The 72,089-nt window shown below is 31.6% G+C and overlaps 5 protein-coding genes across 9 annotated transcripts; 4 read left to right on the top strand and 1 right to left on the bottom strand.

Annotated features, from left to right (window-relative positions):
* The first annotated feature begins 22,817 nt into the window (after positions 1-22,817).
* LOC108463956 (codeine O-demethylase-like) lies at positions 22,818-25,087 on the top strand. The gene is made up of 4 exons (XM_017763986.2): positions 22,818-23,158; positions 23,253-23,494; positions 23,577-23,901; positions 24,664-25,087. The coding sequence occupies exons 1-4, from the start codon at positions 22,886-22,888 to the stop codon at positions 24,925-24,927; spliced, it is 1,104 nt and encodes a 367-aa protein (XP_017619475.1). The 5' UTR covers positions 22,818-22,885; the 3' UTR covers positions 24,928-25,087.
* Positions 24,674-37,006, bottom strand: LOC108463955 (uncharacterized). Of its 2 annotated transcripts, XM_017763979.2 has the most exons (11): positions 36,436-37,006; positions 35,969-36,331; positions 34,879-35,008; positions 31,280-31,764; positions 30,798-30,878; positions 30,537-30,641; positions 29,889-30,005; positions 29,234-29,317; positions 28,183-28,254; positions 25,089-26,789; positions 24,674-24,869 (listed from the first exon to the last, which is right to left on the bottom strand). In XM_017763979.2, exons 2-10 carry the CDS (start codon positions 36,287-36,289, stop codon positions 26,523-26,525), a joined length of 1,662 nt encoding a protein of 553 aa, XP_017619468.1. In that variant the 5' UTR covers positions 36,290-36,331; positions 36,436-37,006; the 3' UTR covers positions 24,674-24,869; positions 25,089-26,522. The 2 variants fall into 2 exon arrangements, with proteins under 2 accessions (XP_017619468.1, XP_052879930.1); XM_053023970.1 differs by having other exon boundaries at positions 35,969-37,005.
* Positions 37,007-49,260: 12,254 nt separating this feature from the next.
* Positions 49,261-50,836, top strand: LOC108461856 (delta(3,5)-Delta(2,4)-dienoyl-CoA isomerase, peroxisomal). Of its 2 annotated transcripts, none has more exons than XM_017761822.2 (3): positions 49,261-49,372; positions 49,650-50,364; positions 50,446-50,836. In XM_017761822.2, exons 2-3 carry the CDS (start codon positions 49,728-49,730, stop codon positions 50,634-50,636), a joined length of 828 nt encoding a protein of 275 aa, XP_017617311.1. In that variant the 5' UTR covers positions 49,261-49,372; positions 49,650-49,727; the 3' UTR covers positions 50,637-50,836. The 2 variants fall into 2 exon arrangements, with proteins under 2 accessions (XP_017617311.1, XP_017617312.1); XM_017761823.2 differs by having other exon boundaries at positions 49,336-49,372; positions 49,720-50,364.
* Positions 50,837-53,654: 2,818 nt separating this feature from the next.
* On the top strand, positions 53,655-57,326 carry LOC108461334 (uncharacterized). Of its 3 annotated transcripts, none has more exons than XM_053024067.1 (10): positions 53,655-53,904; positions 54,056-54,149; positions 54,332-54,515; positions 55,392-55,464; positions 55,558-55,737; positions 55,854-55,928; positions 56,212-56,306; positions 56,399-56,487; positions 56,603-56,776; positions 56,855-57,326. In XM_053024067.1, exons 1-10 carry the CDS (start codon positions 53,862-53,864, stop codon positions 57,024-57,026), a joined length of 1,179 nt encoding a protein of 392 aa, XP_052880027.1. In that variant the 5' UTR covers positions 53,655-53,861; the 3' UTR covers positions 57,027-57,326. The 3 variants fall into 3 exon arrangements, with proteins under 3 accessions (XP_052880027.1, XP_017616640.1, XP_017616642.1); XM_017761151.2 differs by having other exon boundaries at positions 53,658-53,904; positions 54,050-54,149; XM_017761153.2 differs by lacking the exon at positions 55,854-55,928 and having other exon boundaries at positions 53,658-53,904; positions 54,050-54,149.
* Positions 57,327-59,796: 2,470 nt separating this feature from the next.
* Positions 59,797-61,368, top strand: LOC108462914 (uncharacterized). Its single transcript, XM_017762827.2, has one exon. The coding sequence runs from the start codon at positions 59,974-59,976 to the stop codon at positions 61,066-61,068; it is 1,095 nt and encodes a 364-aa protein (XP_017618316.1). The 5' UTR covers positions 59,797-59,973; the 3' UTR covers positions 61,069-61,368.
* Positions 61,369-72,089: the final 10,721 nt, after the last annotated feature.

Below are 72,089 nucleotides of genomic sequence, written 5' to 3'. Positions count from 1 at the left end.
AAAGGTGCAAAACTTATTAATTAAAGAAAATAAATGAGTAAGTGATTTAAATAATAAATAATGGAGGGCTTAAAGGACAAATATGCCTAATTTGACATGGCTGGACGACATGTTAATGAAAAACATTAAAATAAAACAAATGAAGGGCAAAATTGTAAATTAAATAAATAAATAGAAATTGAAAGAGATTTCTAGACAATCTCTTTGAAATTTTGGCAAAAACGGCACGGGAGAAAGCTTCTAAAGCTGGTTTTTCTTTTATTTTGCTACAAGTGAATTCAATTTTACTTATTTCTTGTAATTTTATATTTTTAAGACTTTTACAATTAGGTCCAATTATCTACTTCGTTACTTTTTTATTTTATGAGTGATTTTGAAAGTTACCATTGATGAGTTTTGGTTGGCTTTAATTTTGTTATATGATGATTTTATAAAGTGAATTTGATAGATATTGATTTTAAGACTAAATTGTGAAGAATTTAAGAATTAGGGTTTGCTATTAAATTTTTATGTATCAAAGGCTGTAAGATAGCCTAGAATACTTACATAAATTGTCAATTGAGAAAAATTAGTTCATTTGGTAGACTAATTAGTAAGGGACTAAATTGCAAAAACTGTAAAAGTTAGGGTAATTGTATAATTTTAAATTTTGAAGGGTACTGATTGTAAAGTGAATTGAAACTGAAATATATGCTAATGCATGAATAATTTTATATCTTAGAGCAAGAGTCCTAGATCAATGAGAAAAAGAGAAATTAATAGAATAGTCCTTGATCTACTACAAACTTACAATTTAACCTAGGTTAGTTCCTTTAATGTTATATGCTAATTTGATGAATGGTAATAAATATTTATTTTTATCATTTGTGAAAATAAAGTTATTATTAAAATTATGGAATTAAAGTGAATGTTCGAAGTGAATGAAACGTAGGATTAAGTACTGTCGTTCAATGTAAAGGAGGAATTGATGGCAAATTACCCAAGTAAACCGAGGTTCAGCATTTGTTGTGAACTTCCGTGTTTGCTTTTCGTTTAGCTCTCATGAGCTTTAGTTAACTCATATGAGTTTTAGTTTAACCCTTTTGGGTTTCAGTTCAGCTCTTTTGAGCTTCAGTTTAACCTTTATGGATTTTTGTTCAGCTCTTATGAGCTTTCGTTTATCCCTTACGGGTTTCCATTTAGTACTTATGTGCTTCTGTGCAGCCTTCGGGCTTCCATATACGATGTACTCATGTCCGTAAGATGTTCTCCGATTTGACAAAGTTTGGTAAGCGACATATGGAATAATATTTAAAGACTTAATGATTTTATTGATTTTGAGATGAAATAAGTGAATTCATCAATTGAAGTTATGATTGGTAGGAAATGTATTTTGAACGATTTATTTAAATGAATTGTTTTAGTTTATTCAGTAAGATTTATGTTTAAAGCTAACGAATTTACTAAGCTTCATTGAGCTTACTTGTATTGTTTAATGTTCTTTGTAGATTTACGAATAGTTGAGAGATCGGATCAACACATCGAATCACACTATCCAACTTACTGGTAGATTTTGCTAAACATACTATGTTTTATATGGCATGTACATGGATTGGAATGGTTGTGTAAATATTAGAAATTACATTTTGGTTATGTTTCATATTAACTTATATATGTATGGTTTGTCATGTTTGGTATAAATGTTGGTATAGGTAATGAATGAATTCGTAAAGCATGTTAATATAGTAGTTGCATGTCTGAAATAATTTATGTTCTAATTTAGATTGTTAGAGTATATGTAATAATATGACCATAATAATAATAGAAATTGGTTGTTTTAGAGATCTTGTTATGGCCTATATGTATGAAATTTGAGATGTGTAGGTTGAAGTCAAGAATAGGTGAGAAAAAAGGCCATAAAATGGCCAATTTTTGTTTACACAGGCAGAGAAACAGGCGTGTGTCTTAGCCGTGTATGACACGCGGCTTGACACATGGGCATGTGTTCTGGCCGTTTGTCTCCTGCACCTTAAAATTTTGAAATAGAATGCCCAGATTTTTGCACCCGGGCTAGCATACGGGCGTGTGACTTGGCCCTGTAACCCCTGTACCTTACACACGGCTTAGCACACGGATGTGTGGTTGGCCGTGTAATTCAAGTCAGTGAGTTACACGGGTATGGACACAGGCTGGAACACTGCAATGTGCCCCACATTGAATGCCCACACAACCTAAGACACGAGCGTGTTTCCTCTGTTTTTAGGAAAATTTTTAGAATTTCAAGAAAAATTCTCTGAGTTTTCAGTTTGGTCCAGATTTGTTTCTAACACTTATTTTGGGCCTCGAGGGTCTATATAAGGGACAATATGAGTGTTTATGATTGGTTCTTAATATGTATGTGAAATGTTATGAAACGTTCGCATTTACTCCGTAAAGTTCGGTAATGCTTCGTAACCCTACTCTGGTTACGGATAAAGGTTACGGGTGTTACACCAATAGCCGACACCATCTTGTGTTTTGGCCCCATCATTACCTGATGATTTTGTCAAGCTTTAAAAAAATGAATTTTTTGAGTTTGGGACATGAATGGCCGGTACCAATGTATTTTTTTTAAATCGTGTCATACAAGTATATAAAAATACCAGTATTTGAAAAAAGAAAAAAATTTGGTTTTGGTTTAAAATAAATTATTTTGGGTGCTGACCAATAGATGGTCGGCACCAAGTACATTTTTCGGCTCCCATGGCACTTTCTTTTTTTACTTTGGGACATTGATGGCCGGCATTAGTGTCATTTAAAAAAAATTTGGATGCTGACCAATAGATGGTCTATACCAAGTACATGTTTCGGCTCCTAAGACACTTTGTTTTTATTTTGGGATATTGATGGCACGGACTAGTGTCATTTAATAAAATATTTTGGGTGCTGACCAGTAGATGGCTGGCACCAAGTACATTTTTCGGCTCCTAATGCGCTTTTTTTTTTTTACTTTGGGACACTGATGGTTGGCACCACCTTTTTCGAGTCCCGAAAATATTTTTTTATTTTAGGACACCAATGGCCAGCACCAACTTTATCAGATTAAAAAATTTATTTTCTCTTATTTTGGAACATTGATGGCTGGCACCAAGTATTAAAAAAAATTTCATAATTTTGGGAATCAGATGGCTAAAACCTCCCCTCACTCTATATATAGGGGGTGGTTTGGGTTCTGATAGTGTAAATGGATGAGAAAAAAAAATTTAGAAAGCCATCAAAATGAGAGTATTTTGTAGTGTATCATCAAATGAGTTTTTTGTAGTAGATTGCAAATTGTAGTTTTTTGTAGTTTACAACCAAATTTCGGGGTTGAATTATATACTGCCATGTTTTAACAGAGTTGAATTATATATTATCATGTCAACTTTAAAGGTTATGCCATTAAGGGTAGAATAATTTATTGCGCCATAAATGGCTAAACGAGATGTCTAACGCAGATGGACATTATCTATTGTGCAATAGCGTTTATTCCGTAACTTATAAGTGGGATACTGATGCAACGTAGACCTGATTAAGTAGAAAACAACTAATTGTAAGAAACTACTATTGAAAATAATTGTATTATTTCTTTAGAATGTTTGTATTGTTGTAAATTAAATGGATGTCATAACCCCCTTTAAGCATATTAAAGTAATGAGATAAAACTCTTTACTTAATTTATAATCAAGAGATTATTAAATAGAGTAATTAAGAAACTTTAATTCATTCAATGTAATACCTTTATTAATTGAATGTAAAGGAGCTTATAAATAGCACCTTGTAAGTGAAAATAAAATAATGAAATTCTCTCGTATTTTCGTCCTCTTTTATTTATTGTTTTATTAATTTTTCTATAACACGTTATCAGCACGAGCTTCTACGAATTCATAGTGAAGTTTACGTCATTTCGACTTTTTATAATTTGTCCGTCTAACTCCCGTTAAACTATATACGGTATACGTATTTTCATAATTCTTTTATTTTATTTTCTAGATGAAATATTTGTTTTGGGTAACATTTGCACATTTATTTTTACAACTAAAATCTAATAATGATAATTATATATACATTTTTTTATTAAAAGAAATTTCAATTAATTTAATTTGTGTTAAGTTATTATCATGACTATTCCTCTTTATTCCAATATTTGACATACATATTATTATTTAGCAAATTTGGTATATATAATTGAATTATTTTACGATTGAGAATACTTATTAATTTACTAATATTTTTTTTTTATTTTGATTCAAGTGATTATAATGTCAAATCTTGCCAAACTTGAATTTGCGGCCTTAGACATCTCAGGCAAGAACTATTTGTCATGGGTGTTAGATGCTAAAATTCACCTAGATGCTAAAGGTCTAGAAAATACTATATTAGCAGATAAAGAAGCATCTAATCAAGATAAGGCAAAAGCAATGATTTTCATCCGTCATCATCTTCATGAAGGATTAAAAGTGGAATATCTCACTATGAAAGACCCTTTTGAGTTGTGGAAAAATTTGAAAGAACGATTTGACCATCAGAAAACTGTGATACTCCCTAAAGCTCGTTATGATTAGATGCACTTACGGTTGCAAGATTTTAAGACTGTAAGTGAATACAATTCAGAATTTTTCAAAATTAGTTCTCAACTAAAATTATGTGGAGAAAACATAACTGATGAGGACTTGTTAGAGAAAACATTTTCAACCTTTCACGCTACTAATGTGCTCCTGCAGCAGCAATACCGTAAAAAAGGTTTTAAAAGGTATTCTGAATTGATTTCATGCCTTTTGATGGCTGAACAAAATAATGAGCTATTGATGAAAAATCAAGGAATTCGTCCCACTGGTTCTGCACCATTCCCTGAAGTGAATGTAGCAGTACACAATAATTATGAAAATAGAAAATATAGAAGTCGCGGCCGTGGTCGTGGACGTAGTGGGGGACGTGGTCGAGGATGTATTAGTAATCGTTATCATGGTGGTCATAACAATGATACTTCTAACCACCAGAAAAATAATAACAATGAAAGACAAGAAAGAAGTGGTCAAAATAATCCTTCAAAGATTGTTGAGAAGATATGCTACCGATGTGGTATGAAGGGGCATTGGTCACGTACCTGTCGTACGTCTGAGCATTTAGTGAAATTTTATCAAGCATCCATTAAAAGGAAGGGAAAGCATATGGAGACAAATTTTATATCCCAAATGATGAAATAGAGGCAAAAGATGAAGATATTCACTATAATAATAAAACTGACCATGCCTACAAGGATGATAAATTTAATGACCTTAATAATATAACTCATCTAGATGTGGCAGATTTCTTTGAGAATCATTAGAAAAATTGATATTATTTTGACATTTTTTTAAGTATATTTTATTTTCTTGCATAAAAAAAATAATTTATATATTTAATAAATATTTGTAATGTTTCTCATATTATATTTTGTTTGTTTTTATGAAGAATATGAATATTCAACAAAATTTCGATAGACACAAAATCAATGAAGACATGTGTCTTGCAGATAGTGCTACAACACATACGATACTCAAAGATAAAAAATATTTTTCTCATTTGACAATGAGTAATGCCCATGTTAATACAATATCGGGTAGTTCAAAACTTATTGAAGGCTCTGGAAGAGCTATTATATTATTACCTAAAGGTACAAAATTTATCATTGATGATGCTTTATATTCCACTAAATCTCAAAGAAATTTATTGAGTTTTAAAGATATTCGTCTTAATGGATATCATATTGAGACTATGAATGAGAAAAATGTTGAATATCTATATATTACAAATGTTGAATGTGGAAAGAAATATATTTTGGAAAGGCTACCTGCTTTTTCATCAGGTTTATATTTTGCACATATTAGTGTAATTGAATCATATGTTACTACAAACCAGAAGTTTGTAGAAGCTCATACTTTTACTATTTGGCATGACCGATTAGGCCATCCCGGATCTATTATGATGCGAAAAATCATCGAGAATTCAATTGGACACTCATTAAAGAACCAAAAGATTCTTGAATTCAAGGATTTATCTTGTGTCGCTTGTTCTCAAGGAAAATTGATTATTAGACCTGTAACACCTCTCGCCTGCATCCGACGCCGGGACTGGGTTCGAGGTGCTACCTAACTTTTACTAACACTTCTATACTAAACAGGGCCATGAAATCTCAAATAATTAAAATGAATTTATAATCCCATAATCAAAATAGGCCAACACATATGGTCAAAGCCATATCACATACTCTAATATTTAAACTCCTATACATGCCATAGACTCAAAGTACTTGAAATCACTACACCAATAGCGTTAGCTTGACAGTGTGATAATATCTTCGACGAACTCCAACCCGAACAAACCTGGAAACCCTAGAGAACATGGAAAATAAGGGGGTAAGCTTTCGCTTAGTAAGTTCATATGAAAATAATAAGCAACTCGTTAACTTGTTTTATCAATGTTTACAACATATTCTCAAGTTTACGACAAGCTGTCTTCCTGCACAACAGTCACTAAATTATTTATATTTGGAGCTACGAAACTCTAAATTAAGTTCCATAAATTTTCCCTGAAATTATACTCATTTATCTTTCTTCCATAAAATTTTCAAAATTTTTGGTCAAGCCATTTAGTACAGTTTATTAGTTAAAGTATTCCATGTTTTAGGGTATGACTACTCTGACCCCTGTACACTACAAACCTAATTTCTCCCTGTACAGAATTCCAATGACCATTCCGTTTGTTTCCCATAAAAATATACTCAATAAAGAATCTATGCATGCAAGGTATGACTCTTAATAATTTTTTTACAATTTATGGTGAATTTATAAAATCAGAACAGGGGATCTCGAATTCATTCAGACCCTATTTTACAAGAATTCAAATATCACACAATATAGAATTATTTTTCTTCCCCTATTTCTTTCATGTGAAAATAGACTCATTAAGATTTAATCTCATATTTTATTCTGCCTCTAACTCATTTTCCACTATTTTTAGTGTATTTTCAAAGTTACACTACTGCAGTAACTCAAATCTGTCAAGGCTAAGTTACTCATTCATGATCATTGTTCACAAAATTAATACAACATCATTTCATCCATCATGGTAAGAACACATATTATGCATCATAGATCATCACATATCAAGGCATTCTCATAGGCTTAGTATACATACTTGCACAACTCGTAACATAACTCAAGTGCATACTCACCAATGGCTTACCTCATTGGGACCATCATCAACTCTTTCCTTGGATTACCCGTTGAACACTTGGAATACTAATTGGATACTCGGAAAAGCCTTTGCACATAAGTGCCTCAATTGTAGCTAAAGCTACCTCATATCTCATGACATTTCAATGCTCACTCTCGAGCTAGTCATCTAGACTCATAATTCCTAGTGACATGTCACTCGTATCCTATTCTATTCCAAATGTTCAAACGGGATTTTTCCTCGTCTATTAAGGCTTTGTCTTATCATATTTCTATTAATTACATACACATTAATATTTGTACAATTCATGTAATGATAACATTTAAATACATGTATAACATGGTATTGTTTACATACGAACTTACCTCAATACCACAAAGGTAAAAAAAAGACGTAATTATCCCTTAATCGATTTCTTTCCGTTCTAGGTCCAAATCTCGATTTTCATCATCTAAAACATCACATTCAACTTATTAAAACAATGTACTGATCAAATTAGTCCATTGACACACTTGGGCTATTTTACAATTTTGCCCTTATATTTTACCAAAATTACCAAATTACCCCTACGCTCGTAAAATAATTTTTATCACATTCCTTTACTCCTTGAGTCTAGATGAACCATTTTCATAACTATAGCAACTCATAATTTCAACTATTTCACACATTTACAACTCATTTTACAACTTAGCAATCTAGCCGTTTTTAAGATGTTTTCATGCAATTTCTTTCACAAAAGTTGTTTTTTAGACAACTAGAACTCATAATCTTCCATAAAAACACAACAAACAACATATTTACTCTCATGGCAAAACCCTAGACTCTTCATCATTTTGCACAATAGTCCCCTCTTATGAAAGCTCATGCTTTAGAGGTTACAAAAATGTAAAAATCTTCAAGAAAGACATTAAAATCACTTACTTGCTAAGCCTCAAAGTTGCTGAAAATATGAAGCTTTCAAAACTCATTTCTTGGCTGGAAAAATCGGCGGAGAGAAGATGAAAAAGGGATGATATCATCCTATTTTTATTTTATTACCTATTTGGTCAAAAGTCACCTAATATCCCATAAATTTTGGCTTTTTTAAAAATTTTGTCTCCCCTTGGCCGGCCACACACTTAAAAAGGGTCTAATTTCCCTTTAAAGGCCTCCAATTTTAGTTCTCTAGTCTATTAACACCTTTAGGCACTAAAATACAACTTTTACCTTTTACGCGATTTTGTCTTTTTTTGAAATTGGACTAGAAATCGCTAAAATTAACTTACCAAAATTTACATGCACTTATAAAATTATATTATAACACATAAAATAATACTAAAATAATTTTCTCTGGCCTCGGAATAGTGGTCCCGAAACCACTGTTCCGACTAGGCCCAAAATCGGGCTGTTACAAGACCATCACCAGCTAAAGTTGGGATTGAACCTCCAACATTTCTGGAACGTATTCAAGGTGATATATGTGGGCCCATTCATCCACCATGTGGACCATTCAGATATTTTATGGTATTAATAGATGCATCTAGTAGGTGGTCACATGTATGTTTATTATCGACTTCATAACTTTGGCGTTTGAGACTACTTGCTCAAATAATTCGATTAAGAGCACAATTTCCAGATTATGCAATCAAATCTATTCGTCTTGATAATGCTGGTGAGTTTACATCCCAAGCTTTTAATGATTATTGTATGTCAATTGGGATAAAAGTTGAACATCCTGTAGCTCATGTTCATACACAAAATGGTTTAGCTGAATCATTCATCAAACGCCTCCAACTAATAGCTCGGCCATTGCTTATGAGAACAAAAGTCCCCGTTACAGCTTGGGGATATGCTATTTTGCATGCAGCAGCACTTGTGCGCTTAAGGCCAACAAGTTATAATAAGTACTTCTCATTACAATTGGCTTTTGGTCAGGAGCCAAATATTTCCCATCTTAAAATTTTTGGATGTGCAGTATATGTTCCAATTGCTCCACCACAACGCATAAAGATGGGTCCTCAAAGGAGGTTGGGAATATATGTTGGTTATGAATCTCCTTCTATAATTAAATATGTTGAACCATTAACTGGAGATTTATTTACTGCACGATTTATTGATCGTCATTTTGGTGAGACAACATTCCCAACATTAGGGGGAGAGAAAATACAACTGGTTAAAGAAATTACATGGAATGGATCATCATTATCTCAATTAGATCCTCGCACAAGTCAATGTGAACAAGAAGTTCAAAGGATTATACATTTGTAAAACATTGCCAATCAACTGTCAGATTCATTTACTGACCTAAAGAGAATTACAAAATCTCACATACCAGCTGAAAATGCTCCAATACGAATTGATATCCCAATAAGGCAAATTGTTAGTGCAAAAGAAAGTAATCCACGCCTGAAGCGTGGAAGGCCAATCGGTTCCAAAGATAAAAATCCTCGTAAAAGGAAAGGATCAATTATTCAAGATGGTAATATTGTGGAGGCAAGTGCCCCAGAAGAGTCCAAAGATATAACTAATCAAAAAACCTCAGAAGAGGTTCAGGTACCTGAAAATGGTGATAACGAAGAAATCTCAATAAGTTATGTTACTTCAAGAAAAAGATGGAACCGAAAAAATATAGTTGCCGACAACAATTTTGCTTATAATGTTGCTATTGAAATAGCAAAAGAAAATGAGGATCCTGAGCCTAAATCTATTGAGGAATGTAGAAATAGAAAAGATTGGCCAAAATAGAAAGACGCAATTCAAGCAGAATTAAATTCACTTTCTAAACGTGAGGTTTTTGGACCTATAGTCCAAACACCTAAATATGTAAAGCCAGTAGGATATAAATGGATATTTGTGCGAAAACAAAATGAAAAAAATGAAGCCGTAACATATAAATCACGACTTGTAGCACAAGGATTTTCGCAAAGGCTCGGCATTGATTATGAAGAGACTACATATTCTCCTATGGTGGATGCAATCACGTTTAGATACCTTATTAGTTTAGCAGTACGTGAAAAACTTGACATGCGTCTAATGGATGTTGTTATAACCTATTTGTATGGTACACTTGATACTGAAATTTATATGAAAATCCCAGAAGGATTTAAAATCCCTGAAGGATATAAAGTTTCCCGGGAAAATTGCTCAATCAGATTAAAGAAAAGTTTATATGGATTAAAACAATCTGGGCGTATGTGGTACAATCGTCTTAGTGAATATTTGTTAAAAGAAGGTTATAAAAACGATCCAATTTGCCCATGTGTTTTTATAAAAAGGTCTGAATCAGACTTTGTGATAATTGCTATTTATGTTGATGATCTAAATATTATTGGAACTCCTGAAGAGCTTCAAAATGCAGTAAATTATTTAAAGAAAGAATTTGAGATGAAAGATCTCGGAAAAATAAAATTTTGTCTTGGCCTGCAGATCGAGCATTTAAAAGATGGAATTCATGTCCATCAGTCAACTTATACGAAAAAGATTTTAAATAAATTTTATATGGATAAAGCACATCCATTGAGTACCCCGATGGTTGTACGATCTTTAGATGTTAATAAAGATCAATTTCGTCCTTGTGAGAATGATAAAGAGTTTCTTGGTCCTGAAGTACCATATCTAAGTGCCATAGGAGCATTGATGTATCTTGCAAATAACACAAGACCTAATATAGCTTTTGCTATAAACTTGTTAGCAAGATTTAGTTCTTCTCCAACACGTAGACATTGGAATGGAATTAAACATGTATTTAGATATCTTAGAGGGACAATTGATATGGGGTTATTTTATTCAAATGATTCAAAATCCCTATTAGTTGGTTATGCTGATGTTGGATATTTATCGGATCCACATAAAGGTCGATCTCAAACGGGATATTTATTTACATGTGGAGGTACTGCCATATCATGGCGTTCGACAAAGCAAACATTAGCTGCTGCCTCTTCAAATCATGCTGAAATAATTGCAATGCATGAGGCAAGCCGAGAGTGTGTTTGGCTAAGGTTATTAACCCAACATATCCAGAAGATATGTAATTTGCCTTTATAGGAAAATATGCCAACTATCTTATACGAAGATAATGCAGCATGTATAGCTCAATTAAAAGGTGGTTATATCAAAGGTGACAGAACAAAACATATTTCACCAAAATTATTCTTCACTCATGATCTTGAGAAGAAAGGTGACATAGAAGTTCAACAAATTTGTTCTAGTGATAATTTAGCAGATCTTTTTACCAAGGCATTGCCAACTTCAACATTTGAAAGACTACAAAACAAGATTGGAATGCGTCGACTCAAAGATATAATGTGATGTCGCCATTAGGGGGAGTCTAAAACATGTTGTACTCTTTTCCTTTAACCAAGGTTTTGTCCCACTGGGTTTTCTTGTTAAAGGTTTTTAACGAGGCAACTTGTAATAGGAGATTGTGTACTCTTTTTCCTTCATTAGGTTTTTATCCCATAGGGTTTTTCCTAATAAAGGTTTTAATGAGGCACATTCTTATTTAAAAGACATCCAAGGGGGAGTGTTGTAAATTAAATGGATGTCATAACCCCCTTTAAACATATTAAAGTAATGAGATAAAACTCTTTACTTAATTTATAATCAAGAGATTATTAAATAGAGTAATTAAGAAACTTTAATTCATTCAATGTAATACCTTTATTAATTGAATGTAAAGGAGCTTATAAATAGACCTTGAAAGTGAAAATAAAATAATGAAATTCTCTCGTATTTTCATCCTCTTTTATTTATTGTTTTATTAATTTTTCTATAACATGTATATTATTATATCTGTAAATTTAATGTAGTTATTTAGGATTTAAGGTTTCATTTTATATTTTCATGTATCAATTTCTTAGGATTTAAGGATTTAATGTAATCTGAATATTTAAATTTTTGTATATTAATTTTTCCTATCTGTTTGTAGTTTGTTGGGTGTTTAAATTTAATTTAGTGCGTATTATTTTTGTTTGAATTTTATATTTTGTGTATTAATATTCTAGAATGTTTGTATTTTATTGTATCTGTAAATTTAATTTTTGTGTATTTTATTTATTCAATTATATTTTTTATTAAATATTTCAAGTCATTTATTCAAACAAATAATTATTTTAGAGAAATTAAATTAATATTAAAAACAGAATAATTACAAAATAAAGTAAATATTTACAGATAAAAATCAAATTTGTCGTGATCTCGATGACGTCCCTGGCGCTGGCATGTAACGGTCCGACTGCCTCCGTCAGCGATGCCGTGCACCTTGTTGAGGCGTTTGATAGTTGCTTCGTCAGACCTCTGGTTCCCGTCCTGTGTACTTAGAAAGGTAGTATAATCTTATATACCATAACCGGGAGTTAAAGGGTATTGCATGACCAGAGGTATCAATGGAAGAATATACTTAGTAGTAGATGTACATGCTTCCCGATCAAGCTCCGGGTGGTATGAGGACAATCCGGACCGTGTCGAATGTTGAGGCTTGGGGTTTTCACTAAAAAATTCTAGAACGATGAAGGAAATTGGGTCTCAAGCTCGGGATCAAGGTGGTATGACGACAAGCCGGATGCTTTATATTAGGGCTCAGAATCGGGGTTCGAGGCAAAATTGATTTCGGTGTTCTCGAATGGCGAAACTCGATTATGGTGCAGTCGTACGTTCCTCTCTTTCCATCGAGAAGATTTCGGTTGTGCATCTTCCGAGATCAGCATATAACGTCCTTGGAATATAAAGGGCTTCACGTGTGCCATATACCATTCTGCGCACTAGCGCGTAGGAGAGAACCCTCCCTCTAAGACATACAAGGGAGGGCGCATCGAATGTCGATCATTCCACAAAAAATATACAGTTCATGTTTTTCCACCCAATTTAAAGCATCCCCACCCAAACCATTTTTGTCCATTCCATGGGCTTCTTTGATGTCGACGAGAGAGTTCAAGATAGGTTATGCGCAACCGAACTGCTTCAATACCCTACCTCCATCATGCCACTGCATCATATGGAAATGAATCAACAAAACATTTAACACGAATAGCTGTTGCTGCTCGGTAACCCATGATGGTATAAGCATCACGATCCTTTCCTCGACATATGGCATCCATAGAAACTGCATAATATAGACAACACGTTATTAGTTTTTTTGTGCAATTATTGTATTTAAAAAAGAAATATTCAGTAGTGTATTTTATGCGATACCCAAAATGAGTCTCAATCATCATACGGTACATAGGTACGGTGAACAATCGCCCGATTCCCAATACAGTTGTCCATCTAAAAAAAAGAATAAATTATCAGATATTTTTTCTATGCAAAAATAAGTTTACTATACTATACAATTAAAAAACAGATGGCAAAATTGAACTATATATTTACCAGTTCACGAGTGGCCACACATACGGTTGGTGGCTCACTGATGCCAGAAATGGCATTCTGTATAATGCTCAAGACTGCAATAGAACGCAGCAAGCACCCATTTTTTTTTAAGGTGGCATTGTTGTTTGACAAAGCTCGCGGTATAAGCATACCAATACTACAGAGCCCCAACTAAATCTTCCGACAAGCTCGAGATCCTCTAATAAGGGGAGATACATGATGTTGACTTTATTTTGATTGACATCCAGCAATAATATCTCACATATAAGTTACAGAATGTGTAACGACCTGAAATTCACGGGCACCAGAAAAGTGAGTTATAGGGCCTCCGCCTTAGTGAAATAAGTTTGAAAATAATTATTAAAAATATTTATGAGCCTAGTGGTGTGTCTAATTAGGATCTAATTAAGTGAATTTAGCTTAATTTAGAGTAAGTAATAAAAGGATTAAATTGAGTAAAGGGTAAAAGTTTAATTATAAAGCAATAGAAAATAAAAGGATTAAAATGGCAATTAAGCCATTGACTACAAATGAGGTGGCATATTGGTGAAATAAAATCAAAGATTTTTTTAGGTTTTATATATTATAATGATTATTATTATGGTTTTATATTAAATTGTTATGATTATTTAATTGATAATATATTATAAATAAATTAAATAGAGATAATTGTATGGTAATAAAATATACATGTGTAAGAATTGTATGGGTACATTTGTAATTTAAATATTTAATTACTTATAATTTAAGTATAAAGATATTTGTTAATTAAATAATTAAATTATAAGATTTTTGGTATGAAAAACAAATTAAATAATGACATTTGTAATAATATGAATATATACATTTGTATTATAATTATGTATTTACTTAAATTTTAAGTTAAAGATATTTATTAATTAAATATTAATATTATAAGATTTTTATTTGTTAAATAAATAAAAGAAAGACAAATAGATGGTAATAATAGTGTACAAATGTACAAAGATATATGTATACAAATGTGTTAATTATATTGTTATTAAATTAATAATAATATATATTAGTTAAATGATAAAATAAATAAGTAAAATAAATGAAATAATAAAAGAATAAAAAGAAAGACAAAAGAAACAAAGAAGAAACAGAACAGAAGCATTTCGAAACAGGGAAAGAAAAAGAAAGAAAGAAAAGGAAAGGAAATACTAGGGTTTTAAGGTTTGAAGCTTTAAAAGGTAAGTCAATTAAGTCCTTTTCTCTTAATTTTGATGTTTTAAGAGCTTTGAAACAAGATTTTGATGAAATTAAGTTGATAGTTCAAGAGTTCATATGTTTCCAAGTAGGGTTCATGTTGGAAAAATTATGGAATTAGGGATTTAATTGAATGAATTCTAAGTTAGAATTGATTAAGGATTAAATTGTAAACTAGGCTATAAGTTTTATGTTGTAGGGACTAAATTGAAGAAATTTCGAAATTAGGGAAATATGCTGGAAATTTTATAGTTAAATATAAGTTTAGACAAAATTTGAATAGAAAAAGAGAGTGAATTGGATTAAGAAAATAATTAAGTTTAGTTAGGATTAAATTGGGAATAAGGTAGGAGTTGTTTAGAAATTTAATTATTTATTATAATTAGTGCTGTAAATAATAATATAAATTACTATTATTTTCGTAGCCAACAAAGAACCTGAAGCATCAGCATCGAAAGGAAAGGAGAAAATCATCGAGGACTAAAACGGAAGAATTACGGTGTGTATTACTATAATTCAAATTTTAATTATTATTGATTGCTGAAATTTTAATTGTTATGTATGGTAAATAAGAGTTGAGGTAAGTATGTGAAATTGATATGACTATTGAGTGAAAATAAAAGTGATATAAATTGAATCAAATTGAATTGAATAAGTGAATTATGGAATATGTGATCATTTGAAAAGTGTATTGATTGAAAATAAATAAATTGTGACAAATGTATGGTGTTGATAGTATACACTTGTGTGAAAATTAATTTGTATATGAATTAAGATAATAGATATTTGAATTGAATGAGTATTGAAAATTCTTGTGTAAATGAAATTGAAATTAGAAAAAAGTAAAATAATACCCTATTAACTTGTCGAACTAGATTCGATACAAATGGCATGCCATTGGATTTGTGATGTGATGAAGAGATTGTAGTTCGGCCGAGAAGATGTTTCTATTATTATATACTTCGGTTTATCCAAATAGGCATTTAATGCCTTATTGGTGTGTTTGGGAGGATATATTATATCGGTGTGTTATAGAGGATTTACAATATTCCGGGTGTGTTTGGGTTGGATATCCTGGTGTGTTTGGATGGAATCCGCGTATCTGTCATAGTCCGAGCTTTGTTAATAGGGTAAATAATTGAAATGAAATTTTGAAAATGAGATTATTTGTTTTAGCACTATTGAAAAGTACGAGAAAGAATGTATGAACTAAATTATGAATTGAGTTAGTATGAGAAAAATAAATTATGAATTTAAGATTTATGAAGTAAAATAATTTTATATAAAAGTAGTTTAAATAATTGTAAAATTTATGGTTGATGTTTGTAATTTATTAATGTTAAATAGTCTTGAGTTATAGTAATACCACTGAGTATATCCATACTCAATGACGGTTGTTTCGTGCATGCAGTTAGTAGAAGTCAAGTGTCCCTAGCGTCGAACAATCCCGACTCCAACACAAACTTGGTGATGTATATTTTTCTTTTGGGTAAAGGTGGCATGTACATAGGTGTTATTGAGTCACTTGAATATGTATATTACTTTGGGTAGTGAAGGATGAATTATAAAATTTAGATGGTTAAATGAAATGGTAAGGAAAGTACATGATATTTTGATACATAAACATTAAGTTGTTAAATGAATGAAGTTTTAATCAATTTTGAATGATGCTATGATAGTTATTAAATTAAAATTTTGTTAATAATATAAATATTAGTATATGAATGTGAAATATTGGTGTTGGTTGTTTTGGTTTGAATTTGCAGGAGCTTTAGGTAAAAATAAGCGAAATGTCATTAAAATTTTTATAAAAAAAATATTGGAATATTCAACAAGTCCCATTCTACTTTTAATACGTGTTTGAACTTCGAGAGTTCAAGATAGGGACTTAATTATTATATTATACTATGAAAGTTATATTAATTGTAAATTATTCGTAAGTTGTCTGATATGTCCGGTAATGCCTCATAACCTCGTTCCGGTAACGGTTTGGGGTTAGGGGGTGTTACAGAATGGGCGCTCTTGCAGCGTAGATAATGTCCATCTACATTGGACTACTCAGAAGATGCTAGAAGTTTTCTCTTAACCAGGTAAATTTAATACTAGTTAATCGTTCTTCCTCATCGTTAGGGGGCACTCTTCCAAGTAACCGCTTGCAAATACCACACAGATCAAGCACTTTTCTGAACCCAATCACTGTATCACCGTTTATAGACTGCTCCAATTGGACTACTACGTCTTCCAGTGTAATAGTTACCTCCCCACACTAGAGGTGGAACATATGTGTCTCCAGGTGTCATCTTTCAACTAAGGCCGATATTAAATCTGCTTGCAGCTCAGATATCTGAATGCACGCAGCTACCCCAAAACCCGCGACATTCAAATACAGCAAAACTCTTCGATCGGGAAAATAACCAGGATCATGCAACTGGGCCTCACAATTCGGTATTGATCCTGCATTTATAGTAAATATAGAATGTTATATTTCTTGTTTAAAAAACAATTTAAATAAATATTTAAAATAAAACGGGACTTTTTTATTCTCGTTTATCTTATTCACATTTTTAGCAATGTGGTTGTTGTTATTTAAAAGAATATTAGGATTAGGATTAGGATACATCAAGTGATCGGCGATGAACGATGGTTGTTGGAAGTGTTTGGATATGATCGGCGGTTGGTAGTCGGTAGAGGACGGTGATGGTCTGTAGTTAACGGTGACGGTCGACAGTGAGCGGCAATTATCGGCAGTGGTGATCAGGTTTTGGGTTGAAGTACCTCATTTATAGTGGGGGACCATAGTGGCTAAGCAGCGGTAAAATTAGAAGGAAAAAACAATTGTTTCATTTTTTGACCCGTTGGGTCACATTGCACTAGGCCTGCTAGTGCTAGCCAATGGAATGTCAAATGGGCTTGGTGCCAGCCAATTCCTAGCCGTTGTTGACTGGCCTGACGCTGACGCAGGCCTAACATAAGCCCTAACCCGTCCTTTCAACTTTTTTTTTTTTGTTTTCATTTCCATTTCATTTAAATTATCTTTTTTCCATTTAAATTTAATTTTTTTCTCATTTCAATTTTTTTATATTAATAACAAGTAGCTTAGATATTAATTTTTTTTCATTTCAATTTTGTTTTCATTTCAATTTATAATTTATTTTCATTTAAACTTTCATTTCATTTCATAATCATTACAAATTCATTACAAATTACATTTCATTTCATATTCATTTAACATTTCATTTCATTTCATCAATTTTTTCCATTTAAATTTATTTTTTCCTAATATACAATTTTCTTTTCATATTAATCATAAGTAGTCTCATTTTAATTTATATTTTTCAATTCATTTCATATTAATTAGAAGTAATCTCAATTACATTTTATTTAAATTTTTCTCAATTTAAATATCATCCCATTTCAAAATTTTAAATTTAAATGAAATTTTCTCTTCTTTTTTAGGGGAGGGGAAGGGGTTTAGGCCTGACCTATTGGGTCACATCATAGCAAGCTTAGTGCCTACAGGTCATCTGTTGGTGCCAGCCACTGAAAGCCCATTTGCTAGGCCTGTCGCAAGCTTGACACAGGCCTGACCTATCCTTTCAACTTTTTTTTTCATTTCATTTCATTTAAATTATCTTTTTTTTCCATTTTAATTTATATATTTAATCTTTTTGGCAATTCACCTCAAATAAATCTCTTTTCCTTCTTTAATTTCTATTAAATTTGAATTTCATTTCATTTCATCCCCTATTTTAATTTTATTTTCATTTCACTTTTTACTTTATTTGATTTTCAGTTGAATTAATATAATTTAATATGTTTTAAAATAAATATGTATGTATATTGTATTATAATTTAATGTGTTTTAAAATAAATATGTATGTAAATTGTATTATAATAAAATAAATATGTATGTAAATTGTATTATAATTTAATGTGTTTTAAATTAAATATGTATGTATATTGTATTATAATTTAATGTGTTTTAAATTAGGAATAAGAAAAATATGTATTAATAATTATATTTAATCAATTGTATAATTTGAATAAAGTATATCATTTGTATAATTTTTCATATTTTTACAATGTTTTTACAAGAACATGCGCTCAATAATATATCATTCGTCATCTTCGAGTCCGGCATTATGAGACGATTGACCGAAAACATGGACACGATGTGGGCAAGTTGACCAATTGTGTCCGGATATTCAACACACAGTGCACAGTTTGGGTTCGCCTATCTCCCTGACGTCCATGTCATTTCGAATTCTCATCGATTGTGGTCGACCTTTAGAATGTTTACGGAGACTACGGTCAGGCACCGTCTTAAAAGCAGGAGATGGAACTTCCCAGTTTAAGACATCGGGGATTATAGGAAATTCGTTCCCCCATATACACAATGTGCGTTGCAACGTGTAGATCTCGCCTATGAATTGTTCAACATTTAAGTTTGCTCTCGCACACAGTGCATGAACATGCGCACACGAATATCGAAAAGTCTAAAATATCTCACACTCATAACACCTGTTTCGCAGATCAACTGCGTATAACCTAGGTGGAAGACCCGAATGACGGCCGATGTACTCTTGAACTTGAAAAGTCTCCAAGTCACACGAATACAATTCTGCGTTCATTGTTTGGCCCTTAGATTGTTTACCGCCATGGCCTTTCGAACTACCTCAACGCACACGTTCTTGGCCTCGATCTACTTAACTTTTCTCAACCCCATCCTAGGCATCAATATGGCCAACCTATAAAATGTTGTCAAGAAAACAGAAAAAATCCGAAGTTGATGTGTGAGCCTCAATACAGAATTGACTGCCTCTACCAAGTTGGTCATCATCTGCCCATACTAAAACTCTTCGTCGTAACTTTGAGTCCATTGCCAGTTCTCCATGCTACCCAACCATGTCCGGAGATTTGTTGGTAAAGATAACATCTGAGATTCAAGCCTCGTGAACCTCTGCCTGAATCTTCGCGGTTCTAACTTATGAGCTGCATATGCAATTCGGAATCAGTATTTTAAAAACTTACAAGCTGAAAAAATTTGAAAAGGAATTTTTGAAATAAATACAAACAATATTTTTTACCCATGTTCACGAGTTCTTTTTTCCAATCTTTATTCTTATAATCTCTGTAAAAGTTTGTCACAATGTGCCAATGCAATAAACAGACCTCTACGGAACCCCCGATCACCTTACCGCAGCAAGGAATCCTTTCTATCTATCTAATATAAGGCAAATGTTGTCTTCTCTGACAACGTGCCTCCGTAGATTTTTGAGGAAAAATTCTCAATACTCAAAACACTCACACTCCACGATAGCGAAAGTGATCAGAAGTACATTTTGGTTGTCGTCTTGTGCAATAGCAATCAGTAGTATTTGCGTGTATTTTCTGTACAACCAGGTCCCGTCCACCTACACCATCGGCTTGCAGTGAGGGAAGGCCCTAACACACGATTCGAACATATAAAATAATCAGTGAAAAACTCGTTTCCCTAATTGTATTTCCCTGTCTGAGCCTTTATACGGTAGTGTTTGCAAATCAATTACTGTCCCGGGCACGTATTCTCGCATCCTTGCTATCCACCCTTGAAGCTTGTTGTATGATGCATCCCAGTCACTATACAACTCTCGCATTGTCATTTGCTTTGCCCACCATGCCTTTCGATACGACACTTTATACTTGAATCGAGCTTGCATATCTGCAATAAGGACCGACACCTGAATGGTGGACGACTCTTTCACTAAAGAGATGATGCAATTGCATATAGTTTTTACATCTAACTTTCGATAGTCTTGCGACATACGAGCAGACATGTATGTGTGTGGACATTCTAGTTTCCTTATCATCCACCTCTGTGTCTGTTGCATTAACGTGGCTCGAACACACCAGTTACACCCACTTGAGGCTTTCCAACATTCTCATACATACAAAGACTGCGTCGACTTCGTTACTTTATAATCCACATCTAACTTCAAGCTAAGTTGTTTTATAACATGTAAACAGTCTTTCTTGTTATCAAATTGTTGTCTTATGAACAACTCTTCATCATCGAATTCATCATCAAGTAGGTGAGTCGGCCAATGTTTGTATATTCTGGGAACTCGCTGCAAGAGCCGCATCAGGATCTACGTCAGTCATGAAGTACCCTGGATTATTTCTTATAACTATACCAGGGCCTGTGTTCCCGGCCAAATGGGGGTTTGCATTTTCACCCTCCATCGGGCCTTCCTCCCCTATGTCATCAGTGATGTCATCCAAATCGGGGTCACTGAAAGCATCGTTGGGATCACGTAGGACTGATCGTCATTATCGGACCCTTCATCACCATCTTCTATGGTGGCCAACACCTCTAGATGGATCTCTAGACGAGTACACGAGTTTGAGATATTATACGAACATGCACCAGTGTTTGGATTTTCGGAAGTTGGCATTGGCCATCCACAACTCGACTGATCTTCCCAGGAGAGGTTAAGATCAAAATCAATTCCAGAACGCTGGCTTGCTAGAATTACAACTTGAATGGGACCCGGTTCAGTTATCTCCACAAACAACTCAACCAGGCTAAGGTTTTCCATCTCATGGGGGCAATAAATTGCCATCATTGTCCCTAGATCATCATATTCTTCAAACTCCATTTATGAGAACTTGAGCGGATTTGTTGAAACCGAAAATTTGTAAAACAGTCTCAACATTTGTTTTCTGCAACGGGTTGCTATCTTTGTACTGGTTTTTTATTTTAAATCCGCTAGCGAAACACACTTGTTAAATCTCATTCCTTTTTTTTTCGACTTTGAAATACACAGCCTTCTTCAATTGTATTTATCATTTCTCCACCGAAATGAACATAAACAAACAAAATCTGGGAACTCATCTTAAAAATTTTTTGCTTCCTTCTCAACAAAGAAAAAACTGATATTTTTAATATCGATTTTCAACTAATAAATCAAACAAAAACTCAAATGGAAGATAAAACACCTATATATATATATATATATATATATATATATATCTGATAAATTTGGTGTCGGTCATCTGATTCCCAAATTTATGCAAACTAATTTTTTAATACTTGGTGCCAGCTATTAGTGTTCCAAAATAAGAAAAAATAATTTTTTTTTAATCTGATAAAGTTGCTACCGGCCATCGATGTCCTGGAACAAAAAATATTTTCAAAACCCAAAAAATGTGGTGTCGGCCATCAGTTTCCCAAAGTAAAAAAAAAAAGTGCCTTGGGAGTTGAAAAATGTACTTGGTGTCGGCGATCTACTAGCCAGCACAAAAAAAATTTTAAATGGCACTGGTGTTGGCTATCAATGTCCAAAAGTATATAAAAAAAGTGCATTGGGAGCCAAAAAATGTACTTGGTGCTAGTCATCTACTGGTCAACACCCAAAAAAAAATTTTAAAATGACATTAGTGTCGGCCATCAATGTCTCAAAGTAAAAAAAAAAAAGTGTCTTGGGACTTGCACCAAAAAAAAATTTTAAATCATCTAGTGCCGGCCATTAAATGGCCAGAACTACAAAAAAATTCAAATATTGGTATCTTTATATACCGATATGATACGATTTAAAAAAAAAATACCTTAGTGCCAACCATTCATGACCCAAACTCAAAAAAAATTAATTTTTTAAAGCTTAACACAATCATCAAGTAATAGTAAGGCCAAAACACAATGTGATGCAGGCTTTTAGGTTTCCAAAACCTAAATTTATTGTTCATTTCAGATCATTTTGGTAAATATTTTTAACCAAATTTATTTTTATAAATATTAATTTTTTAGGTTAGATGGATAAAATAGCCCATAAATTAAATTTGTTTATTTGATAAATAAAACTAAGCATCTAATGAAAAAAAAGTATCAATAATTTTTATGAAATATTTATAAAAAAAATCTATTATCATATTCTGTCGTACCCTATTGCCATTTTTTTATTAAAATTATCATGTTGCCATGTCAATATCTTCTTTTGTACCTATCTGTATTCTTACCTCATACAAAAACAGCTGTAACCTTTGTTTTCCCCTTTAAATATCTCCAACAATAGGTTGTACGTTGTAGATTGAAGAGGCTGACTCCTTCCTTAACAATATGGGATCATCATCGTCATACACTGAAGATGATTTCAGCACCTCTGCCTTCGATCCTTCAACATTTAGCGTCCAGGAACTTGTTAAATTAGCAGCACCGGATTTCTCAATCCCACAACCATTTGTTCGTATAAACCAACAACCTCCTTCCTTGTCTGTCTCCACTCCTTTGCCACCAACCATGGACATGTCTCGTTTGCTTTTGGAAGATGACCACCAGAAACTTGAGCTCCACAAGTTGCACTCTACTTGCCAAGACTGGGGCATCTTTCAGGTTTGTCTGTTTCACTCTCCAGAACTAAATTATATATATGTATGCATGTATGATTGAGTGTAGTTAATGAATGGATATGGTGGTACTGGGGCAGTTGGTGAACCATGGGGTTAGCTCATCACTGCTGGAGAAACTGAAGCACGAGGTGGAGGAATTTTATAGGCTGCCATTGGAAGAGAAACTGAAATACAAAATAGGGGAAAGAGGGTGGGAAGGGTATGGAAGGAGGATGAGAGCAGATGGCAAATATGATTGGGTTGACACTTTGAATATTATCACTAACCCACTCCATATGCGCAGCCCTCATGTCTTCCCACAACTCCCTCCTCCTTTAAGGTTCTTTCCCTCTTTGCTTTAAGCTTCTCAGAAAGTGATGTTTACTTAATATTTAACGGATGTCATCATCATCATGATGCAGAAGTACGATGGAGTGTTACTTATCGGAGCTCCAAAAGCTTGCCACAAAACTTATTGGTTTCATGGGAAAAGCATTGAAAATTAAAGAAAAGGAGATGATGGAGTTGTTTGATGATGGGTTGCAAGCGGTGAAGATGGCATATTATCCTCCATGCCCACATCCAGAGTCGGTGATGGGTCTTATTCCACACTCTGATATGACTCTCCTCACTATCCTACACCAACTAAATGGTGTGGATGGCCTTGAGATTAAAAAAAATGGCCTTTGGTTCCCTTTCAACGTCAACCCAGATGCTTTTGTGGTCAATGTTGGAGACATTTTCGAGGTACAAACTTTTTTTTGGTAAATTATATCATTCCTCGTTAAATTATAAATTTTTATTTTGTTAACTAAATTATTCAAAAATTTTATTTAAATAACTAAACTATTTAAAAGTTTTTATTTAAGTTACTAGGTTAAATTTTTTTTAAAAAAAATTCCTCTAATAAACTTAAGTAATTATTCGACGATTGGTATGATAAATCAATTCTCATCGATGATATACCTTAGATTAAAGTCGATCTGACAATCAATGTTAAAGATCAGGAAAAAAATCTATTTCAATTTTGGTTCGTAAATTCATAACATTTAAAGCTATTTAATGAAGAAAATACATGAATTGTAAAAAAGAAAGGAAAAAAAAAACTTTCGATTGATGTAGGTAATACAAATAGAGAAAGTCATAACATCGATTTTAATAAGCTAGTGACTTCAATGAAAAATTTTGAACAATTTAGTAAAGAAATTGTAACATTTTTTAGTTAAGTGGCCAAAAAAAATTAATCCAAAAATTTTGTGAATAATGGTGTACTCCACAAGCAGGTTGCGACTGTGATTATAAATGGTAATTATTTTATATATTGTTAGTAGAGATTTTTAAACTCCACAAGCAAGTTGCGAGTGTGACTAATGACACATTTAATTTTTGTTATTACATCCCATAATACAATTGTCAAACCCTCAACTAGGCATTATATAATTTTTTCCATATTACAAAATACATTCCTAGGTATGCATGTATATAAGAAATGTGTAAATGTTAATGCAGATATTTAGCAACGGGGTTTATCACAGCGTTGAACACAAGGTTACTTGCAATAAAGAGAGAGAAAGAATAACAGTTACCTTCAACTTAAGTCCTAACTTTGAGACGGAGGTAGGGCCTTCATTGAGTCTTATAAATGCAGAAAACCCTCCATTGTTCAGAAGGGTGGGAATGGAGGACTACTGCAAACAGTTCTCCACCCTCAAGGTCTATGGAAAAAAATATTTGGATTATATGAGGATCCAACCTTCTGAGAATGGCGACTGAGTTTTTGCTTTTTATTAATAGAAAGAAAAAAGATAATTAAGGAAAATCATGGTTTATGGTGAAGCTTTTTAAGAGTTTTTAGCTTTACTTGTAAGCTTTTTTATACATGGAGTTCCTAAATAAATAAATAGCAAAAAGAAAAAGTAAATTGACAACCGTACCTTCTGAGCCATCATAATCTCAAGATTATCATCCCAATTGTGAACGCAAGAATGATGAGCACTTTGAAGCCTTCAAAGATCACGACCGGTAAAAGCACTAGCCTCTTATGGTAATCCACGTAAGCATTTGGACAAATCAAAACCCATCGTTAATCGAATAAATCTATTTAAACCCAATAAACATTTTGCTCACCAAGATTACTATCCTCCTTTAAACGGTATCGCCAGTCGACACCATAACCGTTACTAAATTGGTGCTTAAAGAAGATGGTGAAAAGCAGAAACAGTATGCATGATCATTCTCATTATCATCACCATCGCTGCATAATAACACAGCTTTAAATCCCAGCTCAGCCATAACCATTCTTTAATGTTCGGCTGCTCAAACTATAACTTGATTCACGAGTTGTGATCCCACCCGGAAAATCCGCAAAAGAATTTTAGTACTCATTGATCGGTTCATTTTGTGACATGATTCTCTAAATATATGAAAATATTGTAAAACAAATTGAATAAAACCACATCATGTCCAACACTTCCAAATCCAAACAACTTTGCTGCTAGAATATTGTTGAAAATCCAAATAACCACGCTGCTAGAATCCGTTGAGAGAAGTCTTCAAAGTATAGACCACGACCACAGCCCCAACAATGGTAGGTATTGCACCTATGTCAAGGTTTGGTCTCCCTCCTCTGCCACGAACTTCACAGAAGGATAACACCTCAATTGGTGGACACACGACCTGCATGGCTCACAAGAGAACCCTTCAAGACTTTCAACAGAAGGGGGGGACAACCCCAACATGATAACAATACCTACAATTATTGGGGGTTCAGCCAACAAATGATTTTTATAAGACTTCTCCTGAAGGGGTCATCCCCTCAACAAATATATATATCAGAAGAAAACCAGATGTAGAATGAGAGAAAATGAACGGAGCAAAACTAATAAAGACTGAGGGAGCCCGAAAGAAGTGGCAGCTAATTTCATTACAACTACAGAGCAGCAGTTGTAGTAGTATAAATATACAAAAAGATCAATTTTGATCCTTGACATTGAAATGAGAATTGCCAAGCAAAGGAGCTTTAAGAAAACAGATTTGTACCAGGAAATGCCTTTGATCTTACATTTGCCATAAAAAGGCAAAGTCACACCTGTATGCATGTATGTATGGATGTATGCAACTCCACACTTTCTTTTCGTTGCCTAAATCCTGAAATTCGATGAGATGGTAGTAGGCAATGTATGGCATCTCTCTTATAACTCAAAACCCATCTTTTCTTTGCTTTTCTTTTCATCCTTTTTTAAGATTTCCCCCCTCTTTTTCTTATTCCCTTTTCGTTCGCTTCCCACTTCATAAACTGTCTTGTCCTTAGTTGTATGTCTCTTTGGCTGGAAAGTGAAATTCTTTGCAAAATGCCTCGAATCAAGTATTCAGGTTGAAGATCTTCGCCACTGCCTTTTACTTTTCTTCTGAGGCAATTTAAACGGACTCCAACTCTTTCTACGTTTAGAGGTTTCGCAAAAGAGGCCAGAGGCTAAGGCCTGCTGAAGCCATAACTCGAATTCTTCATCTTCATCAATCATTTCAGCATCCAAATCCCAAGGATATCTGCTTGTGTTGGACCTTTGTGTCTTCTCCAATCCAACCATGTTTACATGGAAGCTAGGTCGATGGGTGTTTGGTCTACATGCCATTCCCTGCAAAAACCATTTTCGGGCAAATTAACAATCACTTTAACCAGGCAATCTTTTTCCCTCACATTAACACCCTGGACAGTTTCTTGACCAAAAGACATATTTTACATTTTAGAATTTCAAATCCCTGCACCAACCAAACTCTTCATCCTTCTATGGTCTTTTGTTTTGATTATATCCAACATCTTTTCATTCTTAAAAGAAATTTAGCACATATGGTTGAATTTCATACTTCATCATACAATAAAATAAATATACTCATTACTTGCAGCTTTGCAAAATACTATCCAACCACTGCTTTTTATCTACATTTCAAAGGATTTCATGTAGAAACATTTTAACCCCCTACATTAATATTAGTATACTTATAGAATTTGAGTGGAGACACTTGCCCCCACCCTAGATCCATCCATCCTTAGACATACTGAATTAGTAGGAAAAATAGCATGCATAAGGGACTTAGTTACAGGACACATGAGATGTCTATAAAGAATCAATAATCAAATTGGGCTGTATGTTTTTTTTTTTTTTTTTTGGGGGGAGAGGACAGGGGACTAGGGTGCATGCAGATGCGCAGAAGTTTCATTTGAGAAAAGACGCAATTTATCAGTTAGGACAACAACAAATAATTGCATTGCCCATTCCATTGCAGAGGAGAGTATGACTCAATTCAGTTTGATTAAAAGGAATTTTGATATCAAGTTCAAGTCTGTATTTGATTAATTTAGCTTGGTTTATAATTCAATTTGAACATCTATTTCATAACCATAACACAATTTAACCCAGTATTTGCATCCAAATCCAAAAGTCAGATTTCAAATTTAAGCCAACTATAAGAGGAAACCTAGATAATAGAAAACGACACATGAATTTTACACACAGAACAAGATTTGTACATACCATACGCAAATACACACCATATCTTTGGCTTACGACTACGGTTTTGATTTGGACTTTAGATAAAAATAAATTGACAATGATAACAAGAAAGAAAGCCATTTCCATCTCTAAATGGTCAGCTATGTGAATCATATTTTTCTCATTCCACTTGAAGTTAATTTTTCTAGGTAAGATTCATGAAAGACAACCACTTTTTGAAATTTTGCCAAATCATTATGAACAAAAGGAAACCAACAAACAATAATTATGTAATCTGGATACTGAACTGAGTTGAAAACTATTTACCGAAACCAAATTTTATCCACTTTGTTTTACAGTGTGAACCAAGCAGTATATATATAACCAATTGTTTGATCATTTAAGTATTTAATATTATGCTATAACTTCTGACTTTCTTTCCCCTTTCATAACTTCTAAATAAGATCAAATTAACCAATAAAGTTAAAATACACATCCACCAGATATATGTACATGTATCTACAAAACAAGAACTAACCTGACAAATAGCCCATTCTGAAACATCAAAGATCTTGCTCTCGGCACAAACAAAAGCACGTGGTATTTCCACCTAAAAGAAAGATGAGCAAACTGTAAAGTGTAATGAATACTATTGTCTGTTAAGCAGCAAAGTGCACATAAGGAGATTGCATCAAATGCTTACATCCTTAAAAAGGTATTTTAGTCACATACACATCATTATGTTCTCCATTACCGTGGATAAAGTAATCATGCAGAATGCCCTGGAGCCATATCCTCGTTATCAATCTTCAAATATTATCTCTGTTATGTTTCCCCACATTTTGTTATTAAGCAATTGTGATTCATTTTGGTTAGCACTTGTCCAGTCATAAAACACAGGGATGACAAATGGGAATCCCTGAAATTGGCCATCTGGAATTTTAAACATCCAAGTGCACATAATGCTCAGGGTCAGGAGCTGCTTAAGAACCAGCAAGTGAAGTTGCTTCTGTAAAAGAACCAACATGTCCTTCTCAAGACACTACCATTAAAGTAAGTATTATGCAAGTTTTGGTGTACTCAAATGCTAGAATTAAATAGCTTTTAACCCTGAAATTGGCCATCTGGAGTTTTAAACACCCAAGTGCACTTAATGCTCAGGGTCAGGAACTGCTTAAGAAACAGTAAGTGAAGTTGCTTCTGTAAAAGAACCAACATGCCCTTCTCAAGAAACTAACATTTAAGTAATCATTTAACTAGTATGCAAGTTTTGGTGTACTCAAATGCTAGAATTAAATAGCTTTTATAATCTAAATAATTCTTTAGCCTCATTGTAAACACCTTCCTTATTCCAAAATAAAAAATTAGTAATGCAAAACTCAGATCTGTTACCTCATTCCAGCTCCAATCTTAAATTTAGTATCAGATAAGCTATTTTCTGCTTTTAACTTAAAACACCACATCAAGAATGATTGGTAAAGCTAAGCAAATTGCCAATTTGATAATAAACACTGTAGACAGAAAACACTCACAATTTCAAGTCATACCAAATTCAGTTGAAATGATCAATTTTGTAAGAAGGAACCCACCTTTTGAGGCCTATCAAACACCAAGGAACCTTTGTACTCAACCCACCCATCTCCATCCTTGGCTTGATGATATTGACAGCAATCCTGAATGCAGAATTAATCTCAAAATTTTATGAAATAAGTTGAGGAGAATATAGATACTGTATTGAGTGTGTGATGTGTATACATGCATGTTTTTGTGCGTGTACTTACACAGACATACATGTGCTTGTAAATTTTGGGCCCACATGAAAAACAAGTGTGTCGTATGCATGAGAACATACTTGATTAGTGCTTCATTCCTAAAGAGATGCTATCTAAATACAAGGTGCTATAAAATCACCTAGGGCACAACTTCGAAGAATTTCTCTTTTGTTTGTCTCCTACATTTTTAATGTTCTTAAGTGGTTTGCATCAATTATTACTTTTTGTTTGAAGAGTACCTTTTGCTTTCTTAAAATCTGCAAGCATTGGATTGAGGTACATTTTTGTTTGAACTTTTATTTTATTTTTGTTTTCAAACTTTTTAATGTTTAAATTTATAAAGATATTTATTATAACTTTAGTTTCAAAAGGCTTATGCCTCAAAGTTTCGTTCATGATTAAGCCATATTTCATAAGTCGTCAAATGCTGAACTTTTTGAAACAGAGGATTTGAAAAAGACAAAAGTCCGACCTGGCACCATCTAGCCTTGGCCTTGTTCCTATTTGTGCATACCCATATATGTGAATTACCACACTTAGTGCACTGTATACGCCTTGATTCTTCAGAGCAATAGTCTGGACTGGGCTGCTGAAATAAATAATGGTTGAAAGGTATTAATTTTACATTATCATACAACATGTATGACTAACTCAGAATCACATGAATCAGCAATGCAAAACAAGCTTTCGCATGCTGGCATGCAGCCAGCAGGCACTAACCATAACAACATAAAATACTCGATAGTGACTGCCAGAGGTAAACACTGCTGTAATGTTGAACAACCCTTAATGAGTCGATTGTCAAACCAGGTAACCTCTGTCACCGTGACTCATAAATTGGTTTTTGCTCAAGAGGACAAAGTTACTATAGACTGAATTTTTTTCCATTTTCCAAAAAATCTATAGAATATATCAATATAAAGAAACTCCTGGACAGGGCAAAACCAAGTGAAAAGAACCCCGAAGCTAGATTTTTGAATTCTAAGAAGATATTATCTCCCTTGTGTCAAGAATTTTTGCATTTTGATTCCTCTTGGCTATAAATTCCATTGAAAAAAGAACCGCAAGAGAATAAATAGAAGCAACAAAAATGAAAAGGTGCAATAGAAATCAAAACTACCTGCCGTGAAGAGCCATGGGACTCTTGACAGACACTCCGAGTCCTGGATTCCTCTTTTCTTAATTGCTCATCATAGTCCCTCTTTTTCGTGGAATCAGAAAGAACCTACAAAATACACGCCAAATCTGCTTAAGGCCAGAGCCGACACTTCCAGAGCTGATGACATTCTTCAGCTTTCATTTTATATGTACATAAAACAGGAAGTCAAAATAAGAAATTAAATTAAGACTAAAATATAACAAGAAGAACATAGTTGCTAACCTCATAAGCACATTGAAGTTTCTTAAATGATTCACTAGCTAAAGGACTCCCCATATTTTTATCAGGATGTACAAGCATTGCCTGTTGCAAGTAGAATGGAGAGAAAATAAATCAATAAAACAAGTAGGTATACCCAAAAATCAATGGAAAACATAAGAAGGCTTTAAAGAAACCTAATGAGAAGCAAAACAAAGAAGGATATCGTCCGTCTCATCCACAAGCATTCCCTCCTAACCATATTTCTCCTAGATTCCAACCCATCAAGTTCCTTTATGCAAATCCTAAAATCCTTTCCGTTTTCTTAACAACAAATTAGGAAATAACCCATAAGAAACAAAGGCTAAACATGGCCGGATATCACTAGCATAGAAAAGGAGAAACCTATCTCAAGTCCAACTTTTTGTTGAATTAAGTACTGGGTGCATAGACTAGATATTTAGATAAATGAAATATGTATGCCCTTTTGCCAGGACAGAATCTACCTTCTTTTTATATTCCTTCTTCAGGACTGCAGTGTCAATTTTTGTATGACGAGGAATCCCCAGTGCTTGATAATGATCAGTGCAATTCAATATTCTTGTCATTTCATCAGCTGAACTAGTTTCTTCCTTGACCACTCTTTTTGCAGAAACCTCTTTTTGGTTAATAACAGATGTAGTAGCAGATTTGCTAGATGACTTGCATGGCTGCACCTTCTCAGAGTCAATACTAGGATTAGAGTATTCACATTCCCCAGACAAATCTTCTTCCATAACTGGTTTGGATTCCTTTGGCTCTTCATAATGTGCGGTTTCACTCACATTATCAAAACGTTGGACCAAATAATTCAATACATCGTTCGAGAGAAATGCAAGGTTTATTGATAGGAAAACACCAAGCCAACCAACTCGAACTTTGACAAAGTAAATAGAGTATGTAGTTGCTATCAAGACTATCAACCGTGCATGGCTTAAGGAGAACATATAACCTGTGCAGAGAGAAGAACTTCAGATATCTGAAATCAATAGAAGCAGTAAAAGAGATTTAATGCAAATATTAAGTCCATGAAAGTTGCAGATTAAAGAATTTCTCATCCAGAATTAGAGATGAATTGCTTCTCACAAGAATAATTCAATAATGCAACACCGGCAACATAGAAGAAATATGCACAAGTTTTTAGAGTAAATATACATGCTAGCCATGTTTTAAATGATATATAGGACTTCTGTGAAGTAACACTCTTTTACACACAGCAAAGGCTGGATAAGGGCTTCAAAGGATAGTCAAGGATATTCCTAAAAATCATCTATCATTTAACTTCATTCCAGAAGGTTAATTATTGCCAGTAGTAGTGGCAGAAATGATAACCAAAGTCATGAGAAAGAACTGATAAAGTCAAAGAGCAATTCAATAAATCACCAATGGTCAGCATACAGACTGCATGCACTCAGTTCAGACAAAAGATTTGATGGGACAGCGGGCATGCATACACAAACACTGGTATCGAGGAAAATGGCAATTGATGATTGAACTCAACCTAAATGACGATAGATGAAATTGAAGTAAATAACATTAAAATATAGTCAAAGAACCCTGCAATTTACTTTCGGAATTAGTGATTCAATTAATCACCAAGGATTAACAACTGCAGGCACTTGGTTTGAATGGTTTGAACCAATGCTGTTGGAACTGGACAGGACCGGCCGATCCAACCGGTTGAACCAGGAACCAGTGGGTGCACCAGTCTAGACAAGGACATTGAACCAGGTTTTGAGCAAATTGCTCGGAATTGCCATTGAACCAGTTAAAAAAAACCCATTACCAGCTTCTTATATTTATTGGTCCAAACCGGTAAACCAAAAAAAAAAATCTGGCCCAAAATCCAAATAAAAATAAATAAATTTTAAAAAAAAACACTAAATAAATCTATTGGAGAAAAATTATTTTCTCAGTCAAATTTGATTTAAAAATTTATCGAAGCAAGTTGAATTAAAAGAACCGAGTTATAAATCTTTTCAACTTAAAATAAATACCAAGTATAATAAAACAAGATCTATAAGATGTTAGGAGACTTAAGAGTTCATCTAAAAACTTCACAAAAATTAGGACTTTAAATGAGCCATTGTTCGAAAAGTTGCAAACTTTTAATATGGGCATCGGCGTATGTATGAGCCTTCAGATCAAATGCTTTTGCTTGTTGCCATTTAATATTAAATTGTGTCAAATTGTCAAGGTCTTTTTATTTCATGGGTTATATGTCTATACATGCAATAACAGCATGGGAACCGATGTTTAATTAGTTGTGGGCTATATTAATGTGTTTATTGCTTGAAATAATCTTAATTAGTTGGATGATATTGGACTCGGTATGTATCTTAACTCAAGCCTAGAGATTAGTTATGTTGTTTACCTGAAATTATATTGTTGATGTTTGTTTTGGTAGTTCAGTTTCAAGTTTTCAATACTTCAATTATGATTTAGGAATGATAATGTTGACGTTTTAATTGAATTTGGAATGTTTAAAAGATGTTTATGTCATTATTATTTATTTATGTTTATAAGTTTTTTAGAATTCTTTTTTTCTGATTTTTCCAATTTTTCTAAATTTTTTCTCCCTTTTTTTTATTTTTTGGCGGACCGGCTGGACTGGGAACCAATCATCTGACCAATTCAACCACCAGTATGGTTCTGAAAACATTGGTTTGAACAAAGCATTTGATAGTAAAATGGGCATGCTTAGACAAGCACTGGTATTGAGGGAAATTATAACAGATAGATCTCAACTTAACCTAAAGACATCATATAATAGATTAACGAAAAATAGCAAACTTGTCAATTTGAAATAGGAAATAACATTAAAACAAGTACCAGCAAAGGATACTATAATCACTTCTGGACCTGATAACATCAAAGTGTGAACTGGAGGCACTTGATTTGGATAAAGCATTTGATAGAGCAGTGAGCAAAGCATACTATGACAAGAGCTGGTATTGAGGAAAATTACTATAGATAGATCGAAGTCAACCTAAAGATATGCTAATAACTTAACCAAAGATAGAAAACTTTTGAATTTGAGATAGCTTATAATATTGAAACAACTGCCAAGTATCACATAATTTTTTACTTTTTGGATTTGATAACATCAAGGAGCAATTCATTTAATCAACAAGGTGTTAAAACAAAGATTGGAGGCACTCGACTTGGACAAAGCATTTGATAGGACAGTCAGCAGCTTAGACAAAGCACTGGTACAAGGAAATTACCATAGATGGACAAAACTCAACCTAAATAAATGCATGATTTAACCAAAACTGGCTCACTTTCAATTTGAGATAGTAAATAACATAATTACCGTCAAATGATCCCACAGATTTTACTTTTAGAATTTAGGCTCTTATGTTCCTAATAATAAATCTTATAAGGTCTGATGAAACTAATCCCACAACCACCTACACTTACTAGACATGCAAATTCTCTAAAGTTTAAGAAGGAAGTAAAGAGAGCCTAAGATGGTAAATGCTTAGCTTATAACAAAAATTTACTGACTCACACAGAAATTAAGAGGCAAAGCTCCTTTCATTATTTCCTGATCTTGTTCCTACCTTTCGATTATTTCAAGGCCATATCCTACTGATACTTGTCACAAACCAATACTTTCTCCTTCAGTTTCCATTGGCAGAGTACCACCCTTACTTCCAAGAAAACCAGATCAATTTGTAAAAGAACTTATAAAGATATGGGTGCTTCATTCTCCCTATATATTCCTATAAGTTTTCTACTTTAATTAGCTTTCCATGCACAAGCACATGCATGTTGGAACTTGTATATACAGACTAGAAAAATGAGGCATAAGTCTTTTGGACACAGAATAAGGTAGATAACATCTGCTTGAGAAAACAGATAATCTCATACTTGATGCCTGTAACTATTCCTCAAACAGAGGATGTATCACAGTCATCAACAACATTGATAAACCCATCTCCTGTATCGTGATAGAAGTACGCATGAAATAAGTAAAAACATCATCTTAAGACAAGAAAAATTCATACTCAGGCTTAAGACAAGAAAAATTCATAGTCAGGGAGTAAGAAACAAACCATACCTCCAACTATAAACAGTGTTCCCGTCATCCAAAAGTTAGCATACATCCATAGTATCAAAATGCTGAACAATCCTACAATAAAGAGTCCTGGAGTGTAACCTAAGTTCTGAATGGCAGCTCCAGCAGCTCCCTGAAACATATGAGACAAGACTCTTAATATCATTCTCAAGCTTCTAATGGCTATTTAAATAAGATTGGTGCCACTCAGTAAAACTGACCCTTATATTTGTTTAATAAAGTGAAATCCATCAGAACTCCCAATAAACCATAACATCGGCAAGTTTTGTTTAACTTAATAAAAAAATCCACCATTAGCATCTATTAGTAACTTTTGCTCCTTCAATTTCATGTCCAAAGGAACCAGTAGAAACAAAATGCTATCAGACAGAATAACACATTTGTAGGTTAGGGGATATTTTGAACCTTCAAAGTCACAATTTTGAGAGAACAAGTAATTTGGCTCATTCGAGATTTAAGTGTTGAAATAAACTTCACTGGCACTTGTACACATCACCACGCAGATGGTTTTACTCACAATAGTGTGGGGCAAAAAACAAGGGCCAGCACTTCAAAACAGCCAAAGGATGATGCTCGATGAACTTTCCATCAAAAACCAGAAACAAAAGCATGTTGAAACCTCTCAGAAGGACTTCAGGAAATAATTTGCAATCAACAGTTCAGCAATCAGCACAGCCAGATGATTTTGGGGAAAACAACCTATAAGCTAAATCAAAGTATTCTTTCCAAGAGACTCTAGCCTCTAACATATTGATTGGTAAACAAAATGTTTTTAACTTCATTTTTGTTTTTAACTACTCAACATCAAGCAATCAGGCCGAGAAATTTTACCATAGAAAACCCAGTCTTTTTTTCTTCTCTAACAAATTTCAAAATTACAACAACGTTAACAAAAATAAAAATCGAAGTAATCAATAATCCCAACTTGGTTTTAGCTCCTTCCAGTCAAATTAACAAGTCTATCTAACTAATCAAATCAATATAAAATATGCAATCAGCTTGAAAAGTGTTCAATAACGCAGATAACCCAAAAAGATACCATATTTTAACAAAAACATAAAACGAGACATACCATACTTAGAAGTAGATAGAGCAAGCAAGACATGGAAGTCAAGCTGAGGAAACAACTCCACATTATAACAAGCAAGGAAGCTGAACCCAATCTGCTACATGACTGAAACCCTCTCACCAAACAATCTTTCCAATAAACCAAAAGCAACCTTGAGAACTTCCAGAGATTAAGAAATGCACTACAAACCATAGGCCAATGCTTCTCTATTAACAACCCCATTTTATCTCTAAAACAACCAACAGCTGTTTTCGCCTTGGAATAAACATGCTTCTGAGATTTTAACCATTTCCAACCTTGCTTATACAGCCCTATATCCTCCATCACCGCTTTTAGCCTTGGATTCACCTCACAAGATGGATGAAACTTTTGCCAAGGAAAAAAACGTTTCAGGAATTGAAGCTCAAAGGAAATAAAATACAACTATTACCCATTTATCAGAAAGAAAGAAAAATCTTTAAACACTATACCCATTTGAAAAATTGCAGTTGAGAGAGTAAATTCGATCACACTGGTTCATTCAAAGCTGAAATTTGCTTCACATGTAAGCTTCCAAAAAAGTATATTTTAAAAAATGAAAATAAATAAATAAATAAAAAGCCGAAAGATGGAAGCAAATTATGGCCCTTTTTGACTCTGAAAATCTAAAACTAAATCCAAAGACAGAGACAAGTGAAGTAAAGCAGATGATAAAGTGAGTTGAGCTAAGTGAGTAAAAGCAAAATTATATCAGAAAAGGATTAAATGTTTATTTTGATTATGTTTTTCTGGTATGGTTACAAAACCCTAATAGGCTAATACTACTATTATTTGGGGCTTTCTTTCTTCAGAGATGGGTTTTTTTTTTTTAAGCAATTAAAGTTAAAAAGAAATTCAATTGATTCCGCTGTTAGAAGTAAGATATAAAGTTTGATTATCCATAACAATTAATTATTTTAGGAATGTTGACCGTCGTCTTTAAAGTTCCATCTTAAATTTGTCTCAATTTATCTTTATTACTTTATCCAATTTGGTTGTTGCACTAAATGAATTTTAATAATTTGGTTTTAATGCTATTTCCCTTTTCTTTTTCATGTTTAAACCCTTATCTATTAATAATTTAATTTGGATGTACATATGGATAAGGATGGTATGTTGGATACCTATTGTAATTGCTGAAGACTACCCAGAGAATTTGAGTAATTACACCTAATTTTAATTTGGTTCAATTTTGCTATTAGACCCTGTATTATGTGTAAATTATGGATTTAGTATATATGCTTTAATTTGGTCATTTTCAATCCATATACTTTTTAGATTTTGAAAATTTTAATACTAATCATTAATTCATTAAGTTAAATTTTATTTTATTTTTAATTCTAATTTTCTTTTATATTTTTCCGAACCTAAGTTTTAATTTATAAAATGTGAATTGGTATGATTAAGACATAATAAGTTACCATAAAAATACACATTTGACAATTAAGTATGATATTATACATCTATCCTACTCACTTAAGAAGGAAAGTACCCAAACTCCTTTATATTTTAAAAACAATATCATAGGTTTTAATGATAAAATTTATATAAAATATTTAACACCAATTAGAAATTGAGAGATCCTCAAATCAATAAACAATTTTAGAAATATAAAATCAATGGAATTAGCTTTTAAAATTAAAATATGATCCAAATGTAGAGATATAGTCCTTTACCTTGGGGTATGATTGTCGTCTAGCTTGGAACAAGCAAATTAGAAATTTTGTGGGATGGAAACACTAGAAAAGAGAATGATAAAAATTGTGACCAACAATGATTTTTAAAAGGATGAAAATGTTGGCGTTCTAAAACTATAGGTTATATTCATAATAAATACAAAATAGGTATAATTGAATTAAATATAATTGCTTATAAGATTGTTTGTTATATTCGTAATAAAGGCTTGATACTTTTTAATATAATGGTCATTTTTAGGTTATAAATAAGAAATAATACAATTTAACATCCGTTTTATTTAAAAATAACATTTATTAAAGGATTTTTACCGAGACAATTGTCTATTAAAGTCCAAATTTACTTTATGTCTATCTTTTGACATGGTTTTCGTCTATCTTTTGACACGATTTTAGAGAAGAGTGCTAGGGATTTTTTTTTCTTTGGAGTTTTGTGTATACGTGTTTATGGAGGAAGAATTGGCTAATTTGAATCTCAAATAAGGAGGAAGAGGCACCGATGGAGGAGAATGAATATAAACTTCGTATGGTGCGGCGCTGCTTGGCTGACAGTGTGGTCCACTTCCTTTCTCTACGAAATACAATGGCTGACTTCTGGCATCCCATTGGGGGATATTCATATCGGATATTTGTGAGAAAATGTATCTTCCAATTTTTTTCATGCAGTAGATATGAATAGGGTAATGGCTGGCACCCAGGGGCGAAGCTAGAAAAATTTTTTAGGGGCGGCTGGATGAAATTTTAATTTTTTATAGTTTATATCTTTATAATTTGTAAATGATTAAATCAAATTTTTATAATTTTAGGGGGGCCAAAGTGCAATTTTACCTTTACTAATTTAAATTTTTTAAAAAAATTTAAAGGCCTAAAAAATAATTTTACATTTTAGGGGGCCGAGGCCTATGCCATCCCCCCTGGCTTTGCCTCTGCTGGCACCCCATGGTTTTTTAACGACCATTTACTCCTACTACGTAAGATTTAACTGGGGGAAGATCCGATGTTAGCTCTGTTACTATCGGCAGAATTTTGGGTCCAGGTCCATTACTATCGGTCGAATTTTGGGTCTAAGTCCAGGTACATGACTTGCTTCCATGGTTAATGTCAGAGGTAATGGCTCAATACTTTGGTAATTTCTTAGGGATTTTTATCGAATATGATACATCAATTCCAATGTTGGGCCTTCAAAGGTACGTGCGAATCAAAGTGAAGTTGGATGTGAGTCTGCCTCTAAAGCGTAAAAAAGAGGTTTTGGTGGGAAATGATCGATTTTTCTATGCATGATTTCAATATGAAAAGTTGAGCTTGTTTTGTTTCATATGTGGTAAGCTTGGTCATGGGGAGAGTTTTTGTTCCATTAGGGTCAGAATAGATACGTCAAAAGTAATCTTCGGATGGGATATTTTGTAATACCCCCTACTCGTATTCATTGCCAGAATAGGGTACGAGGTATTACCAGAATTTACGATATTTTTTTATATTCAATATAGCCCATTTATAAATATCTAACCTTCCCTACAATATTAAATCGAGACCAATCCACTTCAACCAAACCAATTCAACATATTTTCAAGATAAATTCATGCATATTTATAAGATAACGTCATCACATACACAAAACCAGGTTTGTTAACCATACTAACGGCTAACGTTACATTCATTTCACGTTAACATTTACTTTATTAGCTTATACATGCCATTGATTTCCAAAATAAAGTTTCTTTATATACCGAAATCCTGAGGTTGATAGTGTGGTGTGTCTCCGACTAAATCTGACCTCCGAGCTCTTAACACTACAAAACAGGGGGAAAGGAAACAGGGTAAGCACTTTGTGCTTAGTAAACTCATGTAACAAGAATTATACTTACCGAATATTTTCAATACAATACAATAAACATTCATATATCCATTCAATGCATTATTACCCTAACATGCACAAACTCAACATTCAAGTTAGTAAAATAATTTCCATGTACCCATAATATATACTATGATTGATGAGCTCATCAATACTACGATTTCCATTTCCTTGTTATTTTTCCATATTTATCCCGTTGAATTTCTCGAAATTTCGATGGATTTTCAGAGGTACACTTTTAGTGTACATTTTCGGGTCCATCAAATCATATTCATGTACGCACATTTCCATTTTAAAGAGCACACTCCCGCAAACCTCATCCTTACAGCGGGATTACCATCGAGCTAAATCCTCAGAATATAAACTCATAGAGTATTGTCGGGATTACCGGTCGAGCTAAATCCTGCAATGACAATTACTCTAATGAGCTTGGATTTAAATTACCATCCGAGATAAATTGAGACCTAATTGGATTACCCGTCCGGGTTAAATCCATTTTCCACATATTCTTCGGGAGGGCTATATCAGGATAGGATCACCCGTCCGGGCTAGATCCTTTTTACCGTCAATTCCTTCTCAGAGATCCATTGAATTTTCCTTTCATTCAACCGGGATTTCTTCCCCTTTTTATCAAATTTATCAATGTTTCATAAATTTTTTATATAATGAACATTCAAATCATATTCACATCAATAACATACATTTCAAGTATTTAAGAATATAATTCAAGTTACACGAACTTACCTTGATACTTGTTCCTGTACAAAAATCTACTAATCCTGAACTTTTTCCTTTCCTCGATCTAGCTTCGTATTTGAATCTTTTGGATTTGGTGCAAAAATTATGGAATACCAGCTTAGATAACCCTCCTATGGCATTTTTAGCTGCTGGAATTGAAGAGAAATGAAGAGAAATCTAGATATTTCCTATTTAGTCCTAGTTTTATTTAGTTAATTTTGCAATATTCCAATTTTGCCCTTAATTTATCAATTTTCCTGCTGATTTCATGCCCTTGCCGTCCAGCCCAAATAAATTTTGGGTCTAATTGCCTTTTAAATCCTCTCTCATTAGACACTTAAGCTATTTAATCATTCCATCCACTTTTACACCTTTTACAATTTAGTCATTTTTATTTAATTAAATATCCAAACATTAAAATTTCCTAACGAAATTTTAATACCACATTACTAACATTTCATAAATATTTATAAAATTATTTTCGACTCGATTTTAAGAGATAGAGGTCCTGATACCTTATTTTACCCAATTTCTTCAATAATTTCTTTTTCTAACTAACCACTAAATCGGTAAAATTTTTCTATCAATATTTTCATACGATTTTCCTATCATATCAATTTTCATGCAAAAATATTGAAATAAATTTCTCTTTAAATCAGATTTGTGGTTACGAAACCACTATTTCGATAACCTTAAATTTAGGCCATTACATATTTCACTTCGTGCTGCAACGAGGAGGAGAACTACACTGATGAGTCGTTGGTTGGGAGAGGCGAATGAACTGGTTTGCCAAAACTTGGATAAGGAAAGTAGGGATAATGGGCATAATGGTAGGGATGATAGGGATATGCGGTGGATTTGGAGAGATTATGTCCCAACCCAAACTATATCCCATTAGGGCATAGAATTGAAGCGCTAAATCAGGAACCTGTTAATCAATAGAACATGGGTTGTGGGGTCGATAGTAGGGCCTCGAATGTGCCTGAGCCTATGGATTTGATATTGGAAGGGGAGAATGATCTTCTTCACACAATGGATGGTAAGAAACAACAGCGTTTGGTGGGGGACTCGTCAAGATTATTAGAACAGGATGCTGGAAAAGATCCAAGTGAGAGATCGGCTAACTTTGCTTTACAGAGCAGTCAAGAGCAATGAAAATTCTAAGTTGGAACATCCGTGGATTCCGGAAGCCAAAGATCGTTAATCGCCTCAGTAACAAACTGAGGGTTATTTCTCCTCAAATTTTGTTTCTTATGAAAACAAAGTTTAGTATGAAACAGATGGAAGTTGTACGAAAGAAATGTGGTTTCAGGAACAAAATTGATGTAAGGGCTATAGGATCCAAATGAGGCTTATCTTTGGGATAGAAGGGTAATTCTCTGGTCACTTTAAGGAGTTTTTCCCAGTAGCACATTGATGTTAATATTCAAGATGACGACAATAGATATCTATGGAAGTTAACAGGATTTTACGAAAATCTTGAGGAACGGTAAAGAAGATTGTCATGGAATCTTCTTAAGCAGTTGGGTCAAGATCATTCGATCCCCTAGTTGGTTGTAAGGGAATTTAATGAGATCACATTTTCATTTGAAAAGAAAGGTGGGCGCATTTGGTCAAAAAAACAGATGATTGAGTTTCGTTTGACACTAGAAGATTGTGAGTTAAGTGACTTGGGCTTCATTGGTAGATGGTATACATAGGAAAGAGGGATGTTGTCTTCAAATAATATAAGGGAGAGACTTGATCGGAGTGGTGCGACTTTAGACTGGTGGAGTCTTTTCTCATCTTATTCGATTAAGTATTTGAGTTATACCATCTCAAATCATTACCCGATACTAATGGATACAATAGGAAGAGCTCAGAAAGAATTGAGGAGAGAGAATCATAAATTTTATTTTGATGCCAGTTGGTGCTTAGAAAAATCGTATGAAGAGGAAATTAGGTATGGATGGGCATTTTATTTTGAAAAGATCTCGGTGAAGTTAGAAAAGTTGGGTGGACAACTATAGAGATGGAGTCGTCATATCAAAATGGAAAGAGTAGCGAGTCGAAAGAAACTGGAGAAAAGACTATTGAAACTTTATGATCTCGATCTAGAATATGATGTGTTGGTAGAAATCATTGGCATTCACTTGGGTATTAACATTGAAGTGAACAAAAAGGAATTGTTTTGGGAGCAACTTGCCCGTGTTAACTGGTTGAAGAATGGCGATCGTAACACTAAATTTTTTCACAAAGTTGCGGTAGGGCGACAACATAGAAATAGAATTCATAGGTTAAAGACTGAGGCTGGTAGTTGGGTCAGCAATGGTGATGATATGTTGTAAATTGCCTTGGAGCATTTTAGGAAGTTATTCACTGCATCTGCGATAAATGATGATGAGAGAATCTTGGGACTTGTTCAACAGAAGATTATAGCGAGCATGAATAAAGAATTACTAAAGTATTTCACTAAGGAGGACATATAGATTGCAGTCAAGTCGATGTCTCCTCTTAAAGCCCTGAGGATTGATGAGTTCCAAGCGTTGTTTTACTAAAGGTATTGGCACACTGTTGGCTCTCATATTTCTCAATATTGCTTATTGATTTTAAGATAAGAGGCTGAAATGAGTGAACTTAATAAAACCTGTATAGTCTTGATACTGAAAGTTGATAAGCCATCAAATATGACACAATTTAGACCCATAAGTTTATGCAATGTTATTTATAAAATTATTGCAAAAGTTTTAGTTGGGCACATGAGTGGAATTCTAGATTGTTGTATTGATGAGGCTTAATGGGCGTTTATACCAGGCAGATAGATTTAAGACAATGTGTTAATTGCCCATGAGGTTTTACATTCATTGAAGATGAAGAAAATGGGCTCTAAAAGAAACTTTGCACTTAAACTCGATATGAGTAAAGTATATGATGGGGTGGAGTGGGACTTCCGAGCTGGTATGATGGTTAAATTAGGATTTCATGCTAATTAGGTAACACTAATTATGATGATTGTTTGCTTAGTATCTTATACAGTGGGTGTTAACGAAGATGCCAATAAGCTATTTTGGCCATCGAGTGAGTTGAGGCAAGGGGATTCGTTGAGCCCGTACCCCTTCTTAATTTGTGCTGAAGGTTTCTCAACATTATTGAATGAGGCAAGGGGATCCACTTGCAGTTAAAACTACACTTTTAAATTTTTTTATAAAATTGTTTGTTTTCTGCTCATGCGCACACGCGATCAACCATTCATAACCCTATTAACACGACTCTGAATCGGACAGATACATAGATCATCCATCCAACACACCAAACTAGCAAAAAGTTACTTCATTAGATAAACCGAAGAAAGGGTAGACTGACAAATAAATTGCATATTGGCGCACATAACGCATACTGACAGACAAAGTGCTACTAGCGCACAGAGCACATCTTGGCGCATAATCCTATACACAATCAAATCCTATGGTATGCCAACTATATCTGACTCAGCTTGACTAGTTAATAGGGTACTAATGTTCAATAGTATTATACAACATGATACATATACCAATTCACATTCATATGCATATCGATAAGTTAATTTCATCATCAAACATATATATTTCATATTTTATAACATACCTAATTTCAATTCTCATTTCACATATCACAATTCAAGTATCTCATGTCATTTTTCATTTTAGTCCTCTAATGTGATAATTTATATCACAACCAATTAAAATCATTCACAACCTCCTCATGTACTTAACATGTATTCATCTAATTAACACATTTAATCAAGAAATCAATCTATTCCGAATCATAAAGTACAAACTGAGATTTCGTGCATCACTCATCCACGATTTTTGCTTTTCCTTTCCCTTTCGATGGTTCAGTGTTGTTGTTAACTAAAAATGATCATAAAACATATCATATTATCAATTTCCAGCCAAATCAAAATCAAATATCAAATTTCACCTATTTTTCAAATTATTCAATTAGTCCCTAAAATTGAGACAAACATAACTTTCGATTTAAGGCTTTGGATTAAAATCCGATTTCACCAAAACTCTTTGGGGACTCTCGATTTGCTATTCCTACCAACATTTCACAATAGTTTTGCATGTAACTCGACTTGGTCCCTAATGTACAAACCAACAATTAAACTTTACAAATTAGTCCTTTTCATAAACTAAACTTAATTTCTAACAATTTCACACCAATTTCATCTAATTCTCAACAATGACAACTTTAAAAAACTTTAACAGTTTTACAAATTGATACATGGGCTAACTAAATCAAACTTTCATAGTTCAATGTCTATAGAAATCAAAGAAAAATGACTAGGGACTTACTTAAAATTAAGGGTCAAATATGAAACAAGATAAAGAAAATAGTAGAGTTACCATTATTTTTTTTTTTTGGGTAGGTAAGTAAAGGTCGTTGAGACATTTAAAGATTTTTTACCAATATTTTGTTGGTAGATGAGACATTAATGTCTCAATAAATATTTTATATAATTTAAAATAAATATTATAAAGGTTTATCTATACTTATTTATTGGATTCCAAATCAGTTAGAAAATTATTAAAATATTCTTGTATACGCAAAGTTATATTATTATAAGAGTATTTTTATCTTTATTCATTTTATATAAAAATTAATAAAAATTCAATCATGATCCAATGAATTTTAAATATTTAACTTCATCATTTAAACCAAGGGAATATTTGATACACGGATAGTTTTAGACTGCACATTCTATAAGTAATGTCAAAGCGTTGACAAGTGCCTTATATAAAATATTAAAAAATAAATATTTTTAAAAAAGACACGTGTTAAAATTTTAAGTCTATTTGTGGAATAAAAAAATACGCTGTAGTATACCACATACTCATCCTTAAATAAAAACCTCAATTATTTTTTAAAATTAATTTTTATAAATATATTTGGCTAAATTGATCATATATGTCAAAAATAAAAGTTTATTGTCTAAATAGGCAAATTGTTTTTGAAAAATTAGGAAAATAGGTCTTTTTATAAGAGAAAGTAGGAAAGCACGTCTAATTGGGTACACTTTTCCTGCCAACTAGGTAAGAAAGCGCGCTCAGCTGGATGTATTTTCTCTTTAAGTTGTATTTTTTGACTTTGTTAATATAATTAAATTGTTTGGTCAAATGGTTAAATGTCAATGGTTTTATCCTCAAGTTTTAGGTTCAATTCTTCTCCCACTCACATTTATATTTTTTATTTCATTTTGTTTTAAGCTTTTATATTTTTAATTAATGTTTTTAACATATCAGTTCAAATGGTTAAATAATAATAATTTTAGCACATTTGTAATTTTTATTTCATGTTGTTTCAAGTTTTTATTTTAATTAATAAATATATTATTTTGAAAAATATATTTTAATTCATCTTTTAATTAACAACTCTTTTATTCACAAAATCAAATAATTATTAAAAATGTGATTATTTTTAGTAAATATCATTTTATATTTGTAATATTTATTTTTCAATCCATATTATGAGTGTAGTAAATTTTAGCATTATATATTTTTGTATGTGTATTTAAGATATTTCACATATAAAAATATTTGAAATATCATAATCACAATTTAGATGAAAAACAATGGCATTTGAAATATTTTACACATAAAAATAATAATTATATTTGAAATAATTATTTCATTTTATAATATTAGAAATCACCATACGCATAATTTATGTGAAGAAAATAAATATTTTACATATAAATATTATATATAAAGAAAAATATATAAAAAAATTAGTTGATGTTTATATTATACATAAAGGAGTTAATAATTTCAAATATTTTTAACATAATGATATATGTAAAATATATATTACTATATAATTACATATTTATTATTTGATTTTATCAATAAAAGAATTATTAATTAAAAGATGAGTTAAAAATAAAAAATTGAAAAAATATTATTAATTAAAAATAAAAAAGATTTGAAACAACACAAAATAAAAATTACAAATGTGTTTTGAAAAGGAATTAAACCTGAGTTTTAAGGATAAAATCATTATTATTTAACCATTTAATCAAATGAACTAATATATTAAAAACATTAATTAAAAATATAAAAGTTTAAAGAAAATGAAATAAAAATTATAAATATGAGTGGAATAGAACTTGAGACTTGTAAAAAACACTACTAACATTTAACCATATGACTAAACAAACTAATTAAATTATAAAAAGAATAAAAAAATATACCTTAAAAGGAAACAACTTACTTTTTAAATTTTCAGAAAATCAATCTATTTAGCCAATAAATTTTTATTTTGATATATATAACTAATTTAACCGTATTTTTCATACAATATACCGATCCGCTTGTATCCTGAGCGTAATACCCAAACCTGGAGTAAGTTAAATTTGAGCACAAGTAAGACCAATTTTCATAATGAAGGCTGCAGTTTGATTCCCATCCGCTTGAATCCAAGCCCTAAAACATCTTTTTAGTGGTCAATTATGTTTAGTTCTTTCCTCACAAATATTTACTATAGAAAATTATTTTTTCATTTTTATTAACAATGATGAATTTCTCGATCACTTAATTAAATGATGAAGTAAATAATTAACATATCATACATTATGATTAAATTAGATAATGTAATTTTAGGACAAATAATTTATTTCTTACTTTGTTCTTTTTTTCGTTCTCCCCTGCTATGTTTGAAAATAACCCATAAACTTATATTTTTCTTTGGAGTAGATTACACCGATTAAACTATTAATAAGTTTATGTTTTTGTCATTTAATTTGAAAAAATTACAAAATAGTATTAGACTATTCGAAAGTTTTGATTTAAGTCATTAAACTATTCAGATTTTTTATTTAAGTCACTAGGTTGTTAAAGTTTTTTTCTCATTAATTTAGTTAGCAAGCTCTAAGTAATAATTTGATAATTAGTATGGTAGAGTAATACCCATTAATTAGTAAAATATACCTTAGATCCAAGTTAATCTGACAGTCAATGTCGAAAATCGAAGAAGCAACCGATTTAGATTTTGGTTCACAAATTCGTAATGTTTAAAGTTGTTTCACGAAAAAATAATTTGTAGAAGAGAAAGGAAATGAAACTTTCAATTGGTGCAGATGATACATACAGAAAAGACTATATATTGGTACTTTTAACAATTTAATAATTTAAATGAAAATTTTTAAATAATTAAATAACCATTTTATATATTTTTTTAAAAAAAAACTGAATGATCCAAATATAATCTTACTCTAGTAATTTATTTATTTTTTACTTTTTTTTTTTTTTTTTTTTTAGGTTTTGGTGTTGGTTTCTTCTTTTCGGGGATAAAGGTGAAGACTTCAGTTCCATTTAAAATTGTAACTCAGAAACCCAGAAATATCTATTCAGAATTCATTGAAAACTAAAATCAGATACTAACCAAAATTATATAAAATATTGTGAGGTTAAAAGGGAAGTATGACTATTCGTTTTCGTGTCTTATCTACATACGACACCCTTTTTTCAATTTTGGTCCAATTGTCATCTAAGCCCTTTTACTCATATATTTTTAATTTAATTTTTTTACTTTAAATCTCACAAGTTCATTTCCATCCCTCTTTTGATTTAATAATTAAAACTGAATTGAAATAACTATCAGAAGACTTCCACAAAATTGAATTACATAGCATTTGTAAAATATAAGAATTAATCACATGACAAATATTACACATGCAATAAGTTAAAATAAAGAAATAAAAATATTAAATCTAGAATTATAATATTGAATATAGGGTTACAAGGTCCTATTTCAAATAAATAAGAGTATAAGTTGATATATATCTTGCTTATATGATTTTCATGCAATTTTTTTAACTGTGACAAGTACAATATAATAATAAATATAAGTTGAAGTAATTATAAATATTAAATTATTATAAATAGATTGTCCGAGTAATCATTAAATAGAATCAAACTATTATCGCATAAATGGATTTAGAACTAATACAATCTAGATTAAGTGTGCGTTTGGATGGACAGTGCGATGTGGTACGTTTAGCTTACTTTTTATCTCGCGCTACAGTATCTAATAAGCACTACCCATCCAAACTCACCCTAAAACCAACAAATTGAGATTAAGAGCATGTTTAGTAGTGCTTAAAAAAAGCACTTCTAATTCTAAAAGCACTTTTGAAAGAAATAAACAAACTATTTTTTATTTTTCAAAAGCACTTTCGAAAAACACTTATGAGGAGGAGAAGCTAAAATTTTTATCTTTTTCTCTCCCAAAAACACTTTTGGTGCTTAATTACTTTTTTACCCCTCTAATAATGTTTTTTAAAATACTAATTACAAATATTTAATGGTTATATTTAAATATTCAAAATATAGTTTATATACTCTAATTAAATTTTATAAATAATTAATATTTATTGCTTAAAAATTTAAATTTTATATTTTATATATTAAAATATTAACAATAAGATATAATAATTTTTTATATTCTTACTAAAATATAATAATATTAATTAATTTAAATATTATTTAAATATATATTTATTACTTAATAATATGTCTAAAATGAATATTTTATTTTTAGAAGCACTTTTTAACAATAATGCTAAAGACTCAAATTTTAAACCAAACTTTTTAAAAGTACTTTTCAAAACTATTTTTCCACAATACTTCTCAAAAACATTGTTAAACTAGCCCTAATTGAATTAAGATCCAAGTTAGCATTATTTCTAAAAAGCACTTTGAGTACGAAATGTTCTTTGAAAATAAAATTATTATTAAATAATATACTTTTGAGCTTTTCAAAAGTGTTTTTGGAAAAAAAATGTTACAAAAACAAACTTGAATCAAAAGTAGAAGTAATGCTAAATTAAATTCACAGATCTAATAAGATATAATAAGATTGAGAGATATTCACATATAATTGTATACTGCAAATCTTGAATCAATTTTTAAAAATTAATCATGCGAGTACTTTTTTATTTATTTTAGAAATGTCATATAATATAATTTAATATAATATTTCTTATGATTTTATTATTTCAAAATTAGTTATTAAATCATATAAACCATGAAAATTCTAATACAACCAAACCAGTTATATTCTTTCCGTTTTCATCTGTCAAAGGTTTGGCTTCTCTCCTTCAAGTCCCAGCAAATACAATCCCCACGCCTCTTTGTTTTCTGATTCTTTTTCTTTTATTTTTCTGGGTTACTTATTAAATCAAATCAAATTCTTGTTGTTGGTAGTTTTTGAAAGATTTAGATTGTATTTCGTTGGGTTTTAAATCTGGTATTTTGCCATATTATCTGTTGCCGTTTCTGTATCTTTGGCTTCCGTTTTTATAGAGAAATTGTGAGCTCAAATCATATTTTTTTTTCTGAATTGTTCTCGATTTTGGCAGCTGTAGAATACTGTGGGAATTGAAGCATAATTTGTATCAATTTATTTGGCCAGTTATCTCATTTTTTCAGAGAATAAAATGGAAGAGAAGTATGAAACTCTGAAGATTCAGCAAGAATCGCCAAATTCTGGAGTTTTTAACCTAATCATAAACCGCCCATCTGTCAGTAATGCACTTGGACTCAATTTCTTTAGTGAATTCCCCAAAGTTCTTAATGCGCTCGACCAAAACCCTACCGTCGCCGTCATCGTTCTATCCGGGTCCGGCAACCACTTCTGCGGAGGTATCGACCTTAAAAGCCTCGCAGCTATGGCCGATGATAACTCGGGAGATCAAGGCCGCACCAGCGAACGGTTACGGAGAAAAATCAAGTTCCTGCAAGATGCGATCACCGCCATCGAGCGGTGCCGGAAGCCTGTAATCGCGGCGATACACGGCGCGTGTCTTGGCTTGGGGATCAATATCGTGACTGCCTGTGACATAAGGTATTGTACTAAGGATGCAATTTTTTCTGTCAAGGAAGTGGATTTGGCTATTACCGCCGATCTCGGTACGCTCCAGAGACTACCCGGGATAGTAGGGTTTGGGAAGGCCATGGAGTTGTCGTTGACGGGAAGGAGGTTCTCGGGTGATGAGGCCAAGGAATTGGGCCTGGTTTCTCGGGTTTTCGGTTCGAGGGAGGAACTGAAAGAAGGCGTTCGCACCATTGCAGAGGGTAAGTTGGTGGTTGGTTTCCTCATTTAATTTCAATACTTTTGCAGACATAAATGATGAAAAGGAGTTGTTTGGATGGCAGGAATCGGAGGGAAGCCGCCGCTAGCGGTGGTGGGAACAAAAGCGGTGTTGATACGAAGCAGGGATGTGAATGTGGAACAAGGGTTGGATTATGTTGCAACTTGGAACTCTTCCATGCTTTTGTCAGAAGATCTGACAGAGGCAAACTCTGCTCAAAAACAAAAAAGGAAACCTACTTTTGCTAAGCTTTAAATTTGATGTTTTTCTTTTATTTGAAATTTGGTATGTTTAATAGGAATGGGTAGCTGATTGGAATCAAGCCAACTTTAAGTTTATGTAGTAATTATGGTTAATTCGATGTGATATGGGTCCACTTTTCTAATTTAATCTGTCTTTGTTACTAAAAAAAGTTTCAGTGATTAAAGAAAAATAATAAAACATGAATTTAGATAGCGGTTGTGTTTAGTTACGGTTAATGTAAAAAAAGTGATACTATAATAATATTATAGTTTGAGATAAAAAAATAAACTAAACGCATTTTAGTGCACCCAATCGCCTGTATAAATCTATCCTTAGACTCCCCTAAGGATGACAATGTCACTTAACATCTTTAAATTGATGAATTCTAATTTTCTATAAATGTCTTTCAAATTTTGCAATTTTGTTGAACTTTTATCTCACATTTATTTTAAAGATGATGAGTAAAAATTAATTTTGGTGAAAATATGATTCCTTATATTTCCTTTGATGTATATCCTACTAATTGAGCTATACAAGTTTGTATTATTTTTATATAAAATAGTTAGTACCTTACATAGCTTTATGATATGTTGGGTCATTAGTCTTAACCAAACACTTCAAACCAGCCTCATGTAGTGCAAATAGTTTTGCATGATTTGAGGAAGCTACCACTAATGTTTGTTGTTGAACACCGTTGTATTTTTGTACATTCATATGTAAATATATAGGCTTAAGGATGCAAAAAGCTCTCAATTTAAAAAAAAAAAAAAGTAATTAAGCCTATGTTTTTTTTTTTGCACTCATTTAAGTAATTGAACTTTCAAAATGCATCAAAAAGGCCCTCAAACCTTTTCAAAAAAGCAATTAAGCCCTTATTTTTTTTTCACTCAATTAGATACTTGAATTTTTAAAATGCATAAAAAAGACACTCAAATTTTTTCAAAAAAGCAATTAAGCCCGTGTTTTTATTAAAAATTATAAAAATATATAAAAACTTAAAATCAATAAAAGATATAAATATTATTAAATTTTAATTAAAATATTAAAATATTAAAATATTATTAAAATTAAAAATTAAAAATTGTAAAATTTTATAAAAATCATAAAATATTATAAAATATATAGAAATTTTTAAAAATTATAAAATTTTATAAAGTCATAAGAAAATTATACAAAATGTAAAGATATATAAATTTCTTAAATTTTTTATAAAATTATCGTACCAAAAGAAGCATTTTACAATTTTTCTATGACTTTTTTAAAATTTTATTTTATTTTGTCATTTTCGCCACACAAATTTTTTACGATTTTTATAAAAAATATAATTTTAATTTTTTCTTTTATTAAAATTTAATAATTTTTCTAAAATTTATTATTTTTATAATTTTTTCTAATTTTTAATAAGAGCAGGGCTTAATTACTTTTTAAAAAATTTGAGGGTCTTTTGATGTATTTTGAAAGTTTAAGTATCCAATTGAGTAAAAAAAATAGAGACTTAATTGCTTTTTTTAAGAAGTTTGAGGGCATTTTTGATGCATTTTGAAAGTTAATGTGCTCAATTGAGTGCAAAAAAAAAAGAGGAGGAACTTAATTTTTTTTTTTTAATTTGAGGGGCTTTTTACACTCATAAGCCAAATATATATAATTTTTAAGATAATCTTTTATGCGGATCTGATAAGAACCTAGCTCAAAATAGCCAACTAATTGAGACCAAAAATCATTTGAGGAAAATATCCCCATTATAATCGTCCTCTTGATATATTTAAACATATAATTAATTTTATAATATCTATTTATTGGAAAATAGTTAAATCTTGCTAATAAATTTACAACAAATATTATATTAAGATGTCTATTTAATGTCCCTGTAGTGGTGAATCTAGGGTTGGCAGGGCCCGACCCCATTAAAATAATTTTTTTTAAAATTTTAAATTTATAATGGTAAAATTACACTTTGATCTACTCAAAATATAAAATTTTGATTTAATCATTTAAAAATTATAAAGATATAGGGTATTAAAATAATAAAATTATATTTTATTATTATAAAAATATACAATTTAATTTCAACCCTTCTCAAAATTTTATAGCTTCCCCAGCCCTTATGGCATTAAGATATAGTACATTAGTGCCCTTGTAAGAATATTTAAGTCCAACAATCTTACAACCATTAGAGTGGCTTAGCCTCTCTTCTTTTACCAAAAAAAAAATTTATAAATCTTAAAAATGATAAGTAATTAAAATCTATATTTCATAAATTCATAGAAGTACATTGTAATTAAAATGCTAACAAATATGTTGATAAATATGTCTTTCAACTACCTTTAAATCAAATAATTATGACTAAATTTTCAAATATTAAATTGAAGTAATGCTTTTATGTGTTCAGTAATTCAGTTATCTATTATTATTTTCAATTCAAATTTTTATTATGTATAAATCTACTATATATTAAAAATTAAGAATTTTATCAAAATTTCAAAATTAAAGAAATAAATCTGTGCAATGTAAATTTTGTTTATTTTAATTTGATGAATTCATATTACACATTTTTTATTATCGTGTTTTTATTCTCTTAATTATATTATCTTAATTAATACATATAATCAACATGTATATCACATGAGAAAAAAAACTAGTTAAAATATATATTAAAATTTAAAATATACCAATCAATTTCATTTGAAATTTCAAAATTATTTTATACTTATGTGAAAAATAATAATATCATATTTAAAAAATTAGAATTTATTTTTATATCTAAATAACGAATGAATATTAATTATTTTAAAATTACTTATATTAAAATTTTATACTACAATATCAAATTTGATACTAAAATAAATCTTACTGAAATGAGTATAAATTATTTTTTAGAAAAGTTAGCCTAAAAATAAATTTTAAATTTTAGATTTGATACTATATATTTTTAAATTACTTATTATATAACTAAATTTAATTATTAAAAAATCATTAACCAAAATGAAAATTTATTAAAATTTAGCATTGATTATTAATGAATGGTGCTTAAAATGAAAACTTACAAAAGTCGGGTGACTAACTTAGGAGTTTACCCAGAAATCGGTAAGAGGCAGTGCAGCTTCACATGGCAACGCCGAGTAAAAAAGCCCCAGCCCCGCTTTCCGATCATTACTCAAAGAAAAAAGAAGGCTCAATTCACACTCACACGAGCCCCAATTGATTAGCATCACCGTTTATGACACCGACCGGGATAGAATGCAAAACACTGTCGCCAAGGTTGCCGTGGTGGGAAGCGGAAGTAGCCATACTTACTATCTACTATAACATCCCACTTTCTCTTTCTCCATCCACTAATAAACAAAAATTAGAACCCCACTCCTCTGATCTTTTTTTAATTTATTATTATCATTATTTTGTTGACTTTAAAAACTTGAAATTCACAGTTTCAGGGTCTGTTTGTGCCGCTACTTTGGCAAGGAATGGAATTTCAGTGATCCTTTTTGACTCTGCCAGGGGTCCTGGGGGCCGCATGTCTCAAAGAAGGTTCCTTTTTTGTCTCTCCATCTATTTTTTTAATTAAAAATTCATTTTCTTTGACGAATTTTGGCTACCCTTTTTTATATTCTAGAATTTGCTGGTGTTTTGGGAAGCAGAAATAAAATTTTAAAGTGCATAGTTTAATGAATTATTGTTGTTTTTGGTAATATGTAACTTTGGGAATTTAGAGAGATAAGTGAAGATGGGAGAGAGCTGTTATTCGATCATGGTGCTCCTTATTTCACAGTGACAAATCCCGATGTGTTGAGTGTTGTTACTGAGTGGGAATCAAGAGGCCTTGTTGCTGAATGGAAATCGAATTTTGGGTCTTTTGATTGTTTCACCAACAAATTTGTCAACACTGAACACCAGGTTCTTGTAACTATTATTATACTATTTGTTCTTCACTTCTTTTGCTCCACCTAATGGTACTATTATTTGTTTATTTGCATGGTTTTATCTTAATTATATCTTAACTTGCTTATGAGGAGAGGGAAAGATGTTTTTGAATTGCTTATGTGCTTGAATTGATGCTTTTTTGTTGATTTCTTAGAAGCTTGGAACTTCTCTTCCTTTTTTTTTTAAAAAAAAAAAGTTAATAGGATACTGTTAAACGTTAATGATCCTTGCTATAGCTGCTTCGTAAGTGCTAGCTTGCTATATTGTTCTTTTTTATGTTCATGCACTCTTCAGCTTGATTCACTCGTAGGGGTTCTTTCATTTAACCCTTCATCAGCTTAGGCTGTTTATGATTGTAGGGGTTCTCTTTTTTATGTTGCATAGTTGGTCAACGTCCAGCTCTAGTATTGATTCTGATGTTTATATTTTATATATATATATTCTCACAGATGCCCATTTTTTAGACAAATAAAAACTGGTGATATGTAATAAACTCTACCGTTTGGTATTATTGCTTTAGTTCTCTGTTTGATACACTGGAATTTCCTCTCTTTGCGGAAGTAAGGAAAAGGAGGGGGAACTATTCCATTCTGTCTTGTGGACATTGGCATATATGTCTATAATTTCATGCCAAATAATAATTGTTTGAAAGGAAAAAAAAAAAAAAGTAAAATTATTTTTGTAAGCCTTGTTTGCAATCAGCATAGTTCATTAACATTAATTTCAATAGCTTGAAAAACTAAATTTGTGAGTCTTATTACATCTGTCATGTTCATCCTTAAATGGAAATGGTAAACACCATTAAGCTTTCTTCTCAAATAATTTTTTCCTGAACTAATTCCCTTTTAGGAAAGAGAAAGCAAGAAGTATGTTGGTGTGCCTGGAATGAATTCCATTTGCAAAGCGTTGTGCCACGAGCCTGGTGTGTAGCAAGATGACTGCTTTGTTTTTCAACTACTTATTGAGGTTGGACTTACACCTAAACTTCCATGCTTCCACTTTATCTGTTCTTCAGGAGTAGACAGTAAGTTTAATATGGGCATCGGGAAGTTTGAATGGTTAGAACACGAGAATCTATGGTCATTGATAGGTTTGGACGGACAGCATCTTGGACATTTTAAGGGAGTGGTGGCATCAGACAAAAACATTGCTTCACCAAGGTTTACAGCGATAACAGGACAACCGCCCCCTCTTGGTATGAAAGTTTATGTTTAGGTTTTAGTAACCCATTGTTACAAATCCAGCTGTGCATGTTATTTAATCCTTTATGGTCCATGTACCATGTGTAATATTTTATGCAACCATGACTAGATATTATCACGAAGGTAATACAAGAACTCAGCAATAACTGTGGTTATCACAAAAGTCAACTCTACCTAGCTGGAGGTAAAAGAATATTTAAGCATAATCTTAGGAGGTAATTCAGGGTGAAATGATTGCATCTATTGGACAGGGAAGTTTTCTCCTTCACATTAAGTAGCTTCCAAAATTTTATTTAATTGTACTCCCAACAAAACATTATATTATGAGATTAAACAAATATATAGTTTGGGAATCTTTCTGTTTTTATATTTATTTATCATTTTAAAGGTAAAAGAGACACAAAGAAGAATGGAATATGCTATTGACAAGTTATTATCCTCACCTTCGTCTGCTGTGTTCCATACAGATTTGAGTTTGGCTCCGGAGTTAGTGAAACTGCACGATATTCCCATTTATCCTTGTTTTGCTCTAATGCTAGCATTCAATGAACCTTTGTCTTTGGTGAGATATTGGCCAACTGGAAGAAAAGAGATTTTATTCTGCAAAACTAACCAATATGGTCTTTGACATGTAGTTTTTGTTTGACAATTCAGGTACCTGCAAATGGGTTGTCGTTCACCAATTCTAAGGTTTTAAGCCGGGCACACTGTGAAAGCAGCAAGCCAGGGCGCTCTTCCACAAGGCACGGTTTTTATATATTGCATAATGACCCCATTTCTGGGCCAAGCAATTGAAGTTTGTATTATTAATGTTAGTTTTCGGCACATTCTTACGTGGCTTGTTTCTGGAATGCACAGTGAACGATGGGTATTGCATTCAACAACGGAGTATGCCAAGGATGTGATTGCTCAATCAGGCCTTGAGAAACCTTCGAAAGAAACGTTGTCGAAAGTGGGGAATGAGATGCTTCAAGAGTTCCTCGGCACAGGTCTCACTATTCCGCAGCCATTTTTCATGAAAGCTCATAGATGGTAAGGCGTAAAATCAACACAAAAAGCAAGCACTTTGTTCTCATTGCATAGGTATTGAAAAATTGGCATATTTTACAGGGGAAGTGCCTTCCCAGCAACAAGCATAGCCAAGGAAGAGAAATGTGTCTGGAGTGAGAAGAAGAAACTGGCAATCTGTGGGGATTTCTGTTTGAGTCCAAATGTTGAAGGTGCAATTCTCAGTGGCTTGGCTGCTGCTTCTAAGCTTAAAGGCTTAATCGGCACCCTATAATATAACCTTTGATTTGCTTTCCCTTGATGTTGGCTGCATGACATGTTTGAACATGATGTAGGAAGAGCAAGATTTTAATATTACCAGCAAGGGCGTTGGGATTTATTCCAAGTGTTTCACCATTTTGTTAATTTACTTACTTTCAATGCATATTATTTTCATTCATCTCATCAACCCTGAAATACGATCTCTTCAATGAACCCATTATTTTAATGATGTCAAAACACTTGTTTACCCTTTATTAAACATATGATCATCAATATTTATTTACATTCACATATTAGCTTACAATTTATTAAAGCTCTATATGTTTATTTAGGTTAGTTTAATAAAAGTTGAATATTTTATTGGTTTTGTACTTTGATAAAATGATTTAATTTTTGTACTTAACAAATTAAAATTAGTTTTTCTGTATTGATTAGTTTTTTAATTTAGTCATTTTCATCAAAATTTGTAAATTATTATAAAAAATACCAACAGAAGCAAGGGGCAGCCTCCTTAATTAAATGATGCAATTGCACTTTGATTTTTGAGAATTAGCGGTTCAAACGAAAAAATTGCAATTTTGCTCCTCCAAAAAAGTTAATTATTTAACTCAAATTATTTTAGAGCAATTGTTGGAGCTAGAGGGGGCCTTACCTTTCCCTCGAAGGTTTGAAATTTTTTATGGGTAAATTATACTAATAGTTACTTAATTTTGATATAATTGACAAAATAATTATTCTGATTTCAATTCAATCATTCAACTTTTAAAAAATATCAAATTAATTTTCCGTACTATTTTTTATTACAGACATGACGGAAATTTAACTTGTCTGGCCATGTTGGCATCCTAGCTGTTGTTTAAATGACTAGTTGGGTAGTAGAAGAAGGAGAAAGAGAAAAAAATATACAATCTAAATAATGTTTTTTATCCATGTTTTTCTTCCTTTTTTGTTTCAGAAACTGGAAAAATATGGTAATTATAATTGCTACAAAAAATGGTCCAGCTCCAACAATTGTTGGGGAAAATCCTTGCTGTCCGCCATTTTTGGTTTCTCTCATAGCTTCGTTCCTTGCTCTATCATTGATTCGAGAAACCCATAAAACCACGACAAAACGCTTCTTGGTTTTAAATTGAATGGCCTGAGCATAGAAAATGTCAGAAAGGTCGAGTTCTCCCATTAATCCCACAAATTCCTCTAATCGATCCTTAATTTCAAGCCCAAGCTTTGCTTATTCTCCGTTCAACGAACCACCCCATAGCATGCTGATTGTAACGCTCAGCGTTGTTAAGAATATTTGCTAGTTGAGGTTAATGGGTGCCTCGGTTTTCCTATGGTTTTTCTTCACCATTTGTCGGATCTTTCATCGGCGAAATTCGTAGTAGGCATTGAGGCCTTTGTCGCTCATGATTTCAAGCACGACGAGCTTACGTAGCTTGTGCAATTTTGGGCCGTTGGATCTCCACACAATGTCAAGTTCGCCGAAGGCTTCGTTTATGGCCGCCACCGGAATGTTGCGGTTGGCGAAGATAGTGTTGAGGTATTTGAGGATTTGTTTGGCAATTGATGGTGAGCGTATGATGATGTAAACTTTTCGTCCCAGCTGAAGCTTGATGATGGGGCTTAACGGCGATGGCTTGGTCTTGATGACGAGTTGTGGGGGAAGCGAGATTGTTGGGATGGAGAAGAATAAGTATAAACATTTTAGGCTATTTATGCAAAAATAAAAATATTGGGCCATTTATTAAAAAAAATGGAAAAGGAATGACGAAAAAAATAGTCACTCAACTTTGCCTCGTCCAATGTAACAAGTTAACTAGCCACGTCAACTGTCTTGTTAAGCCTGTGATGGAAAATATTAATGGGTGATTAATTTATCTCTTTTTTATAACATTAGTGACTAATTGTTATTTTTTAAAAATTGAGTAACTGAATTGAAATCAGAGTAATTGTTCTGTCAGCTGCATCAAACTTGAGTGATTGTTAGTGTAATTTTTTTTTATTATGCGTGTGAAATTTTAAAAATTCTTGTTAATCCTCTAAAATAATTAAATCACATAACTAATTAAATCACATAACAATTTTAAAATTTTTAATAATAATATGTGATGTGGTTATTATTCACCTTAATTTTTAACTATGAGATGAGAGTTTGAAAATTGAAAATGAAACATATTTCATAATTAATAGTTTATATCATAAAAAGATATTGATAGTTAGAGTACAGTAAATATAACAAAATAATTTTTGAAAATTTTAAATAAATATTTAAAAGCTGTATAACACAATCGACCACCGTAAAGTTTGCCCCGGAATCTTTTAATTTAATTTTGAAGTCACAAGAGTTTGTTTGTTGTATGTTAACAACAAATGAATTATAATTTTAAAGTTAATAAAGTAAAAAAAAAAAAAAGGTTTAAGATATAAATACAAGGATTTCATTAAATAAAGTGATTGGCAGCATCTTTTGACAAGCAAGAAGATTTCCCTTTTTCCCCTCAATCATGAAAATACATTGAAAATGGGATAAGAAAGCATAATCATAATTTGTAAGTATAAACTTCCCGACATAACAAGAACTAAAAGCCAATAGATGAAACATCATGTCACCAAAAACAAAACCAACCCTAAACATTTCCCATAATCACATTCAAAAAGACACACACCCAAACAAGCAAAAGGTCAAAAATTTATAATAAACAATTTTGGAGCCCACCCAAACCCCCTAAAAGCTTCAACTTTTTACTCCCTATATATTACATTTCCCCCCTTCCCCCCTTCTTCACTCTTTTTTAACAGGTTCTTTTCACCCTCAAAACTCTAACAAAGCCTAACCAAAACCAAGCCCAAAAACAGAGCTAATACCCCTCCCTCCATTTGAGATCTAAACCCCAGCGGTGAATTTAATGTAAATTTTCCTTTTTCAACTGGGTTTTTTTATTATTTTTTTATTTTTTGGTTTGATGGCTTCAGCTTGTGTTAACAACATGGGTATCTCGCCGGAAAGTTTCCAACCATATGGTTGGCTGAGTCGTAGGATGTCGTTGAGCCGAGAAAAGGAGCTACCTAAGTCGGTTCCGACAGATCCTGTTGAACCAGAGCTCCAAGAGACACCACCGGCTGGTGACTTTGAGTTCAGGCTTCAAGATCCAGTCACTAATATGCTTCCAGCTGATGAGCTTTTCTCTAATGGTAAGCTCCTGCCTTTACATTTCTCATCACTTAAACAACAACATCATCCTTCGTCTGAGATCAAGTCGCCGGAAACTTCCAAGCCTTGCCGTGGAATGGACATGGATCCTTCCTTGTTTTCTCCCAGAGCTCCAAGGTGTTCCAGCAGGTGGAGGGAACTTCTGGGTCTTAAAAAATTGTCCCAAAACACTAACCAGCCCCATAAACCAGAGCCACAATGCTCCAAATCTCTCAAACATTTCCTCCATAGAAGCTCAAAGTCTTCATCTTCATTAAACCTTCCACTGTTAAAAGACTCAGACAGCGAGTCCTTTTCCATATCTTCATCAAGGTTATCCCTTTCTTCTTCAACATCAAGCCACGAACATGAACACGAACACGAAGATCTCCCAAGGCTGTCCCTTGATTCCGATAAGCCCAGCCCCAACCCTTTCGCTCCTTCCAGACCCAGGATGAGGATGGTTAAACCGAGAGGGAGTGAAACTACCGGTGGGGATCGAACAGGACGGAGGAGGAGCCGGAGGGATGCAACGACAAGCCGGGGAGTATCAGTAGATAGTCCAAGAATGAACTCGTCAGGGAAAATAGTGTTTCAAAGCCTGGAGAGAAGTTCAAGCAGTCCAAGTAGTTTCAATGGTGGTCCCAGGTTTAAACAAAGAGGGATGGAAAGGTCATATTCAGCTAACGTAAGGATCACACCAGTACTTAACGTCCCCGTGTGTTCATTACGAGGATCTTCAAAATCAGGCTACGTTTTTGGATTCGGAAACTTGTTCTCATCTTCCCCACAAAAGACTGCAAATGGAGCAAACAACAACAGCAAAGCGCGTCAATGTAATAACAGCGGCATCAGAAACAAAACGTAGCCTTTTTTTTTTTTTTGAGATTTTAATTTAATCCCACATTTTGTTTTTTGTAATTTAGACGTAAATAGTACCCATTTTTCTTTCATACGCATGGATTTTGGATTTGATGATCTGAAAGATATGGAATCTCTGTTTTTCCCTGTTGATGAGTTTTGAGACTGTGACTACACACTCACTCTGGCTATGGGCAATGAGTTTTGGACTTCACGCGCTGGATTTGAAATCGTGATTTCATTTTCCAGTCTTTGGTGATACTCATGTTACACCTCTTATCTAATATATGATCTAATTTGTCTCTTAGTGACTATCTGTCTCTTCAATATTTAAATATACATATATTTGAGCTTTGTTGTTTAGTGTGGAGCTTGGGAAATGATGCCAGCTTTCCTACTCATTTTTTAACTTCTTTATATTCTTTTCGCCAAAATACACCCATTCCTTTTTATTTTATATAAATTATTAGGTCCTTAAAATTATTTTTATAAGACATCACTAAAATATCATGAATATGTAAATTAAAATTTAAATAATTTAAAATTATTTAATTTTCTTTTTACTTTTACTTTATTTTGATTTAATCAATTGTTAAAGACTTAGGTTAAATTGATTTATGTGATATTTGTAAAATTAAAAAGACGTACTTGTAAATTTGCACGGAAGCCATATAAATATTTCTTTGAAACAACAGTAAATAATTTTTCTACAAATATTAAATAATGTACTTCATGCATTTAAACTTATGACCTTCTACACTAATAATAATATTTATTTCAATCAATTAAGACTCAATCATTTAACTTCTAACTTAAAAATTAAAGAAGGGTCATATATAATTTTAAGTATCCTATCAAAAAATATATACAAAACATTCAAATCTGCTTTAAAATTATTAATTCAATAATAAATCTTTGAATAAAAAAAAATCTGATTTTTTTTTCCTATTCCTATTTCTATTTCATCACATTCTTCATTGATTAGTACAATCTATTTTCTTTTCAAAATTTGGGGGCACATATGCGACCTGCTTGCCCTAAATTGTGAAATGTTAGGGTGGCAAATGGACCACATGGGATATCAACATTTAGCTAAGAGGAACCAAACATGTGGGATATCTTCAACTAATACTTCAATTATTCAGATGCTAACTCTGTTTCCATCTTAATGTCATATTATTACTTGTTCCATTGGTCCCACTTGGTTTTTTTGGCCTTTTCCTTCCTTAGTTTATCCAAATAAAGAATAACCCACTTTTTAACACCCACCTTCCAATTCATATTATGCTATGAGTTGAAGATGGAATTTTGTGATGAAAATTATATTAAAAATTGAAGTATTTTGTTTTCTTTATTAAAAAATAAATATAACAGTTTTTTTAAATGTTTGATTATATAATAAATTAATTATTCTATTAAAGTTTTTATTTATTTCTATTGTTAAAAACTGATTCATATATGTCAGCATGATATATATGTGGCAAGTCTTGTGTAAATTTTTGGATATTTTATTAGTCATGCCACATTTTAATGGTAGAAATGGATGAAAATTTCAACTAAAATATCTAGTTTTCTCTTTGGTTTAGTGTATAATTAACAAAATACAATCTTACTTATAATACAAGACCTCAATAATACTTTTATCAATTTTGTGACAATATTCCATAAAAATAAAATATTATGTAATAATAAGGGTAAATATAAACAACAAATTTTGGGGTTTTCCAAATTGGTAACCATCAAACTTTGAGCTGTTTAAAAATTATGAAGACCTTTTTCCCTTACTGTTTCTCCAAATTTTTTCTCCCTACACTGAACACAAGAAAAAGAAATAAATATGTGAAAATAGTGAATAAATCTCTTTCGTGAGGTATTTCTAAGGGTCAATTTCTTTATGAAGACCTTGTACTTTGAGCTTTTGATGGTTTTAGACACTCTATTATAATTTGATCAATTTTAATTCTGTACTTTTTTTATATATTTGTTACGAGTCCAAAGGTCAATTTTTTTCATTAATTCTATTAAGTAATTTGACATATCTTATTTTTTTAATAATTGAAGGTAGAGGTTAGGATTGCAATTAGAGGTGTGCATGGGTCGGGCTACCTGGCCCGACCTGAAGGTCCGCCCAAAAAATGGAAGGGTTCAGGTAAAAATATAGGCTCGAAATATGGATTTGGACAAAAAAAGAGGCCCGTTTAGAAAACGAGCCGGGCTCAAGTAAAACTTTTTTGGCCCGGGCCTAGCTCGGCCCGAATTATATACTAAATATATATTTATTTATTTTTAATCATATTTACATTTTATTTTTAATTTTAATATAATCACTTTTTATTATATTTTTAATTTGTGTATTGTTTTAATAATTGTTTTAATATAATTTTTATTTGTTTCTTATTTTAATATTTATTTTAAATGTATTTGATGATTTATTATATTCTAAAATTTTTATTTAATGAAATAAGTTAAAAAAATTTAATATGTGCCGAACTGAGCCGGGTTCTGACAAATTTTTAGGCCCATATTTCGAGTTAGCCCGGGCCTAGAAAATGAGCCTAAATTTTTATATGGGCCCAGTCTGAGCCCGACCCGACCCGGCCCATACACACCTCTAAGATTATTTAATATTGAACCCAAGTATTTCGTTTATATATCTTATTTTTAAAACATGTGATGAGATAAAAGTAGACATTTTCGTACACTTACACAAATATTTTGCACCTCTAAAAAAATTTAAGTAAAAAAAAATTTAAGTAGACATTTTCGTTTATATATATCACATCACTGCATGTTTTACAAAAATAAAGCTGTAAAACACGCCAAATTATTTGACGAAATTCAAAAATGTTTTCAAATTGTAAATACACATTTAAAAAAAAACTATAATAAAATGGTTAAATCCGGAAAAGAATACATAATACAAAAAGTCTATAAAATTATACCTATTTATAAGCAATGAATAATGATATTTAGTCGATTGAGTCTTAACTCGATTGAGATAAATATTATTGTCAATGTAAAATGATGTAAATTTGAGTACGCTAAAAAGTATTATCTCTCTATTTTTACTTTAGAGAGGTGTTATGAATAATTCTAAATATCAAATATAGATATAATGGAGATCTTATAATATTCAAATAATATCAACGATGATGTTTAGTTTGACCGAGGTCAACCTGCTTGTCTCTTGGAACCAAGTGCAAGACCAGCTCTGCTTGTCTGTCCCATTAGAGATCTATTTAACTCACCTCTCACCACCTCATTGTCTTTTCCTCTTCCTCACTAATCGCAATTCCCGCCTTTTTCTTTTCCCACCTTCATTTATTCATTCTTTATTATTAGTTTTAAGGTTTAACTAATGGAGTTTTAAAGAAAGAAAAAACCAACTTATACGCAACAGATTTGTTACTGATGCATGATTCTCGACACAGTTTAATTACAGCATTTTAATTTTATTTATTTAGTTTTTAAATAAATTGAGTCTTTTTCAAATAAAAATTTCGTTCAAGTGAAGGAAAAGTATTACAAACGATCAAATGTTTAGATAATTAAATTTTTTAAGGTTGAAATTAAATTATAAATTTTAATAAGTTAAAATATAGTTTTATTTACTAATTTATAGCTTCTTCATTTTTTAAAGAATTATTATTTTTCATTTTTAAGAATCAAAATGTAATTTTATCTATACTAAAGGAATTAAATTATTAATTTTTTTATTTTGAGGCTACCAGCGTCCTTAAATTAAAATTAAGTAAATAATTTTTTTGTAATTTTATTATTCATTTTACGATTCATATTCGGAGTTTATGATTGCTCCTTCCAATAATGTTGACTCTAAAATTTGAATCAACGTATCCCTTTGAACATGCGATATGTCTTACCATTATAAAAAATAATTATGATTAAACTATTTAAATGTTAGTGCTGTATATCAATATCGTAAATATTTTAAAATAAATAATTATAAAAACGATTTAATTTTAATAATCTATTTAAATATATTCATTAACAATTTATTTAAAAATTTTGATGTTAATATTCAAAAATCATTTTCAATTTTCATATAAATATTTTTTTCCTGAGCCATTCTTTTTCTACTCCTTTTTTGCTGTAGCGAATTTCATCATGTTCATCCTATTTTTTAGAATCCACTGTTATTTCCAATTTTCGACGCAACCATTGGCTGCCGCTGTTGAACCCATCCTCTAGATGTAATCTTTGATTTTTTTTAGTTCATTTGAAATCCTTTAATCAAGCATTTGAGAGTCCCTCAATGAATAATCCCACGACAAAGAATACGTAATTACGTAGAAATCATGGAGATTACAATGAAATAAACATGGATGAAGAAACACATGTATCCATTTACAAATCCATAAAGGACAATCATCATCAAGAAGACAAGATGGATGGTTGGAGCCAAAAAAAGCCTACAAATTGAGACATCAGCCACTGCATTGATTTTAGTAGCACCAAAAACTTGTACTCTTCATGTAAACAAATCAATCCTCGAAACAATGAGATGGGAGAAAATAAGTCACAACTGTTGAAATTTTATTTGGTAATCAATCCTTTAATTTTTTTCCATCCAACTACATATTTGCTTAAGTTTATATGGTATCAAATTTGGAATTTCTTAAATTTTTCCGTTCATAAAATTCTTTATAATTTCTCTAAAATATATTATATATATACAACAATAATAGGTTTTAGAAGTCGTCCGAGAAGAAGAAGAAGAAACCGACATCAACAATGGAAGGTGGTTTTGCTTTATATTGTTGAAAGTAGGAAATTGAGAAATAAAGAAGAGGAGAGAATGGTGAAATGCAGTTGCATAATCCATTGATTGCATCGCAGGCTTGCAGCCAAATAAATGAATATATTAGTGGGTAACAAGTAATGAAATAATAATAATAGGAGGCAGACTGACTGCAAAGCCTGGGAATTGGGGCATCAATGAATGAAACAACGTGATTTTCTGCCTTCCGCTCTGCAACTTTTGCCTCTCCGCCCCCGCCAACGTTTTTTTTTTTTTTCTTTCTACTTCTTCTTTTACCATCTTAACTACGCATTTGCTTCACCAGATTCGCTTCTGTAAGCTTTTTCCTTTTTTAAAAAAACCCAGCTTTCTTTAATTGATTGGACTAATCGAATTGATCTTTTTATTATTATTATTATTTTTAATCACTAACTATTTAAGTCATTATAATTTATTGAATATTTATTATTTCTGTTTTCTATTGTATTTATAATTAAATAATTAAAGACATATATTTAGTTTAATGGATTATTTTTAATATAAAAATGGAGTTAAAATCCAAAAATACTCGTAGGCCGACTTTGCAATTTTTTGGTTTACACTTGCAAAGGAAACCCAAAATTTCATCCCTTTGATTTTTTTAAGGATTTTGGATTACATCTCAAAGGGGAAAAAAAAGGTACATAGGGAGGACCATAGTGGCATCTATAAACACAATTAAATTTCTTGAAGGGAAAGCGACTCCAACCTAATGACTAAGAATTGGCGTATAATTTTATAAATAAAGGTGATTTTTTATTAATTTTTTTTTAAATATAACTGTGAGGAGGATAAATTTACAATATAAAATAATATGTATGTTATAATTAATTCAATCCATTAATCTTAATATGAAATTTGCCGATATAGTTTTAGTTGTGTTGTTAACGCCGAGACTACAAAATTATGTGTGGATTCTCTTATAAATTTAATATAATTAAATAGATAATTTGAAGAAAATTAATTATTCTTTGTAACTTGAAAAAAACTATATTAATAATTATAATCAATTATAAAATTAATAATTTAACTCATCTAATTAATTAGCCTTTTGTGGCAAAAATAAATAAATTAAATAGCCTTACATTAATTTTCACATAGCACGATGAAGGCTTAATGTCTCAAGGTTTCAACATTTATCAATATATTGACAAAAATATTAATGTAGTTTTTAACTTTTAAAAAGAATGGTAATTTTATTTAATATTTCATGAATAAACTACGATTTTTAACAAAAAATAATAATTAATATTAAATCTCATATGAAAGGTTTAAAAAAAATAAAACTTATTTACCAAAGAAATAGAAGGTAAAAAAAGGGAAAGATTTTTAAGGGAAGCAATGATAAGAAGAAGTAGGGTAGGAAAGAAAAGATAGTAAGTTTAGTAGGGACACCAGGAATTATGTATATGGATGATTCCATTTTTAAAGTAAGATGGGCAATAATACGCCATGGCGGAACTATGTTGGAGCCAGAAGAGGCTTTCACCTTCCAATAGGCTGGAAATTTTTAATTAAGTTTTTTTAAAAGTTTTGACAATTTTATTAAATTCCATAAACATTTTTAAAAATTTTATTACACCTTTATTTTTTTAAAAAAGAAATGATATAAGATGAGGATCATAAAATTTATATAACATAAATTGTTAATATAATGGAATTTATTTTAAATATAATTAGTATGATTAACCCACATTTCCCGTTGAGTTGATTATTTATTTTTGTCAAACTATAAAATTAAAATTTGAAGATTAAAATATATTCTAAGCAATGTTTTCAAGATTGGACTGGTGGTCAAATTGATCATACTATTGGTTTGTATGATTCGATTTAATAAACCATTAAAAATCATAAAAAAAAAACCTTGACTTAATCCATTTTTAGCCTGGTTCAATCAGTTCGTACCAAATCACGACTCAACTGATCTGATGCCTCTCTCCAGACTGATATCCCGACCAATCTAGTCCGGTTCAAACAACCATGACTCTAAGTCTCTACATTTTGTACATTTGGAATTTAGTCCTCCTACTTTTATATTCAATAATTTAAACTCTCTACTATTTGGATTAAAAAGTCCAATTTCAAATTATATATAACCACGTAATATTTTAATTGAAAAGTTAACTATATTAATTATTTGAATTAATCAAAAGCATTATGATACGAACTCGTTTCGGTGATGATTTGAGTCGTTTAGATGCCCAATCGTGAATTTGAGTAAGTTGTTCTTCATTTCAAAACAAGACAAGTTTAAACAAGAATAGGCTGAAGAAAGAAGGAAATGAGTTTTAAAAATAGGATAGGAAAGTGGTTAAAACAAAGAAAATGGATAATTTACTAAGGCCGAAAAAGAACCAACAATATTGGATTATTGACCCAAATCTCAAATAGCTCTTAGGTGTTTTACGGTTTAAGGAAAACAGCAAAGGATAAACCTTGACCCACTATCAATTAGTGATAGGAACCAAAGGTATACAAACGCCACATTTGAAAGTGATAAGTTTGATAAACAATGGAAAGGATAGACGCCACAAGCAATGCTTAATAAGTCAGATCAGTTCCAAAAGAACAAAGAGAATTGGATAACTCACAAAACTTAAGTTTAACATAAATTTAGCAAAAAATGTTCTCTTACAATAGGCTGATTACAACTATTTATAGTGTTAAAAGTGGCTAGCCGAATAGTCACTTTTATTCAGCTTAATAGCTGAAATGAAAAGTCAAAACATTTGAAATTCTAGCCTAAGTAACTTCTTCCTTTAAAATGATTCAATTCTTCAATTTAGCTGATTTCAATTCACTTGAATGCTTTAAGAAAAACTTTTGAAGTCTCCTCGGTCAGCCAAATGGACACCAGTAACAATCGGTTATGGAAGATGGAAAAGGCTGCTACCGAATTTAATGATGTGTAATGCTTCCTTTAATTGATGATAACAACTCCTTTTAATGAAGAATAATGTTCCCCCTTGTATGTAACTGAAATTCACTTGAAAAGTCACATTAATCAATTTGTAACAGCCCTTGAATGTAAAGGTTTCCAGCTGAAAAGACACCTGCAATTAAACACATTAAAACAAACATATTAAACACTTATTAAACACAAAACACATTAAACACTTAACTTACATAAATGAACTCAAACACATGCATCAATAAAATATTCCAGCAACTAAATTATTTAAGATAAATATTTATTCTAACAACTCAATTAACTAAGATGTTTAAATGCATGGTTTAAAATGCAAACTAAATAAGCAGATGAGTTATTTAATGCAAGACTTAATTTAAAAATGTAGACTTAAACTAACATGGGAGTTACATAATGCAAGTCATTATTTATGATGCATACTTAACTAACATGAAAGTTACATAATGCATTACTTTATTAAATGCAGAACACACAAAGTGCAAGTTAAAATTAAAATATGAAAACTTATTAATTTAAATAAAACTTAATTAAATTAAAAAGTCCTTAAAAACATTGGCCCAATAATCAATCAGGCCTATTAGATGTTTCATCTTACACTTAGGCCCCTCAAGTTTAGGCCAATCTTGATGGCGTCGAGTTGCGTCATAACATGATGCGACCGGGTTCGCATCACATTATAAAAATATAAAGACCGAACTATGTTAAAATTTGAAGTGTAAGAATTAAATCCCAGATTTAAGTATATTAGAAAGACTACTGTCGAAACCTTTTTTTATATTTGAAAAAAGTGAGGATAGACTTTAAAACAAGGTATGGAGTCGCCACCGATCTTTTCCAAGGTGTGATCGGATCACCTTGATCATTTTAATAAAACATTTTAATTTATTAAAACAATGATTTTGGGTCTAAGAAAATTGAGGAAAAGGGTTCGGGAGTCGGTTACGCACGAGGAAGGGTTAGCACCCCCGTAACGCCCAAAATTGGTACCAATTGACTAATTAATGTCCAAATGTTGAAAATTTGAAAAAAAACATTAAAAATACGTTCCCTTAAAAAAAAGTGTGAACAACTCGAGTTGGATTTTAAGATTCACTCATTCCAAAGGAATAAAATACCACATCCAGTACGTTAGGACACAATATTTTAAGCCCCCAAAACTGAGATCAGCTCAAGATTTCCAAAACGCACAATTAAATCTTAAAAGGGTATTAAGTTATTTGGCCTGTAATGATCCAAAATTCACGGGCACCGGATAAGTGAATTATAGGGCCTCCGTCTTAGTGAAATAAGTTCGAAAATAATTATTAAGAATAATTTTGAGCCTAATAATGTGTTTAATTAGGCTTTAATTAAGTGAAATTAGCCTAATTTAGTGTAAATAATAAAAAGGACTAAATTGAATAAAAAGTAAAAATTTAATTATAGATTAAAATAAAATAAAAGGGCCAAAATGGCAAATATGCCATTTACTATAAAATGAGGCGGCATAAGTGTCAGATTTTTCTTACTTTATTAAATTATTATATTATATAATTATTGTTTTATTTAAATTATAATATGAATTATAGATAAATAAATAAATAAATCTAGTTGTGTGACAAGTGTAGGGTGATGAAGTATACAAGTGTATTGAAATAATAATTAAATAGGTACACTTGTAATATATTTAGTTATTTACTTAATATTGAAGTAAAAAGATATTTTATATTTATTATTAATTAGTAAGAGATATTTATTAGATGTTTATTATTAAAATTATTAATTATATTATATTATGAAATAGATTAGATCAAGACAAATGTAGGGTGGATATGGGATACAATTGTAATATATACATTTGCTATTAAATAGATATTTTATAATTATTAATTAATTAAATAGAAAACAAATTAAAATAAAGTAAATAGAATAAAATGAAACAAAAGCCACCAAACAAACAGAATAAGAAACAGAGAGCATTCGAAAAATAGGGGAAGAAAAGGGAAAGAAAAGAAAAGGGGAAATTGGGATTTTAAAGCTTCAAGTTTGTTTGGTAAGCTAAATTTAGTCTTTTTCTCTTAAATTTGATATTTTAGAAGTCTTAAAACAAGGTTTTGATGAACTCCATTTGATAGTTAGAAAGTTTAAGCTTTTAAACAAAGTTCATATTGAAGAAAAAAGATGAATTAGGGATTGAATTGAATAAATTTTAAGTTAGAATTAGTAAAAGGATTAAATTGTAAGGTAAGCTATAAGTTTTGTAATAGAGGGATTAGATTAAAAGAAATTTTAAATTAGGGTTATATTATAAATACTTGATAGTTAGGATGAATATGGAAGAAAAATGAATAGAATTGAAGTATGAAATAAATATATGAATTTTCAATTAGTAAGAGTTTTATTGGGTTTTCACACAAGAAAAAAAAAAAGAACTAAGTTATCTGGATGAAATATGAAGCTCTTGTTGAAACTAGAGCAATAAAGTAATATATCCGGATGAAATATGAAGTTCTTGTTGAAGCCAGAACAACAAAGTAATAATTCCGGATGAAGTATGAAGTAAGTTTGGGAGTTGCAACCAAACGAACATTAGGCATAAAATGAGTAGAAATTCAATTAATTATTTAAATTAATGCTGTAATTAATAATATAAATTGTTATTATTATTTTTTCTTAGCTAACAAGGAAAATGAGGCATCGACATCCAAAGAAAAAGAAAAGACCATTGAGGAGTAAACTCGTATTCCAGGTTTGTATTACTATAACTCAAACTATTTATTAAATGTATATTAATTTATAGTTACGAATAATTAAGATAAGGTAAGTATTATATTTGAAATTAAATATGAGTATGTGTGAAAATTTATTTGTATATGAATTAAGATAATAGATGTTTGAATTGATTGAGTATTGAAAATTTTTGTGGAAATGAAATTGAAATTAGAAAAGTAAAATAATACCCTATTAACTTGTCGGACTAGATTTGATACAAATGGCATGCCATTGGATTTGTGATGTGATGAGGATATTTGTAGTTCAGTCGAGAAGATGTTTCTGTTATTATATACTTCGGTTTATCCGAAGAGGCATTTAATGCCTTATTGGTGTGTTTGGGAGGATATATTATACTGGTGTGTTACGGAGGATTTATAATATTCTGGGTGTGTTTGGGTTGGATATTCTGGTGTGTTTGGATGGAATCCGCGTATCTGTCAGAGTCCGAGCCTTGTTAATAAGGTAAATAATTGAAATGAAGTTTTGAAAATGAGATTAATTGTTTTGGCACTATTGAAAAGTATGAGAAAGAATGTATGAGTTAAAT

The sequence above is a fragment of the Gossypium arboreum genome, chromosome 13 (genome assembly GCF_025698485.1).
Source record: "Gossypium arboreum isolate Shixiya-1 chromosome 13, ASM2569848v2, whole genome shotgun sequence".
In the NCBI taxonomy this organism is placed as follows: Eukaryota; Viridiplantae; Streptophyta; class Magnoliopsida; order Malvales; family Malvaceae; genus Gossypium; species Gossypium arboreum.
The sequence above is the reverse complement of the archived record's forward strand: the minus strand, read 5'-3'. Positions and strand labels throughout refer to the sequence as shown.

Coding starts and splice junctions, on each gene's coding strand:
- LOC108461856 (XM_017761822.2), top strand. CDS start 49,728: ATGGAAGAGAAGTATGAAACTCTGAAGATTCAGCAAGAATCGCCAAAT. Junction 50,365..50,445: donor CGTTCGCACCATTGCAGAGG/GTAAGTTGGTGG, acceptor TTTGGATGGCAG/GAATCGGAGGGAAGCCGCCG.
- LOC108463956 (XM_017763986.2), top strand. CDS start 22,886: ATGGGATCATCATCGTCATACACTGAAGATGATTTCAGCACCTCTGCC. Junction 23,159..23,252: donor AAGACTGGGGCATCTTTCAG/GTTTGTCTGTTT, acceptor GTACTGGGGCAG/TTGGTGAACCATGGGGTTAG. Junction 23,902..24,663: donor ATGTTGGAGACATTTTCGAG/GTACAAACTTTT, acceptor ATGTTAATGCAG/ATATTTAGCAACGGGGTTTA.
- LOC108461334 (XM_017761151.2), top strand. CDS start 53,862: ATGCAAAACACTGTCGCCAAGGTTGCCGTGGTGGGAAGCGGAA. Junction 54,150..54,331: donor GGCCGCATGTCTCAAAGAAG/GTTCCTTTTTTG, acceptor TTGGGAATTTAG/AGAGATAAGTGAAGATGGGA. Junction 56,307..56,398: donor TCAATGAACCTTTGTCTTTG/GTGAGATATTGG, acceptor TTGACAATTCAG/GTACCTGCAAATGGGTTGTC.
- LOC108462914 (XM_017762827.2), top strand. CDS start 59,974: ATGGCTTCAGCTTGTGTTAACAACATGGGTATCTCGCCGGAAAGTTTC.
- LOC108463955 (XM_017763979.2), bottom strand. CDS start 36,289: ATGGAGGATATAGGGCTGTATAAGCAAGGTTGGAAATGGTTAAAATCT. Junction 30,879..31,279: donor AGAAGGAATATAAAAAGAAG/GTAGATTCTGTC, acceptor TACTTGCAACAG/GCAATGCTTGTACATCCTGA. Junction 29,318..29,888: donor CCAAGGCTAGATGGTGCCAG/GTCGGACTTTTG, acceptor TTCTGCATTCAG/GATTGCTGTCAATATCATCA.